At 38.7% G+C, this 72,089-nt stretch overlaps 2 protein-coding genes and 1 long non-coding RNA gene across 5 annotated transcripts in view; 1 reads left to right on the top strand and 2 right to left on the bottom strand.

The window, feature by feature from the left end:
* Window positions 1–22,332: 22,332 nt before the first annotated feature.
* TCEAL3 (transcription elongation factor A like 3) lies at window positions 22,333–24,073 on the bottom strand. The gene is given in 4 exon segments (XM_043570089.1): window positions 22,333–22,362; window positions 22,364–22,912; window positions 23,282–23,351; window positions 23,901–24,073. Coding segments are annotated over 2 exon segments (552 nt in total). The 5' UTR covers window positions 22,886–22,912; window positions 23,282–23,351; window positions 23,901–24,073.
* A 6,595-nt stretch (window positions 24,074–30,668) lies between these two features.
* TCEAL4 (transcription elongation factor A like 4) lies at window positions 30,669–32,715 on the bottom strand. 3 transcript variants are annotated; one of them, XM_043569790.1, is made up of 3 exons: window positions 32,591–32,715; window positions 31,900–31,969; window positions 30,669–31,558 (listed from the first exon to the last, which is right to left on the bottom strand). In XM_043569790.1, exon 3 carries the CDS (start codon window positions 31,529–31,531, stop codon window positions 30,836–30,838), a length of 696 nt encoding a protein of 231 aa, XP_043425725.1. In that variant the 5' UTR covers window positions 31,532–31,558; window positions 31,900–31,969; window positions 32,591–32,715; the 3' UTR covers window positions 30,669–30,835. The 3 variants fall into 3 exon arrangements, with proteins under 3 accessions (XP_043425725.1, XP_043425726.1, XP_043425727.1); XM_043569791.1 differs by having other exon boundaries at window positions 30,669–31,553; XM_043569792.1 differs by lacking the exon at window positions 31,900–31,969 and having other exon boundaries at window positions 32,591–32,673.
* A 32,191-nt stretch (window positions 32,716–64,906) lies between these two features.
* LOC122476800 overlaps window positions 64,907–72,089 on the top strand; it is an 8,509-nt gene continuing 1,326 nt past the window's right edge. The window contains exons 1-2 of the long non-coding RNA XR_006295610.1: window positions 64,907–65,166; window positions 65,594–65,757. This is a non-coding gene — a long non-coding RNA (uncharacterized LOC122476800). The remainder of the gene's footprint in view (window positions 65,167–65,593; window positions 65,758–72,089) is intronic.

Raw genomic sequence — 72,089 nt, 5'->3', positions numbered from 1 at the left:
GTGTTACATGTAAGTGATAAATCACTAAATTCTATCCCTGAAACCATTATTACACTATATGTTAACTAACTTTGGTTTAAAGAAAATTTTAAAAATAAAATAAAAAGCAAAATATGGAAAAATAATATTGTTCTAAGAAAGGGAAAAGTAAAATTTTAAATTATTATTGGCATGAATTATATAGTTCAGCATTGTATTCTTTGATGCTAGTTTTATTTTTTATCAAAAATTTTTTAAATGTTTGTTTATTTTTGAAGAAGACAGAGACAGAGTGTGAGTGGGGGAGGAGTAGAGAGCGAGGGAGATGCAGAATCTGAAGCAGGCTTCAGCCTCTGAGCTGTCAGCACAGAGCCTGCTTATGCAGGGCTTGAACTCATGAACTGTGAGATCATGAAAGCTGAAGTTGGATGCTTATCCGACAGAGCCACCCAGGTGCCCCTTGATGCTAGTTTTAAATGCAAACACAAGAGCATTGGACTCCTTTTTATATTTTTTATTACTTTTTTTAATGATTATTTATTTCGAGAAAGAGAGAGAGAGAGAGCAAGCAAGCAGGGGAAGGGCAGAGAGAGAGGGAGAGAGAGAATCCCATGCAGGCTCCATGCCACCAGCACAGAGCCCAATGTGGGACTTGAACTCATGAACTGTGAGACCATGACCCGAGCTGAAACCAAGAGTTGGATGCTTAACTGACTGAACTACCCAGGCACCCCAAGAGCATTTGACTCCTATGTAGAATCACCAAAATTGCACAGTTCATCTTTTGTAGCTTATACATGCATATGTATTTATTTCTTACCAGAATGAAGGAAATGTTGCACAAAACTAAACTATTTTTATTTCTCTTCTTGATACCTGCACATATGGACATTCTACAAAAGAACTGAAAAGAGAATGAACTGTGGGTTGCTCTCACTTTCCCTTTCATTCTTTAAGTTTTTTTTTTAATTTATGTAATCTTTTACCCAATGTGGGGCTCAAACTCACAACCCCAAGATCAAGGGTCACATGCTTTTCTGAGCTAGGCAGGTGCCTCTCCCTTTCCTTCTTTGTCATATTTTCAATATAAGTGGTTGACAAATATAAGGAAATAACACATGTAAGAAAGGATATGATTGGGTTTCTTGGTCATTTGTGTTTTTTAGAATGTGATTTTGTGTTGGAAATAAGTTCTGAATAGAACCAAAAGGGTGGCCTCTGCTGACTGTTAGGAGTGACAGAAGTAACATGCTTACCATTTACTTGCTTTGAGTCTTGTTCAAATGCATCATGTGATATCTTTGTATGGTTTTGGTAACAGAATAATACTGGCCTCATAGAATGAGTGAGGAAGTATTCTCTTCTATTTTTTTGGAAAAATTTTTGAAGAAGTGATACTCATTGATTTTTATATGTTTGGTAGAATTCACTGGTGAAGCCATCTAGACCTAGACTTTTCCATCTCAGTAGATTTTTGTTTACTAATTAATTCCGTTATTATAGGTGTGTTCATATTTGCGATTTTATCTGGAGTCAGTTTTGGTAGTTTGTGTCTTTCTAGGAATTTGCCCATTTTGTCTATGTTATCTAATGTATTGGCATACACTTATTCATGGTATTCCTTCATAGTCCTTTTATTTCTGTAAAGTCAGTAGTAATATCCTCTCTTTCATTTCTGACTCTAGTAATTTGAATTTTCTTTCTTTCTTTACCCTGGGTAATCAATCTAAATGTTTGTCAATTTTGGCGATATTTATAGAGAACCAGCTTTTTTATATGTTTTTTTTTAATTTATTTTTGAGAGAGAGACAGATTGCAAGCAGGAGAGGGGCAGAGAGAGGGAGACACAGAATCTGAAGCAAGTTCTAGGCTCTGAGCTGTCAGCACAGAGCCCGACATCGGGCTCAAACTCATGAACCATGAGATCATGACCTGAGCTGAAGTCATAGGCTCAACCAACTGAGCCACCCAGATGCCCTGAGAATCAGCTTTTGGTTCTATTGATTTTCTCTGTTTTTTCTATTATCTGTTTCATTAGTTTCTGTCTAGTCTTTTTTAATGCCTTCCTTCTATTTGCTTTAGGTTTCGTTTGCTCTTTTTTAGGGTCTTACAGTAGAAAGTTAGGTTATTGATTTAAGATCTTCCTTTTTTAATAGGCATTTACAGCAATAGGAATTGCTTTAGCTGCATCCCATAAGTTTTGGTATGTAATATCTTCAGTTTTATTCATCTCAATATACTTTATAATTTACCATTTGATTTCTTTTTGATCCATTTGTTATGTAGGAGTGGTTGTTTAATCTCCACATATTTGTGATTTTCCCAAATTTCTTTCTGTTTTTTTTCCTACTTTTATTCTATAGTAGAAGAAAACAACTTACTGGTATTTCTAATCTTTCAAATTTATTGTGGTTTGTTTTATTGCCTAGCATATGGTCTATTCTGGAGTATGTTCCATGTGCACTTGAGAAGAATGTATACCCACTTGCTGGTCAGTGAGATATTCTATAGACTTCTATTAGGTCTAGTTGGTTTGTAATTTTGTTCAAGTCTTCTATTTTTTAAAAGTAATCTCTACTCCCAATGTGGGGCTTGAATTCATGACCCCAAGATCAAGAGTCTTATGCTCTACTGACTGGCCCAGCCAGGTGCCCCAAGCTTCTATTTTCTTGTTGATCTTCTGCCTAATTGTTCTATTATATATTTTTAAAGTTTTTATTTATTTATTTTGAGAGAGAGAGAGAGAGAGAGAGAGAGAGAGAGAGAGAATGAGGAAGGTGCAGAGAGAGAGAGAGGGAGAGAGAGAGAGAATCCCAAGCAGGCTCAACACCATCAGCACAAAGCCCAGCGTGGGGCTTGAAATCACCAAGCACAAGATTGTGACTCAGGCTGAATTCGGACTCTTAACCCACTGAGTCACCCAGGGCCCCTGTTCTATCTATTATTAAAAGTTGAAAGTCTCCAACAGTTATAATTGAATTGTTTCTTTCTCCCTTCATTTCTATTAGTCTTTCCTCATGTGTTTTGATGCTGTTAGGTGCATATATATCTTTCTGGTGGATTGGCCCTTTTTAAAAATTTTTTATTTTGCTATAAAGCATGAGCAGGGGTAGGGACTGAGAGAGCAGAGAATCCCAAGTACCCTCTACACTGTCAGCGCATAGCCCAACACGGGACTCAATTCCACATACCATGAGATCGGGACCTGAACCAAAATCAAGAGTCAGATGCTCAACCAATTAAGCCACCTGGGTGCCCCTGACCCTTTTATTGGTATAAAATACCTCTATCTCTATGAAAATTTTTTGTTCTAAAGTCTGTTTTGTCTGATATTACTATAGCTATTCCAACTTTCTTGTGGTTACCGTTTGTATAATATATTGTTTTTATCCTTTAGCTTTCAATCTATTTGTATTTAAAAATTTTTAAATATTTATTTTTGAGAGAGAGAGAGAGAGAAAGAGAGACATAGTGCAAGTGGGGGAGGGGCAGAGAGAGAGAAATAGACACAGAATCTAAAGCAGTCTCCAGATTCTGAGCTGTCAGCACAGAGCCTGACGCAGGGCTTGAACCCATGAACCATAAGATCATGACCTGAGCCAAAGTTGGACACTTAATCAGCTGAGCCACCGAGTCGACCCTTTTTGTGTTTTTGAATTTAAAATGCATCTCCTAACTAAGAATCATGAAATACCTAGGAATAAACCTAACCAAAGATGTAACAGATTTGTATGCTGAAAACCATAGAAAGCTTATGAAGGGAATTGAAGAAGATACAAAGAAATGGAAAAACATTCCATGCTCACAGATTGGAAGAATAAATATTGTCAAAATGTCAACACTACCCGAAGCAATATACACATTCAATGCCAGTCCCAATCAAAATTGCACCAGCATTCTTCTCGAAGCTAGAACAAGCAATCCTAAAATTTGTATGGAACCACAAAAGACCCTGAATAGCCAATGTAATACTGAAGAAGAAAACCAAAGCGGGACGCATCACAATCCCAGATTTTAGCATCTCTTACAAAGCTGTAATCATCAAGACAGTATGGTACTGGCACAAAAACAGACACTCAGATCAATGGAACAGAATAGAGAACCCAGAAATGGACCCACAAACATATGTCCAACTAATCTTTCACAAAGCAGGAAAGAATATCCAATGGAATAAAGACAGTCTTTTCAGCAAGTGGTGCTGGGAAAACTGGACAGCGACATGCAGAAGAATGAACCTGGACCACTTCTTACACCATACACAAAAACAAACTCAAAATGGATGAAAGACCTCAATGTAAGACAGGAAGCCATCAAAATCCTCAAGGAGAAAGCAGGCAAAAACTTCTTTGACCTTGGCCACAGCAACTTCTTACTCAACACGTCTCCAGAGGCAAGGCAAACAAAAGCAAAAATGAACTACTGGGACCTCAACAAAATAAAAAGCTTCTGCACAGCGAAGGAAACAATCAGCAAAACTAAAAGGCAACTGAGAGAATGGGAGAAGATATTTACAAATGACATATTAGATAAAGGGTTAGATCCAAAATCTACAAAGAACTTATCAAACTCAACACCCAAAAAACGAATAATCCAGTGGAGAAATGGGCAAAAGACATGAATGGACAATTCTCCAAAGAAGACATCCAGATGGCCAACCGACACATGAAAAAATGCTCAACATCACTCATCATCAGGGAAATACAAATCAAAACCACAATGAGATACCACCTCACACCTATCAGAATGGCTAACATTAACAACTCAGGCAACAACAGACGTTGGCGAGGATGCAGAGACAGAGAATCTCTTTTGCACCTGGTGGGAATGCAAACTGGTGCAGCCAGTCTGGAAAACAGTGTGGAGATTCCTCAAAAAATTAAAAATAGAACTACCTTATGACCCAGCAATTTCACTACTAGGTATTTATCCAAGGGATACAGGTGTGCTGTTTCGAAGGGACACATGCACCCCAATGTTTATAGCAGCACTATCAACAATAGCCAAAGTATGGAAAGAACCCAAATGTCCATCAATGGATGAATGGATAACGATGTGGTATAAGTATCACTCAACAATCAAAAAGAGTGAAATCTTGCCATTTGAAACTAGGCAGATGGAACTAGAGGGTATTATGCTAAGTGAAATTAGTCAGAGAAAGACAAAAATCATGACTTCACTCATAGGAGGACTTTAAGACACAGAACATGAATACAAGAGAAGGGAAGCCAAAATGATATAAAAACAGGGAGGGGGACAAAACATAACAGACTCTTAATATGGAGAACAGCAGGTTACTGGAGGGGTTGTGGGAGAGGGGATGGGCTAGATGGGTAAGGGGTATTAAGGAATCTACTCCTGAAATCATTGTTGCACTATATGCTAACTAATTTGGATGTAAATAAAAAAAAAAAATAAAATAAAATACTTTTATCAAAAAATACTTATGACCCAGGTTGAATTAATTTTGGTATATTTATGATGGTAGTGGTGTAAATTCAATCTGTGGCATGTGGATATCCAGTTGTTCCACCACTTTAGTTTCAAAGCTGTTCTTTCCCTGTTAATTCTCTTGGCATATATGTCAAAAATCAATTGACCTTAAGTATGAGGATTTGCGTTTGGGCTCTCAATTATTTTCCACTGATCTATGTATTTATCTTCATGGCAGTACCACACTGTCTTGATTCCTGTTATTTTGTAGTAACTTTTGAAATTAGGAAGTATGAGATAGCTAATGTGGTTCTTTCTAAGATTATTGTGTCTGTTCTGGATCCCATAAATTTGGAATTATTTTATCATTTTCTACATAGAATTCAGATAGGATTTTGATAGGGATTGCATTGAATCTGTAGATCAATTAGGAAATATTGTCGTTTGAACAATACTGTCGTTCAATCCATGAACATGAGTATTCCATTTATTTAGGTCTTCTTTATTTTATTTCAACAACGTTTTGTGTTTTCAATTTATAAGTCTGACATTTCCTTTTTTAGATCTATTTCTAGCAATGTTTTTGTTTTTGGTGTTACTGTAAATGGAATGATTTTCTTTTTTTTTAAATGTTTATTTTTTATTTTTATTTTTGAGAGAGAGAGAGAGAGAGAGAGAGAGAGAGAACAAGTGGGGGAGGGTCAGAGAGAGAGGAGACACAGAATCTGAAGCAGGCTCCAGGCTCTGAGCTGTCCGCACAGATCTTGACGTGGGGCTCGAACTCACAAACCCGTGAGATCATGACCTGAGCCAAAGTCGGCCCCTTAAGTGACTGAGCCACCCAAGCGCCCCAATGGAATTATTTTAAGTTCATTCTCAGATTGTTAATTTCTAGTGTAAAGAAATACAATTGATTTTTATATATTGATATTGTATCCTTTCACAATGTTCCACTAATGTATTAGTTCTCATAATGTTTAATGGATTCCTTAGGATTTACTATATACAAAAATATGTTATCTTCAAATAGAGATCCTTTTACTTATTTATTTCCTAACTGGATGCCTTTTTATTTATTTTTCTTGACTAATTGCCCTGGATGGAACTTGTAGTACAATCTGCATAAATGGTGAGAGAGGACATTGCCATCTTGTTTCTGTTCTTATAGGGGAAAATTTTTATCTTTCTCACTTATGTGTAATGTAATTTGCATGTTTTTGGTAGATGTCCTTTATCAAGGTCAAGACGTTATTTTGTATTCCTAGTTTGTTGAATATTTTTATCATGACAGGGTGCTGGATATTGTCAATTTTTTTTTCTGCAGTTATTGAGATGATCTTGTGGTTTTTGGCTTCCATTCTGTTAATATGGTGGCTTATATTGACTTACATTGACCATGCTGTTAATATAATCATGATTATTTTGAAAACTTTTTTATGAGGAAGAATACACTTCTAGAAACTTTGAAATATATTTATAAATTTGTCAATCCATGCTGTTAGTGCAATAGGCAGTCCACATTGCTTTCTTCTTAGTTTTTACTAAAATGACAGTTTCTGGGGCACCTGGGTGGCTCAGTTGCTTAAGCATCTGACTTCTGCTTAGGTCATGATCTCATGGTTCATGGTTTAAGCCCCACATTGGGTGAACTCAAGCCCCACTTTGGGCTCTACGCTGCCAATGTGGGATTCTCTCTCTCTCTCCCTCTCTCTCTGTCCCTTGCTCACTTGTGCCCTCTCTTAAATAAATAAATAAATAAATAAATAAATAAATAAATAAATAAATAAGAAATTACAGTTTCTAACAGTTAAGAATGCTAGTCAATTTATGTAAATTAAAACTACTAGAAATAATCAGGGTGAAAGGAAACAACTATGCATGAAAAGTAGGTAAAGAAAATAGGGTGTGTTTTTTGGATAAGGAAAGATATGAAGGACTTGTTTTTGGTAAGGGAAAAAGAAAGTAATTTTGTCCTAAAGTAGAATGACTGGTTGTTCCAGAATGAGAATGAGGAAAATACAGGACAAAAACTGAATGGATAGAAAGTTTGTACAAAAAGAATCTTAGGAAAGGAATTTTATGTGTGATCAAGCTGGCTAAGATTAGAATAGATTTGTTTATAGGTTTTTAAATAATGAAACTTAATATCAAAAGTACATGGTGCAAAATTATAATTTGTTTTGCTCTCTGTTAAAAAAAAAGTTTTCTTGGACTATTGGTTGGCTCTTGATAAGAAATTGTGAAATGTTTTTTGTTACCTTTTGTGTAATCTGCCTGAGAAGCAAAGATTTTGTGTCTTGCCAAAATAATTTCCTATGCTTCCTATTGACTTTATCAAGGTATTTGATTACATGGGAGAACTGAGTCTTCTCACTATAAAAAAGAGTTATATTTTCTTTACAACATTGTAATCTTCTGTATTTGCTATTAAAATCCTTTGTTACCATTTTGGTTAAATAAATAAGTATTGTTTCATAATGATATGGGATCCTATTTAATAAAATTTTAAATCTTTTGACATTTTTGACAACTTTTCAAAATAAAGTGTAAAATAGAGTCATTTGACCACAAACTAACTTTGATGTTTTCTAGAGGTCCCCAGAAAATCTCAAAATATTTTTTTTATTCCCCTTGTAAAAGAGAGGTGTTAAACTAATTAGGCTTATTTTATATGTTTAATTACATGGGAAACATTGCCAAATAATAAGTGATGATAAGCCTTCTTAGGTTATATACCTATGGATATATATATGTATTCCAGAATTGTTTGAAGTTCATGGGAATTTGTCAATCTGTTCATTATCCGATTATTATCTTAAATTGCCATATGCCACAGAGAACTAAATTACCTTTTCAAATAAACTCATCAGATTTTTAACCACAGCCTTTTTTTTTTTTTAACTCATTTTGTCATTTGCAGACAATTATTGTTTTACTCTGATGCTTTTGCAGAAATGTGTCATTTTCAGAGAGATTCAGGACAGGACTCTGACAAGTACTTTAGAATACATTGTTCTCATAATTTTAAGATCATACCACTGAACTGAGAAAGAATTTCCAGAACTCTAATGAAAAATTGGATTCAAGCAGAACAAGAATTAACATGGTATTTAAAGAGCTGGTGAGAATGATTATAAATTTTATGTATTTTTATTTGAAACAATGCTGTTTCTTTAATGTTTTATTTTCCAGATTTAAGGAAACCTTTTTCTCTTTTAAGCTCTAAAACTTACAGCAATTTGGTAAATTATTATTTTATAAGCAGAATCAAAATATTTATCTTTTATCCCTATGTGATCCTTCCAGAATTTGGAAATGCTTAGTGTTTCTTTGGGGGGGGCAATATGAGAATTTGCATACATTCAACAAAAATCTTTTTTCCTTGTAACAAGACACAATTGAAAACATTGATTGTATTACCAGTGTTTTCAATGGAATGTCATATTTGAGAATAATCTGCATTAAATCAGATATTATTAGACAGCTTTAAGGAACTAAGGTTGACTTTATGGAGCCAATAAAGCCCCTTGGAAATACCACCTGATATTTTGCTTGCAGGGTTCCCACCCATACCAGGTAAGAAAGGTCATATCCTGAGGCCCCATGAATACCAGGGTATTTCAGGGACCTTTAGGGAAGAAAGGAATTCACCCAAATCTATAGATTATTTCAGGTGACATCTGGCAAGTCCTTGGCTTGGATTTCTAGCCTTGAGAGCCTTTTAAAAATCCAGTCTGGGGGGCTTCTGGGGGGCGCAGTCGGTTAAGCGTCCGACTTCAGCCAGGTCACGATCTCGCGGTCCGTGAGTTCGAGCCCCGCGTCGGGCTCTGGGCTGATGGCTCGGAGCCTGTTCTGTGTCTCCCTCTCTCTCTGCCCCTCCCCCTTTCATGCTCTGTCTCTCTCTGTCCCAAAAAAATAAATAAACGTTGAAAAAAAAATTAAAAAAAAATCCAGTCTGGGGGTGCCCGGATGGCTCAGTCGGTTAAGTGTCTGACTTCAGCTAAGGTAATGATCTTGCAATTCCTGAGTTTCAGCCCAGCATCTGGCTCTGTGCTGACAGCTCAGATTCTGTCTCCCTCTCTCTTCAGATTCTGTGTCTCCCTCTCTCTCCCTACCTTGTTTGTGCTCTCTCTCTTTCTCAAAAAATAAATAAACACTAAATTTTAATCCAATCTAATCCAGCAATTGCTCTACTAGGTATTTACCCAAAGAATACAAAAGTACTAATTCACAGGGATATATGCACCCTGATGTTTATAACAGCTTTATCTATAATAGCCAAATTATGGAAACAGCCCAAGTGTCCATCAACTGATGAATAGATAAAGATGTGGCAATACATATACAATGGAATGTTACTCAGCCACAAAAAAGAATAAAACCTTGCCATTTGCAATAACATGGATGGGGCTAGAGACTATTTTGCTAAGTGAAATAAGTCAGTCAGAGAAAGACAAATACCATATGATTTCACTCATGTGGAATTTAAGAAACAAAACACATGAGCAAAGGGAAAAAAAAGATAGAGGCAAACCAAGAAAGGGACAGTTAACTTCATAGAAGAAACTGATGGTTGCCAGAGGGGAGGTGGGGGGGGATGGCTTAAATAAGTGATGAGTATTAAGGAGTACACTTGTGATAAACACTGTGTGTTGTATGGGAGTGTTGAATCACTATATCATATACCTGAAACTAACATTACACTGTATTTTAACTAACTTGAATTTATTTATTTTTAAATATTTATTTTGAGAGGGAGTGAGAGAGCATGTGTGTGAATGGGGGAGGGACAGAGAGAGAGGGAGAGAGAGAATCCCAAGCAGACTCCAGGCTCAGCCCAGAACCTAAATTGGGGCTTGATTGCACAGCTGTGACATGATGACCTGAGCCAAAATCAAGAGTTGGACGCTGAACCGACTGAGCCACCTAGGCACCCCAACTAACTGGAATTTAAATAAAACTTTAAAAAAAGTTCAATTAATGAATGTAGAGAGAAAAGTTGTTTCAGTAGCAAACTATAACATACTTTTGTGAATATTTGATTCTAGTCCTATTTGAGTTTTTGTTATCTATCTGTAAACTGGATTTGATTATAAATTTTTCTAATTTTTTATTTTTGTTTTGCAGTCAGGTTTGTATTTTATGTGGACACCTTGAACAGTAATGTGGGGTGCTCTGGGGAGTTGAGAGGGTAGTAGTACAAGTGAAAATGATCTAATTTTTCTAAATATCTGGCTACAATTCTCCAGATTAATGTTTCCAACTTTTCCCCAACTTTCTGATTTAGAATCCCTGAGAACAGAGTGCCCTGGATCCTTGTTGAAAGGGATCATACCAGGTTCTCTTCACTATCCATATGGCACCAAACTTCAGGGCCTTGAACCTTAGTTCCGCATCTCCCAATTAAAAAGGGCTCCACCAGACTCTGAGAACTGAACACCAGGTGGAGATCTAACATTAATATTAACTAGGGAAGTTCCTCCCCAGAAACAGATGACATCTTGAGGTGGACAGCTCTCCATATCATGGATCAAGATCTTCATCTTTAATATGAAAACTATGTATTTATTTATTTTTGCCTTTTAGCTGCTTGCTTTTTCTCTTTTAACACATAAGACGATGATGCTCTTTAACTGGCAGCTATCACTTAATCTAACACTAAGGCTGTAAGTGCACAATAAAAGTCCCTAGGCTTTCTTGCTTTGGTGGTTTTAGATAATAGATTTACTTTAGATTACTTGTTGGCTCAATAAGGAGGAGTTTGTGCCATAGCAAATGCCTCCTACTCTACCTGGACCAGCACCTCTGGTATTGTAGTAAATATAAGGAATTAACAAACAATCTACTTGGCTGAAACAGATTGATGTCACTTCAGGCACATTCTTTAATTTATTTGACATCAACTAGTTTGGTTCATGGGACCCCTGACTAAGGAGCATACTTCATTCTTTTGGTTTTATCCCGTGATAATCATCATTGTAGTCTCCCTGGTGTGTTGTGTTCTCTCATGGGTCTTAAATACATATTCACAGTTATCAGCAGTACAGCAGATGGTCTCACTGTGCTTGAAGAAACAAAAAGATGAACAACAAAATGCATTGCAAAAACAATTCTTCCACAAACCTGACATCATAACCTATGAGTTTCATGAGACAAGAATAGTTTAAACCTGATGGTGACTGAGAATGGCACTAATACCAAAATTTTGGTTAATCTCTTATGTATGAGAAGATGACCAAAAGGAGGCAATTATTAAAGTAATTGAACAAACAGGTCATTAGACCGAACTGGCTCTAATGACTTGGTAGCCTAATTAAACAAACTAAAACCTAAACCAGAGTCAATTCCTATAAATGCTTCAAGGTTAAGGAAAACAATCACAAACAGCCAATTAGGCTTCCCAGATAATGCAACCACTTAAGATATATCCAATTAATTTTCTCATTTTGCTTCTGCATCTTCTCTATAAAAATCCTGCCCCTCACTCCAGTCTATGGAGCACTCTTAACCTTTTCCAATGTGGCACTGTTCGATTTGAATTGATGTTTGCTCAAATTCTTAAAAATGTTAATATGCTTAAGTGTATCTTTTAACAACACTTTGGGTGATTTGTAAAGTACTGGCATTTATTTATTTAAACATTGGTAGATATAAAGAAAAAACACACTCTTCTGTGTCTACTCTCAATACTCTACTACAACACTATTTCACTATGACAGCAGTTGTGTGGGCTTTCCACACATTAAGCAATTCTGCGACACTCACTAGGTGTTCTGTGTGTTAACTCAATTCTGACACTGTGTATAAGGAGATAGCATCATATCCCACAGGTAGAGTGGTTCTACAACCCTGCCCCCACCCCCACTTCAGATGTCAATTGTAATTCCAGGACACCTGTGCTTCTGACTGGCTGTAGATTGGAGGCTCCCATGACCCCCACCTCAGGTTTCATTAATTTGGAGCAACTCATAGAACTCAGGAAAACATTTTACTTACTAGATTACCAATTTATCATAAAATGATATAACTCAGGAACAGACAAATAGAAGAGATGAATGGGGCAAGGTATGTGGGAAAGGATGTGGAGCTCCTATGCCTTCTCTGGGAGAGCTACTCTACCAAAACTTCCGTGTGTTTGCCAACTGAGAAGCTTCTTGAACCCCATATTCAGGGATTTTTATGGAGACTTCATTACATAGACATGATTGATTAAATTATCAGCCATTGGCAATTAACCTCTAGCCCCTTTTCCCTCTCCTGAGGTGGGATGGGGGAGTGAGGGATAGGCTGAAAGTTTCATCCCTCTAATTATGGTTAGTTCACTTGGCGACCAGCCTCCTCCACCCTAGGGACTTTTCAAAGGTCAGCTCATTAATATAAACTGGTATGGTTGAAAAGGGCTTCTTATGAATAATAAGACACCTTTATTGCTCTCATCACTTAGGCAATTCCAAGGGTTTTAGGAGCTCTGTGTCAGGAACAGGACAAAGACCAAATACATATATATTTATTATTATAATTATTAGTTATTATTATTATTTAAAGTTTATTTATTTTAGAGAGAGATAGAGGCAGAGAGGAGAGAGAGAATTCCAAGCAGGCTCCATGCTCTCAGTACAGAGCCCAACATGGGGCTTGATCTCAAACCGAACCATGAGATCATGACCTGAGCCAAAATCAAGAATCAGAGGCTTAACCAACTGAGCCTCCCAGGCATCCCTATAGTTTTTATTATAAGCCACGATATCACAGTAGATTTCACCAGTGCATCTATCTGGACCTGGGCTTTACTTTGCAGGAAGTTTTTGGTGTTTTGTTTTGTTTTTTAAATAACAAATTCCCTATTCAGACTTTGTATTTCTTCTTGACTTGGCTTTGGTAGTTTAAGTCTTTCTAGGAATGTCCATTTCATCTATGTTACCTGATTCATTGTCATACAATTTTTTATAGTATTGTCTTACAATCATTTTTATTTGTATAAGGTTGATAGTGGTATCCTCTGTTTCATTCCTGATTTTAGTAATGTGAATCTTCTCACTTTTTTTCTCTCTTTTTGTTGGTTAGTGCATCTAATGATTTGTTGCCTTTGTTGTTTTTTTTCAAAGAAGAAAAGTTCAAGTCATTGATTTTCTTTGTTTTTGTGTTCCCTTCTCATTAATTTTTGTTCTAATCTTTATTATTTCCTTTTTTAATTTGCTTTGTGTTCAGTTTGGTATTCTCTTTCCAGTTTCTTGAGTAGTGGAAGACTAGTTACTGAGATCTTTCTTCTTTTTAAAATATGGGTGTTTACAGCTACAACTTTTCCTCTAAGCTCTGCTTTAGCTGCATCCATAAGTTTTCGTATGTAGTGTTTTCATTTTCTTTATCTCAAGTGATTCTGTAATCCCCCTCCCCCTTTTTTGACCTATTGGTTATTTAGGAGTGTGTTTTTAATTTCCTTAATATTTGTGAATTCCCCACATGAGGTCATGTTATTGATTTCTAATTTCATGCCATTTTGGTCATAGAACATATTTTGTATGATTTTAATCCTTTTAGGTATTTTGAGATTTATTCTATTGCTTAACATAATTATTTGGAAAAAAAGTAGAACAAACTAAATGAAAGCAAACAGAAGGAAGGAAATAATAATGATTAGTGTGAAAATAAATGTAATAGAGTATAGGAAAATAGAGACAATCCATGAAACTAAATTGGTTCCTTAAAAAGATCAACAAAATTAACAAACTGTTAGCTACACTTACTATGAAAAAACAACAAGACTCTCATTATTAAAATCAGGAACAAAAGTGGGGACATCACTGCTGACCTTACAAAAATGAAGAGGATTGTAAGGGAAATCTGTGAACAGTTACAAGTCAACAAACTAGATAACCTATAAGTAATGGACATTTTCTTAAAAGATACACTCTACTGGGGCACTTGGGTGGCTCAGTTGGTTGAGCATCCAACTTCGCCTCAGTTCATGATCTCACAGTTTGTGGATTTGAGCCCCATGTCAGGCTCTGTGCTGACAGCTCAGAGCCTGGAGCCTACTTCGGATTCTGTGTCTCCCTCTCTATCTCTGCCCCTCTTCTGCTCTCACTCTGTCTCTCTCTCTCTCAAAGATAAAAATTTAAAAAAAAGATACACTGTACTGAAGCTGATTCAAGAAGAATTAGAAAATCTGAATAGACCTATATCAAGTAAAGTGATGGAATTAGTAATCAAAAAACTTCACAAAGAAAAGCCCAGGCCCAGACAGATTCACTGGTTTATTCTACTAAACTTTTATTTTTTTTTTAATTTAATGTTTATTTATTTATTTTTGAGAGTGAAAGAGAGACAGAGCAGAGGAGGGGCAGAGAGAGAGGGGGAGACACAGAATCTGAAGCAGGCTTCAGGCTCTGAGCTGTCAGCACAGAGCCCTACGTGGGCTTGAACTCACAAACTGTGAGATCATGACCTGAGCCAAAGTCAGCCGCCTAACCAACTGAGCCACCCAGGCACCCCAATTCTACTAAAATTTTAAAGAAAAATTAATAAACGTCTAGGTTTACACATTTATTATTTATTATTACACATTTAAACACATTCAATAATGTGAGAAATACCCTGATACCAAACCAGATAAAAATATCAAGAAAGAAAACTATTAAACAATGTCCCTTATGTATATAGACACAGAATACTAACAAAATAATCCAGCATCATATATAAAGGATACCATGACCAAGTGGAATTCACTCCAGGAATGCAAGCTCTTTGACATCTGAAAATCAATCAACATAAAATGCCATATTCATACAATAAAGAAAGAAACCATCATCTCACTAGGCACAGAAGAAGCATTTGACAAAATGGGAACTTCCTCAACCTGACAAAGATATAATGTAACTACACCTTATGTTATACTTCATAATGAAAGATTTAATGCTTTTTCCTTAAGATCAAGAACAAAGCAAGAATATTTTAGCCCCATGCATTTATTCCATATTGTACTGGAGGCTCTAGCAGGGCAATTAGGTAAAAAAATAAATAAATAAAAATAAAAATAAAAGGCTCTAGATTTGAAGGAAGAAGTAAATTTATGCTCATAGACAGCATGATCTTGTAAATAATATTCCTAAGGTATGCACACACAAGAAAGCTTTTAGAACTATTAAGTGTATTCAAAAAAGTTGCAGAATACCATAACAACATACAAAATGAGTTGTATTTCTATGTGCTAGCAATGAACTATCTGAAAATGAAAATTAAGAAAATATTCTACTTACAATAGGGTAAAAAAGAGTACTTAAAAATTTAATGTTTATTTTTGAGAGAGAGAGAGAGAGAGAGAGAGAGAGGGAGACAGAGCATGAGTGGGGGAGGGCAGAGAGGGAGGGAGACACAGAATCCAAAGTAGGCTCTGAGCTGTTAGCACAGAGCCTGACATGGGGCTCAAATTCATGAATTGTGAGATCATGACCTGAGCCAAAGTCAGACACTTAACTGACTGAGCCACCTAGGTGCCCCCAAAAGAATAATTCTTTTAAATATTTGTATTTTAGATACAGAGTATGAGTGGGGGAGGGGCAGAGAGAGAGGGAGACAGAGAATCCAAAGTGGGCTCCACACTAATGATGCGATGTGGGGCTCGAACTTCCCAACCATGAGATCATGACCTGAGCCAAAGTTGGACACTTAACCGACTGAGCCACCTAAGCTCCCCCAAAAGAATATTTTTTTTTTGAGAATAAATATAACCAAAGAAATGCAAGCATTGTACACTGGAAAAATTTTTAAATGTTGTTTGAAGAAATTAAATCAGACCTAAATAAATGTAAAGATATTCTGTGTTCATGGATTGGAAGACTTAATATTGTTAACTTGGCAATACTTCCCAAACTGACCTGCAGATTTCCTGCAACCCCTATCAAAGTTCCAGCTGACATCTTTTCAGGACTTGACAAGTTGATCTCAAAAATTTTTTGGACATCCAAAATACCCAGAATATTCAAAACAATATTGAAAAAAGAGAAAATTGGAGGCCTCAGAGTTCTCTATTTCCAAATTTAGTACAAAGCTACAATAATCAAGACAGTGTGGTACTTGCATAAGGATAGACATATAGATATAGTTCAGAGTCTAGAACTAAACCCTACATATAGTTCAGAGTCTAAAACTAAACCCTCATACTTATGGTCAATGGATTTTTGACAAATGTGCCAAGACAATTCAATGGGAGAAAAAATAGTTTTTTTTTCAGGAAATGGTGCTAGGACAACTAGATAGCTACATGCAAAATAATTAATTTGAACCCGTACCTCACATCCTAAAAAAACTAAAAATGAATCATAGTTCTATGTATAAGAGCTAAGCCTATAATACTCTCATGACACTAAAAGCATAGACAATGAAAGATAAAATAGATGAATTGGGCTTAGTCAAAATGAAAATCTTTTGTGCTTCAAAAGACAGCATCCACAAAGTTAAAAATCAACCTACAGAATGGGAGATAATACTTGCAAATCAAATGTCTGACAAGGGACTTTTACCCAGAACATATAAAGATCTCTTAAATCACCATTTAGAGGACAAGTAACTGAATTTATTTTTTAGTGGCCAAATGTTTCGAGGAGACCTTTCTCTAAAGAAGATATACAAATGATGGTGACTATGCTCATGAAAACATGTGCAATATCATTACCTATTATGGAAATGCAAATCGCACTATAGTGAGATACCACTTCATATCAATAGGGATAGATAAAATAAAAAGACTATAACAGTCCTGGTGAGAATGTGAAGAAATTGGAAACTCATACATTGTTGGTAGGAATGTAAAATGGTGCAGCCACTTTGAAATACATTTGTAGTTCCACAAAATGTTAAACATAGAGTTACCATATCACCCAGGATTCTACTCCTACATATATACTTCAAAGAATTAAAACGTGTTCGAACAATAGCTTTTACACAAATGTTCATAGCACCATTATTCATCATAAAAATGAAAACAACTCAAATGTTCATCAACTGATGAATGAATGAATTAATGTGATATACCATCTAATGGAACATTAATAGGCAGTAAAAAGGAATGGAGTACTGATACATGCTGCAACATAGATGAACTTTGAAAACATTATGTTAAGTAAAAGAAGCCAGTCACGAAAGAACACATGTTGTGTGATTCCATTTGTACAAAATGTCCACAATAGCCAAATCCATAGAGCCAAGAAGGTAGATTAGTGGTTGCCAGTTACTGGGTAGGGTGAGGTTGGTGGTGGAGTAGAATATGTAGTGATTGATAACATATAGGTTTTCTTTGGAAGATGGTGAGAATATTCTAAAACGTGATGGTTGCACGACTTTGTGAATTTACTAATATAACTGAACTGTATACTTTAAAGAGGGGGTGAACTTTGTGGCATGTGAATTATATCTCAATAAAACTGGTATCTAAGAAAGTGTAACTATTTTCATTTAGAGACAAAGCACCATTTTTCTGTGGTGGAAGAGGTCCACTGTAATCAATGTTTCCCAAGTGGATGTCTGGTACCCCCTGGATGGTGCCATATTAGGGTCTTAGCACTGGCCTCTGCTGTTGGCAGGTTCTGTACTCAGCTGTGACAGTAGTCAGATCAGGTTGGTAAGGAGAGTCAATATTATTGCACTCTTGCATAGCTCTGTTCTTGCTTCCCTGGCCACATTATATGGGCTCACTGAGCAAACATTGGGATTGTTGGGAGGAAAAACTGGATGATATCTACAGAGATGGTTGTCTTTTGTCTCCCAATTATTGAGAGTTTCCTCTGTGGCAGACACCCCCAGTGGGTACACTCACTATCTGAATATATAGATATGGGCCATTTAGAAGGGAATGTGTCCTAGTAGCCTTTAGATGTCAAGATCCTCCCAGTGGTTGGAAACAGGCAAGAACTTGGTCTCACGGTTCATGGGTTTGTGCCACGCAATGGGCTCTGCGCTTGGGATTCTGTCTCTCTCTCTTTCTGCCCCTTACTCACTTGCTCTCTGCCTCAAAATAAATAAATAAATTTTTGAAAAAGTAATTGAGATGACCAGACTTCTGTACAGACAGGGAGGGGCTCAGAGAGCCAAGCTCTGAATAATTTTTTAAAAAATGTTTGAGAAAGAGAAAGAGGGAGCATGAGTGGGGGAGGGACAGAGAGAGACACAGAGAGAAAGAATTCCAAGCAGGCTCTGTCTTATCAGCACAGAGCTGGATGCGGGGCTTGATCCCACAAACAATGAGATCATGACCTGAGCTGAAATCAAGAGTCAGAATGCTTAACTGACTGAGCCACCCAGGCACCCCTATGAAATGTTTACCTAACCCAAGATTACCCCTTTATTCCTATTTTTTTGACAATATTTTATTTCATGTATTTTAAAAATAATCTCTACCCCCAACATGGGGCTTGAACTGACAAACGCTTGGACTCACAACCCCAAGATCAAGAGTTGTAAAGCTCCACCAAATGAGCCAGCCAGGTGCTCCTCTAACAATATTTAAAATTTTATTCTTTGCATTTTATTTGTTTGTTTGTTGTTTGTTTATTTATTTATTTATTTATTTATTTAGAGAAGGTGAGCAGGGGAGAGAGAGAGCATTGCTGAAATCAAGAGTTAGATGCTTAACTGACTGAGGCACCCAGGTGCCCCTTATTGTCTGCATTTAAATGTTTTATCATTAGCATTTTCCTTTTTCTATTTCTTAGTAGGAAAAACTGGAACGTATTAAGTAGATAGTGGCAGAAAAATAATTTCAAAGTCTTTAAACCACTAAAACATTAAATAATCAATATTTTACTTTGCAGCTACAGACTATTCCATATTTTTTCCTATTTTTAAATGAAGTTTTAATAATTTTAGGTTTTGCATTTTGATTTGAACCATTCTGACTTCATGTTTTGTATATGGTATGAGGCAAGGGTAGGTTGTTTTTGTATATGGATGTCTGCTACAGACTGAATATTTGTGTAACCCCAAAATTTGTATGTTAAATCCTAACATCCAATGGTGTTTGGAGGTGGGACCTTTGGGAAGTGTTTAGATCATGTGGTGGAGCTGTCATGAATGTGGTTAGTTCCATTATACAAGAGACCCCAGAGGGGCGCCTGGGTGGCTCAGTTGGTTAAGTGTCCAACTCTTGATTTTGGCTCAGGTGATGATCTCAGGGTTCATGAGTTTGAGCCCCACATTGAGTTCTACGCTGACAGTGCAAAGTCTGTTTGGGATTCTCTCTCTCCCTCTCCATCTTCCTCATTCTCTCTATCTCTTAGAAATAAATAAACATTTAAAAAAAAAGACACCAGAAATCTCCTTTGCACCTTATGTCATGTGAAAACATTTTTTTAATGAACCAGGAATAAGGCCTCACACCAGACACCAAATTACCTGTGGTTTGATCTTAGACTTCCCAGATTCCAGAACTGTGAGAAATAAATGTTGTTTAAGCCACACAGTCTATAGTATTTCTGTTATAGCAGCCAGAACTAAGACAACATCTAATTGTTCCAGAATCATTTATTGACAAGTATCTTTTTCTCCATCGAATTACTTTGGGATCTTTAAAAATTTTTTTTTAATGTTTACTTATTTTTAAGAGAAAGTGCGAGTGGGGGAGGGGCAGAAAGAGAGGGAGACACAGAATTCAAAACAGGCTCCAGGCTCTGAGCAGTTAGCACAGAGCCCAACACAGGGCTCGAACTCATGAGCTGCAAGATTATGACCTGAGCCAAAGTCGGACACTTAACCGAATGAGCCACCCAGGCTCCCCACTTTGGGATCTTGTTAAAAAAATGAATTGACTATATATATGTGGATCTATCTCTGGAATGTCTGTTTTATTCCATTGATCTATAGGTCTATCCTTATGCCAGTACTACACAGTCTTGATTACTGTAGCTTTAGTTAGTCTTGAAGTCAGGCAGTGAGTCCTCCAATTTTATTCTTAATTTTCAAAATATTCTGGCTATCTTATGTCCTTTGCGCTTTCCATATAACTTTTAGAATCCCAGTTTTCTGGGATTTCTATTGGGATGGCATCGACTTTACAGATTAGTTTTAGAGAGAATTTATTTCCATATTAACACTATTGAGTCTTCTAATCCATGAACAATTATCTGTTTAAACTCAGGGCTCCTGATCCAATCAATTTATTAAGCACATGTGTAAAGGGCAGTGTAAGGGATATCAGGATGAATAAGAAAGTGTTTTGATCAAAGTACATACTGGTGGGTTAAAGAAAATGCCTAACATTGAGAGTTTTTAATTTTTTTAAGAGTACTATTACCGTTTTCAGTTGGAATTAGTTTGCAATGGAAAGGGGTATTTTCAGCTTGAAACTCAGTTGTGTAACCTCTGTGATTATGTGTGGACAGGTCTTTTGATTTTATATAACTAGCCAGCCTGGAGACTTTTTAGAAAACTCACACTAAGAAAGGTATATGTAAGTTTAGACATGGTTTACCTGGGGTACTGTAGTGTAATATTCAGTTCAAATCATCATCTACTGTGTGCTCCATAGATTAGTCTCAGGACACAGGCCCCTAGCGGACCCCTAATATCCGAGTCCTTTGAAGAGAAAAAAAAAACTCTAAGCACATATAAAATGAACTAAAAATGGTAATGACTGTGCTCAGAACTATGTAATACAGGGAGGCCCAAGTAGCTGTGTGGGGCACTACCATCTGAGCAGGCACAATTCTGAAGTTGGGAGAGGGGTTTTATCCACACTCCTATGGCAGTCCAGTAGGTACTTTGGCCCTTTGGGGACTATAGGGAATCAGAGGGGCTTTGTCATCATGAGGACTCCATGTCAATAGCTGTTAGCAGAGGATACAGGGCAGAGCAGAACAAGAATGCCCAGCAGATATCCAGAGAAAGATGGCATCCTCTTCTCAGCTGCTTGGACTTGTTCCTAGGCACAGGTGAGACCTAAAATCAGCCCTCTCCTGAGTGTCTGGCAGTCCAGGGTCCTACTATTGCAAAGGTGCCAGCCCAACATAGCTCACACACTCAGTATCCCATCTGATCCACTCAGCAATCTGTGAGGTTAAGTTTTATTCCCATTTCACAGATGACAAGACTGACTTTTACAGCACTGGATCTGTTGTTATAACCACCAGGTTGATTTCTCTAGCTATGAATCCCAGAGATAACACAAGTTTTACTTATCATTTTACATTCTGGAAGGCACGGGAATGGGCACACTCACAGAGGAATGGCATGGAGGGGTCAGGTGACTGGACTTATGTTTGAGTACAGATGAGACCTATTTTTGGCTACCACGCAGGAAAAACCATCACCTACTTTTTAGCGTACACATTTCAGAACTTTCTCTATGCACAAAGCCATTATGCAAACATTTATATATTTTTAAAAATGTTTTTAATGTTTATTTTTTGAAAGGGAGAGAAACAGAGCACAAGCAGGGTAGGAGCAGAGAGACACAGAATCTGAAACAGGCTCCAGGCTCTGAGCTGTCAGCACAGAGCCTGATGTGGGGCCCAAACCCATGAACTGTGAGATCATGACCTGAGCCAAAGTCGGATGTTTAACCGACTGAGCCACCCAGGCGCCCCAAACATTTATATTTTTACAAAAATGGGTCGATACTGTATATATGGTTCTGAAAACTGTTTTTTCTTTATTGTTATTTTAACAGTGTACCATGAACATCTTTTCCATGCACATGGGTGAAAATCCCCTAATGAAAGACAGAGAACACTGTAGTTGGATCAAAAGGCTGCTGGTAACAAGAGTGACACCTAAAGCAAAGTATCAGCCTAAGTTTAAAGCACATAGCCTGGCAAATGCCTGCCAGGTACAGCAGGATCAGCAATATTCTCATTAGAGAAATCAGAAATGAACGCCAAAGACATTAAAGATATGGGATATCATGTAAGCCCCTTTGGCCCCTACCTCCGCCCCTCATTCCCCTGACACCCCGTTGCCCCCTTGGGGCAAAGGGATCCTGTACATCTCTTTGCATCCAATGAAAACCACCCATTTTCTGTTTTTTCCTTAGCTCTTCCTGAGCCCTTGACACATCTCCACATTCTCTCATCATCTCCTCACTGCCCAAGTGCCTTTCCTGAAAGTCCTCCTGATAGTCCTTGGGGGAATCGTCTGTCCCCCTGTCCGTTTTTCTTTTTGCTTTCCTAGGCACATAATCTTCAGCTGGGCGCTTTTCGGCAGCCCGCGACTCACTCTCAGCCTTTGCCAGGGATTCTGGCTTGCCCTCACTGTGTGGTTTTCCCTCATTTTCAGACTTGCCCTGCTTTTCTTGCTTTTTCTCGTCTTCTGGTTGTCCCTCATCATCTGGCTGTCCCTCATTCTGGAGCTTTCCCTCATGCCCTGGCTTCCCCTCCACTTCCAGCTTTTCTTCCTCATCTGATTTTCCTTCATCTTCTGTATCTACTTCGTCTTCTGGCTTTCCCTCGATTTCCAGCTTTCCTTCATTTTCATTGTAGAGTTTTTCCATGTTGAGATTTCCCCTTCTTTTCCTGTACTGGGGGGTGTGGTGAAGTGGTAAGGGGAAGAGAAGATAAAGAAGACAAGGGAGACTGAGGGCTTGGAGGTGGAATGCAGGTCCTGATAGTACTGGCATCTTTCCCCTTGGCTGGGTTCCTTTGACCTGGCCCAGCCCTCCAAGTGTGTCTTCTGCCCACCCTCTACCCCACAATTCATCCCACACTTGAGAGCCAACCATTTCCTTGGCAGGCCCTACCATCTTCTCTACCATCCTAAAGCGTGGTGGGGTGTGTGCAATATATGTGGTGGGGGATGGGCAGTGGGGCTCTCAAATTCTGCCCAAGCTGTGCTTTCTACACCCTCCCCTCACTGTTTTTGTCCAGTGTCCCTCCCTCCTTTCACTCACCCGCAGGGAATCTGAACAGGTTCTTCCTATTTTTCTAGTCTTGCAGAGTGCTGGGGACAGACACACAGACCTGCAGACAGACAGGAGACAGGGGCAGGGCGTCTCAGCAATTTGCTCTCAGCAAATTGATGTTTCTTTCCTGAATCTGGGCCCTCCTCATGCAACATTTCCCTCACTTACCTCCCCCGCATCCCAGCCGCCATTACTTTCCAGGCCTCAGGCTCCAGACCAGGATGCTGTCCAAACTGTTTGGATCTCTGTGACCCCCTCCCCTGCAGACAAGCCGCCCGCCCTCACCCTCTTTTTGCGGAGGTCAATATTTCCACTTAGGTGCAGAGTGTGAGAGGGGGTTATTTCTAGAATATGTCTGTCTACATTTCACTGTCGCACTGCGGGGGCGCCCCCCTCCCATTTCGGGTCCAAAAATGTATGGAGAGCGCAGAGGAGGGGCGTCGAGGAGGCGACAGAGCCTGCTGCAAGATGCTCCCTCCTCACCTGCCCACCTCCCCGCCGCGTCCCCCTCCTCCCCAACCTCCCGGACCCCTCCCCACCCCGCGCTGCTCCCAGATCCTACTCCCATCCACCTCCACCCCTGCCCGGGGCCACCGGCAGCACCCACCTTCACACCGACCTGAGGGACCTGCGGGGCCCGGGGCAGCCCTGTGCCTCCTCGGGCTCGCCAAAGCCCGCCGGCCCCTCGCCCGCCGCCCGGGCAGCTCAGGGAGCTGGTTCTGCGCGGGCGACGGGAGCGGACAGCGCAGGCACCGGACCGCAGGGTGGGTGAGCAGGCGGGCGCGGGGGCTGCTGCCCACGTCGGCGCCCGACCGGTCACGTGAGCGCCGCGTCACCCAAGCTCGGTTCCCCACCCCGCTCCGCCCCCTCATCCCCATCCCGTAGGGACCAGCCAGCCACAGACGGTGGGGAGCAGTGTGGCAAAAGGGGGTCGCCGAGAGGGCAGCCCACAGGCTTCTTTACCGCAGGTGCTTTACCTGGCGCGCATCTCAGGTCCTCACACAGCATCCCTCTGAGAGGTACGTCATTGCCAGGTGTGACAGCTGATCGCAGGGAGGGTACCCGACTTTGCCGAAAGCACTCAGCAACGGAATCCCACAGGCTGCTTTCAAGACAGGCTCTGCCAGACTCCAGAGCTCTGGTGGTAGTGTCCGCCAAAGTAGAGCTGCCACCTTGAGTAGCTGTGTTCCTGGGCCTCCTCTCTCCTCAGTCCACACGTTCTCTCTCCCTGAGTTATTTCTGTTCATTTCCCTCTAAGCACAGATGATTCTCCAATCTCCATCACCAGGCTATCCTCTCCCTTGAGTCTTAGACCCGTGTTTTGCTTTCCTACCAGCAGTATAGGAGAGTGCTTGTTTCTTCACACCTCCTCCAAAATGTGTTAGAATACTTCTTTTCACTAACATGATACGTGAGTAGTAGTGTCTCAATGGTATTTTACTTTGCATGTTTATTGAGTTTTAATATCATTGTGAATTGTCTGTTCATGTCTTTTCTACATTTTTCTATTGGGTTGTTGGTCCTTCTCCCCTCAGGTTTCAGTATTCTTTTTACATCAATTATATTATGCCTTTATGTTATATATGTTGCAAATATTTACTTCGAACTTGTGAGTTGCTTTTCTTCTTTGTATATATTTCTGCCATGCATAAAAAAGTCAAATTTATCAAACTTCTCTTTTATTGAATCTAGATTTTGATTCATAGTTAAGAATTCATTTCCTACATGAAGTCAGAGAGGAATTCACCCATGTTTTCTTTTAGTACTCATATCGTTAACTTTGTCTTGAGAGCATCTTTGGTTAAGAATAGAAGTTAAGTGATACAACAGTGCCAAACTGAGTTGAATCTACTGCTGACTCAAGACACTAGAGTAACAAAAATCAAACCCAAGGCTTATTACAAGGGGGGGGGGTTTCCTAACAAACCATCACCCATATGATACTAGGAACCTCAAATGTTTCAGTTAAAGGGTAAGTGTAAATTGGAAATAAACTAGCTCTCATAAAGTCTTTTAGTTTGGCTTTGCAACATCTAGGTGGACTAGTAAACTTTAAGCTTTGAATAGATTATGGTGGTTCCAGCCAAGAAGAACCCTTATAAGCCCTGACCAAGGAAAATAAAATCTCTGGAGTAAGCATACATCATCCTAGGCCCCAAATTATTTCAACCAACAATTGTTCACGTACAATGTCCACAGAGAGAGATGACCAGGAATATAAGAAAAAAGGACATTATAAGTAAGAAGCAGTAGAGACAACAGCCAACACAAATCCGTTGGCCTTCAATTATCTGAATCATCAGATAAAGATTATTAAACCACAATGCTTAGTGAATTCAGATTAAAAAAAATCGAAATCTTGAAAATTCAACAGGAAGCTAGAAATCAGAAAAAGTGAAAAAAGGGAATTCTAAAACTACAAAAACACTTTGCTGAAATTAGAATCTCAATGGATGGCTTTAGTATCAGATTAGATGTGGCTCAAAAGAGAAATAAGGAACTACAAATTATTTCAGAAGAAACTATCCATAAAACTGCACAGGTATTCAAAAAGATGGAAAACACAGATGGGAGGGCATGATCAAGATCTAACAAATGTTTACTTGGAGTTCCAGAAGGAAAAGAGAAATGGAAGTGTTGAGAGGCAACTTTTGAGAATACAACTGAGGATTTTTTCAGAACTGATGAAAGACATTGATCCATAGATCTAAGTCCAAGAAATCCCAAACAGGATAAAAAGAAACTCACACATAGATGCATAATAGTGAACTTGCAGAGAATCAAAGAAAATCACAAAAGTAGCCAGAAAAAATAGAGTATGCCTTGAAAGGAACAAAATTTAGGCTGATTGATAGCTTCTCATTAGCAACAATGGAGGTATGAAAATGGTAGAATGATGGCTTTAATGACTTGAAAGAAATGCCAGCCAAAAAATTGATAACCAGCAAAAATACCTTCAAAATTGAAGGTGAAATGAAGACCTTTACAAATAAATAAAAACAGGGTTTGCCATTGGCAGGCATGAACCAAAGAAAGTATTGAATGATACAAGGTATTTTTCAGATAACAGGAAAGTGATCCCAGATGGAATACTGGAGATAAGAAAGAGAAAAGAGAAAGATAAAATGACAGATATGTATGTAAATTTAAATCAATACTACATAAAAATAGTAATATCTTGTTAATTCATATCGACAAATAACATATGAGTCAAGAGAGCTGGAGTAAATGTATTTAAAATTCTGGCATTATTTGGGGAGTCCATTAAAAGTACAAAATTAGTATTAGCCTTTGATAAGCCAAGACTGTAGGCTATAACTGCCAGAAAACCATTAAGGAAGAGTAAAAGTGTAAAACTTCTAAGCTAATAGAGGGGCAAAAATAAGAAAATAATCCTAAAGGAGAGAAAACTAACATAGGTCAGACAGGACACAGAGATGGAACTTGGTACAATGGTTAACTTATATCTATTAATATCAGTAAGTACATTAAATGTAAGTGGTTTATATGATGCAATTAAAAGAAAGATTTTCAGACTGGAAAAAACACAATAATATACCGTTTAAAAAAGACATCTGAAATATAAAAGTAAATAAGAGACTGAAAGTAAAAGTAGAAAAAAATTATAACATGAAAACACTAACCAAAAGAAAGTCATTGTAGTTAAATAACAAAATAGACTTTAAAGCAAAAAGCATTACAAAACATAAGTGTTACTTTATGATATTAAAAAAAAATTAAGTTTTTTAAAAAGGTTTATTTATATTTGAGGGACAGATAGAGACACAGCATGAATGGGGGAGAGGCAGAGAGGGAGGGAGACACAGAATCTGAAGTAGGCTCCAGGCTCACAGAGCCCAATGCGGGGCTTGAACTCACGAACTGTGAGATCATGACCTGAACCGAAGTTGGATGCTTAACTGACTGAGCCACCCAGGCGCCTGCAAAAAAAAAAAATTTTAAAGTTTATTTACTTTTGAGACAGAAAGAGAATGAGAGCAGGGGAGGGGCAGAGAGAGTGAGACACAGGATCCGAAGCAGGCTCCACGCTGACAGCAGAGAGCCCGATGCGGGGCTCGAACCAACGAACCATGAGATCATGACCTGAGTTGAAGTTGGACACTAAACCAATTGAGCCACCCAGGTGCCCTGATATTTTAAAACTTGTATGCACTTGGGAATGCAAACTGGTGCAGCCACTCTGGAAAACAGTATGGAGGTTCCTCAAAAGGTTAAAAATAGAACTACCTATGACCCAGCGATTGCCCCAGTAGGTAGTTACCCAAAGGATACAAAAATACAGATTTAAAGGGATACACGCATCCCAATGTTTATAGCAGCATTATCAACAATAGCTGAAACTTAAGGAAAAAGCCCAAACGTACACTGACTGATGAATGGATAAAGAAGATATGGTAAACACACACACACACACACACACAAACACACACACACACACACTGGAATATTACCCAGCCATCAAAAAGAATGAAATCTTGCCATTTGCAATGATGTGGATGGAGCTAGAGTATATTATGCTAAGCAAAGTAAGTCAGTCAGAGAAAGAGAAATACTGTATGATTAACTCATATGTGGAATTTAAGAAATGGAACAGATGAACATAGGGGAAGGGGAAAAAAGAGGGAGGCAAACCATAAGAGACTCTTCACTAGAGAGAACAAACTGAGGGTTGCTGGAGGGGAGGTGGGCAGGGGATGGGCTAAATGGGTGATGGGCACTGGGTGTTATATGTAAGTGATGAATCACTAACTTCTACTCCTGAAAAGAAATAATAAAATAAAAAATAAAACTTGTATACTTATTAAATTGACCTGAAAATAAATAAATCAAAATTTTACAGAACTACAAGGAGAAATAAATCTTCCATTTTAGCATTAACACTCCTATCTCTGTAACTGTTGAAATATTTAAAGTGTTGAAAGAAAAAACCCACCAAACTAAAATTCTATGTCCAACAAAATTATCCTTCAAAAGTGAAGGAGAAATAAAGACTTTCTCAAACAAAAACTGGTGATTAGCAAACCTTCCCTTAAAGAAATGTTAAAAGACTTTCTCCAGGCAGAAGAAAATTGATATAGGTCAGCAACTCAACTCTTCCTAAAAAGCAGTTGAAGTGGAACAAATGATAGTAAAATGAAATAGTTTTTTTTTAATTCTTAAATAATTTAAAAGATAAATGTCTAAAGTAATAATATTAACAATATATTGAGTGATTATACCATATGGATGTGAAATGAATGATGAACACCCTGTAATAAGGTGCCTATACAACATATAAATGAGGCAGAAGAATGTTCTTTGAAAGTGATCCTAGTTAAAAATGTATTTTGTAAACTTGAGGGAAATCACTAAAAACATTTTTTAAATAAATATAATTGATACACTAAGAGAGAAGACAAATGGAATTATGTAAAATACTCAAAACTAGAGAAGGCAGAAAAAGAAACCTCAGAAATAAACAGAAAAGTTATAAACATGGTTGATATTTATCCAATTATATATTATTTATTTATTTATTTATTTTTGAGAGCGTGGGAGGGGCAAAGAAAAGAAAGAAAATCTTAAGCAGGCTCCACGCTCAGCACAGAGCCTGACACGGGGCTCAATCTAACAATTGTGAGATCATGAACTGAGCCAAAATCAAGAACCAGACACTTAACTGAGCCAACCAGGCACCCTTGGACCTTTTTTTAAAAGTAAACTCTATGCCCAATGTGAGGCTTGAACTCATGACCCCAAGATCAAGAATCTCATGTGCTACCAACTCAGCCAGCAAGGCACCCTAATATCATGTACCCTTTATATGATGTGGTGACTATGGCACTTACCTCTGTGGTCCTCTTCCCAAAAGCACTTAATCCATGTGTAACAAGAAAAACAAATCAAACTTACTTAAATTATGGGACATTATACAAAATACCTGACCAGTACTTCTCAAAAGTGTCAAGGGCATCAAAAACAGGGAAAGTCGGAGAAACTGTCACAGCCAAAAGGAACGTATGGAGACATGTCTAAATGTAAGTGGTAACCTGGATAGGATCCTGGAACAGAACAAGGACATTAGGGGAAAACTGAGGGAATTTGAATAAAGTATGTACTTTGGTAAATAATGTATCAGTATTGGTTTATTGTGACAAATGCACCATACTAAGGTAAGATGTTAATCGAGGATACTGGGTATGGGGTATACAGAAACTCCATACTATCTTTGCAATAATTCTGTAAATCTACAATTGTCCTAAAGATTAAAATTTATTTAAAAAACACTAAAGACAAATAAAAGGCTAATGAAGAACCAAGGGGGTAAATCACATAGTTAGATGGATATGTTCAAATGTAAGGCAGGGCTTAACAGGAATTCCCTGAGAGACAATTCCTCCTAAGAAAAAAGTGTCAGCAGACAAGAGGTTAATAGGTGAGGACAGCACAGCATCTAGGTGCTCAGATTTTTCTGGCTCAATCTACAGTATCTAAATCCAGTGGAGATGGCTGTATGCAAAAACACACACAAACCAACAAAAGTTCTGTAAAGGAATGTTTTATAAAAATCTTTATAAAATATCAAGGCCCAAGTAACAATTGGATACTACCCACCTGAATTAGGATAACTATTGTAGGTAGAGAAGAATTTTCCACCTTTCTGTTGAGACAGTGTTGCCTTAGTCCATCATGGTCTCCAGCCCACCAGTAGCAATGGGGGCTTCAGAAGGGTACAGAGCCCCTCAGAAGGGGCACAGTGCCCAAGATACATGGCATTACCCAGAGGACAGTGGCCCCCACCTTTTACCTGTCTGAACTTATTCCTGGACGCAAGTGAGACCTCCCTCATCCCTTTCCCAAACATCTGACACAGTTTTCGTTCTGCTACTGTAGGGCAAACGGTAGGAGTCAGCCCCACACAGCTCACACACTCATTACTTCATCTGATCTTCTCCACAGCCTTAGAAGGCAAGTTTTACCCCACTTGACAGATGACAAGACTGTCTTTTACAGCAATGGATCTGTAGTTAACAGCCAGGTTGAGTATTCCAACTTCCAGTGCCAAATTTAATAGGAGTTTTACAAAACATTTTACATCCTGACCATGAATTTTAGGTGTCTCCACTGCATTCATAAGCTAACTCAACAATGATTTTGGTTGCTGGGTATACATTGTTTTCCTACTTTTTATATTTCATTGTTTTCATGATGAAAGTAACCTGTGTTTTTTAGGAGAAAATATACAAAGGATAAAAAAAAAACAGAAATAAAATCACCCACAGATAACCAGGACACAGCTTTCAGAGCTTTCTCTGTACACAGATCACTAGGTAAATACCTTTGTAGTTTTACAAAAATGGACTGATGGCATATATATGGTTCATCAAACTTTTTCTTTTTAATTTTACAATGTGCCATAAACATTTTCCCATGCAATGGACAAAAATCTACTACTGAAACATCGAGGACTAATAGTGATCGCTAAAGCAAGTATTAGCGTAAGGTTAAAGCACATGGCCTGACAAATGCCTGCCAGGGGCACTACACAAAAGGAATGTCTTCAAAGCCCCTTTGTGGGGCCCTGCAGCCACCCCTGAGTTCCCTTGGGCCCCTCGGGTGGAAGGGATCCTGTAAGCTTTTTTGCATCCACATAAACCCCCCCAACTTCTGCCTGGTTTTCTTCACCTCATCCTCCACCCTGGCCATCTCATCAAATTCTCTTATCATCTCCTCATTGCTCAAATGCATATCATGTATGGCCTCCTTATATTCCTTGAGGCACTGAGCCAGCCCCTTGTTGGTTTTTCTTTTGGCCTTCCTGGGTACATCGTCCCCAGCTGGGCGCTTTCCTGCAGCCCTTGGTTCACTGGCTGGTTTTTCTTCTTTTGGCTTTTCCTCACTCTCTGATTTTTCTTCTTTTGGCTTTCCCTCGCTCACTGGTTTTCCTTCTTTTGGCTTTCCCTCGCTCACTGGTTTTTCCTCGCTCACTGGCTGTCCCTCGCTCTCTGGCTTTCCCTCACTGTCTGGCTTTCCATCTGTTGGCTTTGTCATACTCTCTGGCTTTTCCTTATCCTTTAGTATTTCCTCATCTTCTGTCTTTCTCTCGTTTTCTAACTTTTCCTTGTCTTCCAAAGTACAAGCTACTTCTGGCTTTCCCACATCCTGTGGCTGTTCTTTACATTCCATCTCTCCTTGGTTCTCAGACATTCCTTCATTTTCATTGCAGAGTTTTTCCATGTTGAGATTTCCCCTCCTTTTCCTGTCCTGGGGTGGGGAGGAAGAGGAGACAAAGAGGAGACAAGGGAGACTGAGGGCTTGGGGGTGGAATGCACATCAGAATACTACTGGCACGCTCCCCTTGTCAGGGTTCCCTGACCTGGCCCCGCCCCTAAGTGTGCTTTCTGCCCACCCTCTCCCCTCACACACGTGAGCCAGACTATTTCTCTGGCAGGCCCTGCCATTTTCTCTATGTTTGCTCAGTACTGCAGAGTGTGTATAAATGTGTTAGGAGGTGGGAAGTGGCGACCCATATTCTGCTGGCGCTGTACCCTCCGTACTACCCACCCCTCTAGGTCCCTATCCACAGACCCCCTTCCTTTACTGACCTGCAGGGATTATGAACAGATTCCTCCTCCTTTTCTAGCCTTGCAAAGTGCTGAGAAAAGACACGCAGACCTGCAGACAGACAGGAGACAGGGCCTGCGCGTTTGGTGGATGCTTAGGGACTCGAGTCCCTTTCCTGAATCCTGGCCCTCCTCATCCGACGTTTCCCTCCCCCGCCTCCTCCGCCCCCCCACCCCCCCACCCCCCTACTCCCCTACTCCAGCCGCCATTTCTTTTCACGCCTTGGGCACCAGACCAGGACGTTTTCCAAACTAATTTTGGATCTCTGTGTCCTTGTTGCGGGGAGACAATTCGCCTCCCCACCCTCGAGGTTAACTTTTTTTCTCTACACATGGACTGGTAGAAGGGGTTTATTTCCACTGTCTCACTGCGGGGGTGGGTGCCCAGCTCACCAGCTCCGATTCCAAAATGGACGGAGGGCAACGAGAAGGAGGTGCAGAGAAACGGGACACGGGTACTAGGTGTGTCCGCTGTCCCCACCCTCTGCCAATTGGCCGTTAGCTCCCCCTTGGCCATTTTCCCACCGCCATCTCTAACTACACTCTCCGGCCAGCTTCCCTCGACCTGGGCCCCATCCCCACTCTTTTTCCTCTGGGTGTTCCTGCCTCGCCCCCCCCGCCCCCCGGCTCATTCCAGAGTTCCGCAGGCAGCGACGAAGGGCCTCACACTGACCTGAAAGAACCTGCAGCAACAATTAGGAGCTCACAGATCGCTCCGGACCCGACCGCAGGGGAAGAGGGCGGGCTCCAGTTCTGGTGCCCACATCTGCGCCGGGGCGGTCATGTGAGCATCACGTCACCCAAGCTCGCCCCCGCCCACCATCCGCGTCTGCCAGTCACCACACCACCTCTCTGGACAGCGTGCCCTCTCATCTCTCTGCGTCGGGCGGGGGAAGGCTTTTGTCCTTTTTAGCTCCTAGAGGCGGTCGAAGGAGTAGTTTTAATAAAAACCACAGAGGCTTTTAAAAAATGGATTGGGCAGTTCGGGGAAGGAGTCTTGATCATGTTGCTCTTAATTTCCATTGATAGAATGTAGCGCCAACCAATGAAATCCTATCAATGTGAACTTTAATGTCTTCCATAGAATACTGCACTTTAGGAAAAGTTACGAAAAATATTCCCCTCAAAATGAAATTGTCCCTTTTCCTAACGTGCGCGCAAACATATGTTTTTTTTTTTTCTTTTTAGTATCTCACAAAAAAGAAGGTGAATACAGTCTGAGATATTTTGAGAGACCACATTACATTCACAGTAACTTTATGACAGTACATTGTTATAATTGTTCTATTTTATTATTAGTTAATGTTGTTAATTTCTTACACTGCTTAATTTAGAAATTGAACTTTACCATAGGTATGTATGTATAGGAAAGAACATAGAATATATATAAGATTCCATACTATTTGTGGTTTCAGGCATCCACTGGGGGTCTTGGAACGTAATCCGTTTCAGATAAGGGAGACTACTGTAGCTGCCTTCCATTTTATTTTATTTTATTTTATTTTATTTTATTGACATTTGTATCTATTTTTAACCTTTTTTTTTGGTTAATTTATTCTTTTAAAAAATTTACATTCAAGTTAGTTAACATATAGTGCAATAATGATTTTAGGAATAAAATCCAGTGGTTCATAATCTACATATAACACCCAGTGCTCATCCCAAGTGTCCTCCTTAAAGCCCCTTGCCCAATTAGCTCACCTCCCTACCCAAAACCCCTCCAGAAATTCTCAGTTTTTTCTCTGTATTTAAGAGTCTCTTATGGTTTTCCCCCTCCATGTTTTTATATTATTTTTGCTTCCCTTCCCTTATGTTCATCTGTTTTGTATCTTAAATTCCATATATGAGTGAAGTCATATGATATTTGCCTTTCTCTGACTAATTTCACTTAGCATAATACACTCTAGTTCTATCCACCTTGTTGCAAATGCAAGATTTCATTCTTTTTGATCACTGAATAGTATTCCATCGTGCCTCTTATGTATCCATTCATCAATCGATGGACATTTGGACTCTTTCTATACTTTGGCTATTGTTGATAGCATGTCTGTAAACATTGGGGTGCATGTGCCCATTCAAGATAGCACTCCTCTATTCTTTGGGTAAATACCTAGTGGTGCAATTGATGGGTTGTAGGGTAGTTTTATTTTTAATTTTTTTGACAAACCTCAATACTGTTAACCAAAGTGGCTGCACCAGTTTGCATTCCCACCAGTAATGCAAAAGGGTTCCTCTTTCTCCACATTCTAGCCAACATCTGTTGTTGCCTGAGTTGTTAATTTTAGCCATTCTAACTGGTGTGAGGTAGTATCTCATTGTGGTTTTGATTTGTATTTCCCTGATGATGAGTGAAAACATAAATTTTCTAATTAATTATTTAAATCTAAAAATAAAACTATCTTAGAAACAGAATAAAAGAACAATTATTTTTTTATAAGTGAGAAACTGAATATTCAACGGACAATGACCTGACCATACGTGACAATAGAACTGGGACCCACAACCTTGCAGCAAGCAGCCCAGGAAGCCAAACCACAACTTCCAAAGCAATCTTCAGGATTTGATCAATGACTGCCAGCCTCCCTATTTTTTGCCCCCCCCCATTCAAATATGCTACCCAAACCAATCAAATAAGACGCCCTGCTTTTCGTTAGCCTGCTTCCAGCTTCCCCATGCCAACAATCTCCAATCAGAGAATACCTAAAGTCTTCCCTTTTGTTCACTGTAATGCTTTTCCACTCCTTAGAGACTTTTAGTTTCTGCCAAACACAAGTAATGCTGGCTGACTCCCTTGTTATAACAATCTCTAAGTAAATAACCTCTATTTCCATTTAAGCTTTTTGTGTGTAAGGCCTTTAAAAATATAATAACAGTGGCGTCTGGGTGGCTCAGTTGGTTAAGTGTCTGATTCTTGATTTTGGCTCAGGTCATGATCTCATGGCTCCTGGGATCTAGCCCCATGTCGGGCTGACAGTGAGGAGCCTGCTTGGGATTCTTTCTCTCCCTCTCTCCCTGCCCATTCCCCGTCAAAATAAATAAATAAACTTAAAAAATAAAAAATATAATAACAAAGACAAAAACAATTAAGGAAAACATTGATAGATTTGACCACATGAAAATGTGCAATAATTTTGTGAGGGCTTGAGGACACACGCACTCTTCCCTGCCTTTGTTGAGTGTAATGGTAAAAAGTGTTCTGAGGAGCAATTTGGTAAATTGTTTAAAAATAAAAATGTTTGGGGCACCTGGGTGACATGTCAGTTGAGCGTCCAAATTTGGCTTAGATCATAATCTTGAGGTTCATGGGTTTGAGCCCCACATCGGGCTCTGTGCTGACAGCTCAGGGCCTGGAGCCTGCTTCAGATTCTATGTCTCTGTCTGTGCCCCTTCTCCTCTTGCGCCCTGTCTCTCTCAAAAGTATATAAACATTAACAAAATTTTAAAAACAAAAATGTTTGAAGGGAGCCTTGGTGGCTCAGTTGGTTAAGAGCCCAACTTTGGCTCACATCATGATCTCCTGGCTCATGAGTTCAAGCTCCACCACTCTCCTTCAGGCTTTGTGCTGACAGCTCAGAACCTGGAGCCTGCTTCTGATTCTATGTCTCTGTCTCTCTCTGCCCCTCCCCCACTCGTGCTCTGTCTCTCCCTCTCTCAAAAATACACATTAAAAAAAATTAAAAAAATAAACATGATATTTTGGCTCAGTAATTCCACTTCTAATATTTACCCATAGAGATAATTAATAAAGTGCAAAAATATAATCTTATGTTTTAAAAATGCTTTATACTTTAAAAATTCCCATAAAAACTGTTTATTATGCATTTATTCTTTGCTGGAACTGGGGCTACAATATTAATTATGTAGGCCTTGTTTATAATGTAAAAAATGGAATATCACAATTGTCCATCAGTACAGATTTAGTTACATAATCTTCTTAGTACATTTGTTTTCCTTGGCTATCTTTGGATGTTTGGTTTAGAAAAATAATTAAAATGTTGGGTTCTCAATACACAGTAAAAATAACTATTTATAATCCCCAATTGCTATGGGTGGTGAGACACAAAGGATAACCACAAGATGTGGTATTGCCCTCTAGAGAATGCCACCTATGTGCCAGGCACTGTGTTAGCTACTTCATTTTATCTGGTGTGGATTTCATTTATACCTGACAAAGGAACTCACACTTCAAGGAAGCAGAATGATTTATAGACTACAAGCTTAACTTAGTGTGGTACAGGAATAAGCATAGCAGGAGGAATAAAACACAGAAAGCCCACTAACATACCCAAGTGTAAAAGTTTTTAGTATGTGATAAGAATCCATTTCTGGTCAGTAGTGAAAAACAGGTTATTATGTAAATTAAATTTGTATAATTGGATAAATAGTTAAAAAATGAAGATCCTCATTTTCTGGCATACAATCAAGTTCTTATAAGCAAGTATCATGAAATAAAAGGCATCCAGATTGTAAGGAAAGAAATAAAACTTCCTTTATTTGCATATGACATGATTTGTATACAGAAAATTCCAAAAAATCCACTAAAGAACTATGAGAACTAATAAATGAGTTCAGTTCAATATATAAAAATCCATTGTATTTCTATGTGCTAGCAATGAATAATTTGAAATGGAAAATAAGAAAACTTTTCCATTTAAAATGGCATAAAAATGCAAGAAAAAACATTTGACAAAATTCAGCATCCTTTCTTAATAAAAACCCTCGAGAAAGTCGGGATAGAAGGAATATACTTAAACATCATAAAAGCCATTTATGAAAAGCCCACAGCTAATATCATCCTCAATGGGGAAAATCTGAGAGCTTTCCCCATGAGATCAGGAACATGACAGGGATGTCCACTCTCACCGCTGTTGTTTAACATAGAGTTGGAAGTGCTAGCATCAGCAATCAGACAACAAAAGGAAATCAAAGGCATCAAAATTGGCAATGATGATGTCAAGCTTTCACTTTTTGCAGATGACATGATACTCTACATGGAAAACGCGACAGACTCCACCAAAAGTCTGCTAGAACTGATACGTGAATTCAGCAAAGTTGCAGGATACAAAATCAATGTACAGAAATCAGTTGCATTCTTATGCACTAATAATGAAGCAACAAAAAGACAAATAAAGAAACGGGTCCTATTCACAATTGCACCAAGAAGCATAAAACCTAACCAAAGATGTCAAAGATCTGTATGTTGAAAACTATAGAAAGCTTATGAAGGAAATTGAAGAAGACACAAAGAAATGGGAAAACATTCCATGCTCATGGATTGGAAGAATACATATTGTTAAAATGTCAATACTACCCAAAGCTATCTACACATTCAATGCAATCCCAATAAAAATTGCACCAGCATTCTTCTCGAAGCTAGAACAAACAATCTTAAAATTTGTATGGAATCACAAAAGGCCCCGAATAACCAAAGTAATTTTGAAGAAGAAGACCAAAGCAGGAGGCATCACAATCCCAGACTTTAGCCTCTACTACAAAGCTGTGATCATCAAGACAGCATGGTATTGGCACAAAAACAGACACAGAGGCCAATGGAAGAGAATAGAAAACCCAGAATTAGACCCACAAAAGTATGGCCAACTAATCATTGACAGAGCAGGAAAGAATATCCCATGAAAAAAGACAGTCTCTTTAACAAATGGTGCTGGGAGAACTGGACAGCAACATGCAGAAAGATGAAACTAGACCACTTTCTTACACCATTCATAAAAATAAACTCAAAATGGATAAAGAACCTGAATGTAAGACAGGAAACCATCAAAACCCTAGAGGAGAAAGCAGGAAAAAACCTCTCTGACCTCAGCCACAGCAATTTCTTACTTGACACATCCCCAAAGGCAAGGGAATTAAAAGCAAAAATGAACTATTGGGACCTCATGAAGATAAAAAGCTTCTGAACTGCAAAGGAAACAACCAACAAAACTAAAAGGCAACCAACGGAATGGGAAAAGATATTTGCAAATGTCATATCAGACAAATGGCTAGTATCCAAACTGTATAAAGAGCACACCAAACTCCACACCCAAAAAACAAATAATACAGTGAAGAAATGGGCAGAAGACATGAACAGACACTTCTCTAAAGAAGACATCCAGATGGCCAGCAGGCACATAAAAAGATGCTCAACATCCTTCTCATAAGGGAAATACAAATCAAAACCACACTGAGATACCAGCTCACGCTAGTCAGAGTGGCCAAAATGAGCAAACCAGGAGACTATAGATGCTGGCGAGGATGTGGAGAAATGGGAACCCTCTTGCATTGTTGGTGGGAATGCAAACTGATGCAGTCACTCTGGAAAACAGTGTGGAGGTTCCTCAAAAAATTAAAAATAGATCTACCCTATGACCCAGCAATAGCACTGCTAGGAATTTACCCAAGGGATACAGGAGTACTGCTGCATAGGGGCACTTGTACCCCAATGTTTATAGCAGCCCTTTCAACAATAGCCAAATTATGGAAAGAGCCTAAATGCCCATAAACTGATGAATGGATAAAGAAATTGTGGTTTATATATACAATGGAATATTACGTGGCAATGAGAAAGAATGAAATACGGCCTTTTGTAGCAACGTGGATGGAACTGGAGAGTGTGATGCTAAGCGAAATAAGTCATACAGAGAAAGACAGATACCATATGTTTTCACTCTTATGTGGATCCTGAGAAACTTAACAGAAGACCATGGGGGAGGGGAAGGAAAAAAAAAGAGGTTAGAGAGGGAGGAAGCCAAAACATAAGAGACTCTTATAAACTGAGAGCAAACTGAATGCTGATGGGGGGTGGGAGGGAGAGGAGGGTGGGTGATGGGTATTGAGGAGGGCACCTGTTGGGATGAGCACAGGGTGTTGTATGGAAACCAATTTGAAAATAAATTTCATATTAAAAAAATAAAATTACTCAACGCAAAAATAAAATAAAATAGCATCAACAAGAATAAAATACTTAGAAATAAATTCATTAAAAATGTCTAAGACATGTACAGTGTAAAGTATAAAATACCATTGAAAGAAATTAAAGAATGCTTAAATAAATGTAAAGACATCTTATATTCATAGATTGGAAGACCTAATATTGTTATGATGGGTAACATTTCTCAAACTGATCTACAGATTCAACACAATCTGTCAAAATCTCAGCTGCCTTGTTTGCATAAATTTACAAGCTGATATCAAAATGTATATGGAAATCAAACAACCCAGAATAGACAAAACAGTCTTGAAAAAGAAGGACAAAGTTGGAGGCCTCACACTTCCAGATTTCAAAACTTACTGTAAAGCTATAGGAATCAAGACCATGTGGTACTAGCATAAGGACATATAAACCAATGAAATAGAATTTAGAGTCCAGACATAAACAGTCACATTTAGTCAATGGATTGTCATCCAGAGGCCAAAGAAAAATCAATGGTGAAATAAAGTTCTTTTCAACAAGTGATGCTGAGACAACTAGATATCCACATGCAGAAATAAATTTGGACCTCCACCTCACACTATATACAAAACTTAGTTTAAAAATATATTAAAGTCATAGGGGCACCTGGCTGTCTCAGTTAGCAGAGCATGCAATTCTTGATCTCAGGATTGTGAGTTCAAGTGTCATTTTGGGCGTACAGCTTACTTTAAATTTTTTTTAACGTTTATTTATTTTTGAGACAGAGAGAAACAGAACATGGATGGGGAAAGTCAGAGAGAGGGAGACACAGACTCTGAAACAGGCTCCAGGCTCTGAGGTATCAGCACAGAGCCCGACGTGGTGCTCGAACTCATGGACTGCAAGATCATGACCTGAGCTGAAGTCGGCCGCCCAACCGACTGAGCCACCCAGGCACCCCCAGCTTACTTAAAAAAAAAATAATAAAATAAAAATAAATCAAAGTCCAAAATGTAAAAGCTAAAACTATTAATCTCATAGAAGAAAATATAGATGTAAGTCATGACCTTGGCTTAGGCAATGGTTTCTTAGATATGACACCAAAATAATATAGATAAATAAGTGTAGATAAATAGATAATAGGTATAGATAAATAATATGGATAAATATGACTCTATCAATATGTAAAACTTTTTTTGGGCACCTGGGTGGCTCAGTCGGTTGTGTCTGACTTCAGCTCAGGTCATAATCTCACAGTGAGCTCGAGCACCGTGTCAGGGTCTGTACTGATAGCTCAGAGCCTGGAGCCTTCTTGAGATTCTGTGTCTCCTCCTCCCTCTATGCCCTTTCCGGCTCACACTCTCTCTCTCTCTCAAAAATAAAGAAACATTAAAAAAAATGTAAAACTTTTGTGAATCGAATGACAACATCAAGAAATTGAAAAGACAACTCACTGAATGGAAGACAATTATTGAAAGTAATATAACTGATAAGGGACTTATATCTAGAATATATAAAGACCTGTTGCAACTCAATAAAAAAAAACAAACTAGATAACCCAATTTTACTTTGGGGGTTTTGAGGGTTTTTAAAATTGAAATATATTTGGGGTGATTCGGTGGCTCAAAAGTTATGAAAATATTAAGGTTTCTTGATACACATAAGCTAAAAGTTAACTATGTTCTTGATTATAAAAATTTCAGAAAAACACAAACATAAACATATATAATGTAGAAAATAGATCTGTATGCTGAATATTATTAATTTTTTTCTATGCTTATTTCATATACACAGTTTCTATTTTTAATGAAATTATACCATATATATTATTCTGCTACTTGATTCTTCCACTTACAAGTATATTCCCAAGCACATAACCATGTCATGGTTGTACCATGATTTACTTATCCAGAATATTCTATTGATGAATATTTGAGTTATTTTCAGATTTGTGCTTTTAAATAGTGGTGCAGAGGTCTTTCCTATACAGGCCTCCTTGAACACACCTGACAGTGGTTCTGGGTATATACTTGTGGGTCCATTTGAGGTGTCATCAGATAGGCACAATCTGTTACATATGACCAAATTGCTCTGTAAGTTGATGTAAAGTTATAATCCAACAAATTGTGTATGAGAGTCCCCATTGTTCTGCATAGTCCATCTAAAGAGGAGGTGGAATGCCTGGTCTGAAACACAGGGCTTTGAGTCAAGCACATGGGGATTATGATAGTATCTCTTTATCTTAGTACTTGTGTGACCCTGGCACATGTACTTAACCTGTCTGAGCCTCACTCTTATAATCTGTAGAAGGATATCCTGATACCAAACAGAATTATCTAGAATGTATAGAATAGACTGGCAGAAAATGTTTGTTTCCTGCTAATTCCATCTTTTCCCCTCTTAAGAGAGATTTCATTTTCCTCAAGATCATCACTATATCTTAGAGAGCATTTGAGCATGTTAAAAGAAGAAGGAAAACAAACACCCTCAGGTACATTAAGTAACAGATTTAGGGTAATTTCTGTGCTAAAGAATGCTATAGAATCCCTATGAAGCCAGCATTACCTTGGTTCCAAAACCAGGAAAAGACCCCACAGAAAAGGAGAATTACAGGTCAATATCATTCAACAGTACATTAAAATAATTATTCACCATGATCAATTGGGATTTATTCCTGGGGTGCAGGGCTGGTTCAATATTCGCAAATCAATCAATGTGATAGACCACATTAAAAAAAGAAAGCTTGAGAACTATATGATCCTTTCAATAGATGCAGAAAAAGCTTTTGACAAAATACAGCATCCTTTTTTAAATGTTTATTTATTTATTTTGAGAGAGAGAGCACCAGCATAGGAGTGGCAGAGAGGGAAAGACTCCCTTTTGCACTGTCTGCATGGAGCCCGACATGGGGCTTGAACTCACAAACGCCATGAAATTATGACCTGAGGCTAATTCAAGAAGTGGACGCTTCACTGAGTAAGCCACCCAGCACCCCTACAGCATTCTTTCTTGATAAAACCTCTTAAGAAAGTAGGGATAGAAGGAACATGCCTCAACATCATAAAAGCCATACATGAAAGGCACACAGCTAATATTATCTTCAATGGGTAAAAACTGAGAGCTTTACCCCTAAAGTCAGGAACACAACAGGTATGTCTACTCTCACCATTACTGTATAACATAGTACGAGAAGTCCTAGCCTCAACAATCATACAACAAAAAGAAATAAAAGGCATCCAAATTGGCAAAGAAGAAGTCAAACTTTCACTCTTTGTAGATGACATGATAGTCTACATGGAAAACCTTAAAGACACCACAAAAAACTGCTAAAACTGATATGTGAATTCAGCAGAGTCCAGGATATAAAATCAATTATACAGAAATTGGTTGCATTTCTATACACAAATAATGAAGCAGCAGAAAGAGAAATCGAGGAATCAATCTGATTTAGAATTGCACCAAAGCCCATAAGACACCTAGGAATAAACCTAACCAACAAGGTAAAAGATCTGTATGCTGAAAACTATAGAAAGGTTATGAAAGAAATTGAAGAAGACACAAAGAAATAGAAAACCATTCCAGGGGCGCCTGGGTGGCGCAGTCGGTTAAGTGTCCGACTTCAGCCAGGTCACGATCTCGCGGTCCAGGAGTTCGAGCCCCGCGTCGGGCTCTGGGCTGATGGCTCAGAGCCTGGAGCCTGTTTCTGATTCTGTGTTTCCCTCTCTCTCTGCCCCTCCCCCGTTCATGCTCTGTCTCTCTCTGTCCCAAAAATAAATAAACGTTGAGAAAAAAAAATTAAAAAAAAAAAAAAAAAAGAAAACCATTCCATGCTCGTGGATTGGAAGAACAAATATTGTTAAAATGTTTATACTAATCAAAGCAATCTACACATTTAATGAAATCCTTATAAAAATTATACCATCATTCTTCACAGAGCTAGAATAAACAATCTTAAAACTTGTAGAGAACCTGAAAAGACTCCAAACAGACAAAATGATGTTGAAAACAAAAAGCAAAGCTGGAGGCATCACAATTCCAAACTTGAAGCTGTATTACAAAGCTGTAATCGTCAAGACAGTATGGTACTGGCACAAAAACAGACACATAGATCAATGAAACATAACAGAAAACCCAGAAATGGACCCACAAATGTATGGCCAAATAATCTTTAACAAAGCATTTGAGAGTATCCAGTGGAAAAAAGAGAGTCCTTTTAGCAAATGGTGATGGGAGAACTGGACAGCAACATGCAGAAGAGTGAACCTGGACCACTTTCTTACACCATACACAAAAATAAATTCAAAATGGATAAAAGACATGAATGTGAGACACAGAACCATCAAAACTCTAGAGGAGAAAACAGGCAACAACTTCTTTGACCTAGGCCACAGTAACTTCTTACATGACATGTCTCTGGAGGCAAGTGAAACAAAAGTAAAAATGAACTATTGAGACCTCATCAAGATAAAATTCTTCTGCACAGTGAAGGAAACAATGAAGAAAACTAAAAGGCAACCGACAGAATGGGAAAAGATATTTGCAAATGACATATCAGAGAGAGGGTTAGCATCCAAAATCTATAAAAAACTTAACAACACCCGAAATTCAACACCCGAAAACCAAATAATCCAGTGAAGAAATGGGCAGAAGACCTGAACAGACACTTTTCCAAAGAAGATATCCAGATGGCTAACAGACACATGAAAAGATGTTCAACATCCCTCATCATCAAGGAAATACAAATCAAAACCACAATGACATATGACCTCACTCCTTTCAGAATGGCTAAAATTAACAATTCAGGAAGCAACAGATGTTTATGAGGATGTGGAGAAAGGGGAACCCTTTTGCATTGTTGGTGGAAATGCAAATTGGTGCAGCCACTCTGGTGAAAAGTATGGAGGTTCCTCAAAAAATTAAAAATAGAACTTCTCTATGACCCAGCAATTACATTACTAGGTATTTATCCAAAGGAAACAAAAATTCTGATTCTAAAGGGCACATGCACCCCAATGTTTATAGCAGCATTATCAACAATAGCCAAATTATGGAAAGAGCCCAAATGTCCATTGACTGATGAATGGATAAAGAAGAGGTGGTATAATATATACAATGGAATACTACTCAATAATCAAAAACAATGAAATCAACTGGGGATAGAAGATGGTGGAGTAGGAGGACCCTGGACTCACCTCGTCTTGCAGATCACTTAGATTCCACCTATATCTGCCTAAATAACTCAGAAAACCGCCAGAAGACTAGCAGAATGGACTCTCCAGAGCCAAGCATAGACAAGAGGCCCATGGAAGAAGGTAGGAAGGGCAGAGAGGTGGTGCGTGGTACACGGACTGGTGGGAGGGAGCTGGGGTGGTGGAGGGGCAGCCCACCTGGCAAGGCAGAGCCCCCGAAGTCTGGCTTGCAAAAGTGGAGGGGCCAGACTCCGTGAGTTCTGACAGCCAGGGAGACTTAACATCTGGAATGTTAAAATTCAACAGCTCGGGGCACCTGGGTGGCTCAGTTGGTTGAGTGTCCGACTTTGGCTCAGGTCATGATCTCACGGCTCGTGAGTTCGAGCTCCACATCAGGCTCTGTGCTGGCATCTAGGAGCCTGAAGCCTGCTTTGGGTTCTGTGTCTCCCTCTCTCTCTGCTCCTCCCCTGCATGTGCTCTGTCTCTCTCTCTGTCTCAAAAATAAATAAGCATTTAAAAAAATTTTTTAAAAAGTCAACAGCTCTGCTCTCAGGGAGTGGGGAAGGTGAGAGGACACCAGGAGGGAGGGTTGTTGAGCCCGGGAAGACAGAGGTTAGCTCAGTGGGGGAACAAAGGCACTGGCAAGCATCATCTCCCTTTCCCATTCCCCAGCCAAAATTCCAAAGGGAACCAGTTCCCATCACCGAACTTGCCTGCACCATGCAAACACCCAATGCTGTGCTTCTGTGGATCCATCCCTCTGCCGGGTCTGCCTCCCTCCAGTGCTGCAGGGCCCCTCCCACAGGGGACCACTGCCAGCAAAGTGAGCTAAGCCTGCCCCTCCCACCCCTGTGTACCTTGTGGATCCACCCTGGCTAATACGCCAGATTCCATCGAAGCAGCACCATAAGTAGCCCAGAAAGGGGCCACACCACTCCAAGGTGAGTCCTGCCCCTGGGAGAGAGGAAGATAAGTTACACACCAGCTGACTGTGGCCCCAGTGGTGGGCTGGGGGCAGACATCTGGTCTGACTGTGGCCCCGCCCACCAACACAAGTTACTCCGGACAGCACAGGGAAAGTGCCCTGCAGTTGGGAGCCACCCCAGGGACTACCCAAAATGACAAAACAGAAGAATTCTCCTCAAAAGAAACTCCAAGAAGCAGTGACAGCTAACGAACTGATCAAAAACGATTTAAGCAAAATAACAGAACAAGAATTTAGAATAATAGTCATAAAATTAATCTCTGGGCTTGAAAAAAGCATAGATAATAGCAGAGAATCTATTGCTACAGAGATCAAGGGACTAAGACATAGTCATGAGGAGCTAAAAAATACTATAAACGAGGTGCAAAATAAAATGGAGGCGACCACAGCACGGATTGAAGAGGCAGAGGAGAGAATAAGTGAATTAGAAGGTAAAATTATGGCAAAAGAGGAAGCTGAGAAAAAGAGAGATAAAAAAATCCAGGAGTATTAGGGGAGAATTAGAGAACTAAGTGATGCAATCAAACAAAACAATATCCATATCATAGGAATTCCAGAAGACTAAGAGTGACAGAAAGGGGCAGAAGGTGTAGTTGAACAAATTATAGCTGAGAACTTCCCTGATCTGGGGAAGGAAAAAGGCATTGAAATTCAAGAGGCACAGAGAACTCCCTTCAGGTGTAACTTGAATCGATCTTCTGCATGACATATCATAGGGAAACTGGAAAAATACAAGGACAAAGAGAAAATTCTGAAAGTATCTAGGGATAAACAGGCTCTAACTTACAAAGGGAGACCCATAAGACTAGTGGCAGACCTATCTACTGAAACTTGGCAGGCCAGAAAGGAATGGCAGAAAATCTTCAATGTGATGAACAGAAAAAAATCCTTTATCCAGCAAGTCTGTCATTCAGAATAGAAGGAGAGATAAAGATCTTCCCAAACAAACAAAAACAGAAGTAATTCATCATCACTAAACCAGCCCTACAAGAGATCCTAAGGGGTGATTCTGTGAGTGAAATGTTGCAAGGACCACAAAGTACCAGAGACATCACTACAAGCATGAAACCTATAGACATCACAGTGACTCTAAACCCATATCTTTCCATAAGAACATTGAATGTAAATGGACTAAATGCTCCAACCAAAAGATATAGGGTATTAGAATGGATAAAAAAAAAAGACCCATCTATTTGCTGTCTACAAGAGACTCATTTTAGACCTGAGGACACCTTCAGATTGAAAGTGAGGGGATGGAGACCTATCTATCATGCTATTTACTGGAAGTCAAAAGAAAGCTGGAGTAGCCATACTTATATCAGACAAACTAGACTTTAAATTAAAGGCTGTAACAAGAGATGAAGAGGGGTATTATATAATAATTACAGGGTCTATCCATCAGGAAGCGATAACAATTATAAACATCTATGCACCAAATACAGAAGCCCCCAAATATATAAAACAATCACAAACATAAGCAACCTTATTGATAAGAATTTAGTAATTGTAGAGGACTTTAATGCCCACTTACAATAATGGATAGATCATCGAGACACAGGATCAATAAAGAAACAAGGGTCCTGAATGATACATTGGATCAGATGGACTTGACAGATATGTTTAGAACTCGGCATCCCAAAGCAACAGAATACACTTTATTCTCTAGTGCACATAGAACATTCTCCAAGATAGTTCACACACTGGGTCACAAAACAGCCCTTCATAAGTATACAAGAATTGAGATCATACCATGCACACTTTCAGACCAAAATGCTGTCAAACTGGAAATCAATCACAGGAAAAAGTCTGGAAAACCTCCAAAAGCATGGAGGTTAAAGAACACCTTACTAAAGAATGAATGGGTCAACCAGGCAATTAGAGAAGAAATTTAAAAATATATGGAAACAAATGAAAATGAAAAGACAATGATCCAAACGTTTTGGGATGCAGCAAAGGCAGTCCTGAAAGGAAAATACATTGCAATCCAGGCCTATCTCAAGAAACAAGAAAAATCCCAAATACAAAATCTAACAGCACACCTAAGGGAATGGGAAGTAGAACAGCAAAGACACCCCAAACCCAACAGAAGAAGAGAAATAATAAAGATCAGAGCAGAAATAAACAACATAGAATCTAAAAACTGTAGAGCATATCAATGAAACCAAAAGTTGTTTTTTTGAAAAAATAAACAAAATTGATAAACCTCTATCCATGCTTCTCAAAAAGAATAGGGAGATGACCCAAATATATAAAATTATGAATGAAAATGGAATTATTGCAACCAATCCCTCAGAAATACAAGCAATTATCAGGGAATACTATGAAAAATTATATGCCAGCAAACTGGACAACCTGGAAGAAATGGACAAATTCGTAAGCACCCACACACTTCCAAAACTCAAACAGGAAGAAATAGAAAATTTGAACAGACCCATAACCAGTGAAGAAATTGAATCAGTTATCCAAAGTCTTCCAACAAATAAGAGTCCAGGCCCAGATGGCTTCCCTGGGGAATTCTACCAGACATTTAAAGCAGAGATAATACCTATCCTTCTCAAGCTGTTCCAAAAAATAGGGAAGGAAATTTCCAGATTCAGTCTATGAAGCCAGCATTACTTTTATTCCTAAACCAGAGACCCAGCAAAAAAGAGAACTACAGGCCAATATCCCTGAATGAATATGGATGCAAAAATTCTCAAGAAGACACTAGCAAATCGAATTCAACAGCATATAAAAAAAATTACTCACCATGATCAAGTGGGATTCATTCCTGGGCTGCAGGGCTGGTTAAATATTGGCAAATCAATCAATGTGATACATCACATTAATAAAAGAAAAGAAAAGATCCTGCCTATCGATGCAGAAAAAGTATTTGACAAAATTCAGCATTCTTTCTTAATAAACCCCCTCCTGAGAAAGTGGGGATAGAAGGAACATACTTAAACCTCATAAAGCCATTTATGGAAAGCCCATAGCTAATATCATCCTCAATGGGGAAAAACTGAGAGCTTTCCGCCTGAGATCAGGAACACGACAGGGATGTCCACTCTCACCGCTATTGTTACACAGTGTTGGAAGTTCTAGCATCACCAGACAACAAAAGGAAATCAGAGACATCAAAATCAAAGGCAAAAACAAAAAAAATAAAAAATAAAAAGAATGAAATCTTACCATTTGCAACAACATGGGTGGAACTAGAGTTTATTATGCTAAGAGAATTAAGTCAGGCAGAGAAAGACAAATATCATATGATTTCACTCATATGTGCAATTTAAGAAACACAACAGATGAACATAGGGTACGGGAAGGAAAAATAGGATAAAAACAGAGAGGAAAGGAAACGATAAGAGATTCTTAAGTACAGAGGACAGACTGGGGGTTACTGACAGGAGGTGGGTAGGGAGATGGGCTTCGTTGGTGATGGGAATTGGGGAGTGCATTTGTTGGGATGAGCACTGGGTGTTGTACGTAAGTGATGAATCACCAAGTTCTACTCCTAGAGCCAATACTGCAGTGTATGTTGGCTAACTTGTGTTTAAATAAATAAATTTAAAATAAAAAAAAACATGCTATAGAATGAGTTGTCTGATTGAGTGGGGTGGGAGAAAAAGATTTAATATATTCCATTGAATGATAAGGCTTTGCTGTGGCCTTTTTGGGTTCAGTAGGCTCAGTTCAGGTGTATTCATAAGCTGGGAGGCTGGGTCCTTCTTGGAGCTCCAGAAAGATGAAGCATTTTGTGTGGATCTGCAGGGAGGGACACTGGAGCAAGAGTTATAAGCATTGACTGAGTCTCAATGCCTGAGTCTTCACTGTTGACAGGACCTTGGGTGAGTTATCTCCTCTCTTTTTTCCTGTCTCCTCAGCTACCAAAGTGAATTATACCATGGAGCAGGTCAATTAAGGTATGGTACTGGATTGAGTAATTACTATGTTCCAGGCACTGTGCTATCTACTTTACTTGCATCTTTCCCTTTTTGTCAAGTACTTTTGCTCAAGTGGCCTTCATGGGGCAAAGTCCAGAATCCTGTGAAGGAGCAATATTGGGGATCTAATTTAGATGGTAAGGAGGTACACAAATCCTCTGTGAGAAATTACATTTAAAGGGCAACCTGCACTCTCAACAATAGCCAAATTATGGAAAGAGCCTAAATGTCCATCAACTGATGAATGGATAAAGAAATTGTGGTTTATATACACAATGGAGTACTATGTGGCAATGAGAAAGAATGAAATATGGCCCTTTGTAGCAACGTGGATGGAACTGGAGAGTGCTATGCTAAGTGAAATAAATCATACAGAGAAAGACAGATACCATATGTTTTCACTCTTATGTGGATCCTGAGAAACTAAACAGGAACCCATGGGTGAGGGGAAGGAAAAAAAAAAAGAGAGAGAGAGGTTAGAGTGGGAGAGAGCCAAAGCATAAGAGACTCTTAAAAACTGAGAATAAACTGAGGGCTGATGGGGGGTGGGAAGGAGGGGGGGTGGGTGATGGGTATTGAAGAGGGCATCTTTTGGGATGAGCACTGGGTGTTGTATGGAAACCAATTTGACAATAAATTTCATATATTTTAAAAATAAATAAGGGGGCGCCTGGGTGGCTCAGTCGGTTGAGCGGCGGACTTCGGCTCAGGTCACGATCTTGCACTCTGTGAGTTCGAGCCCCGCGTCGGGCTCTGTGCTGACAGCTTGGAGCCTGTTTTGGATTCTGTGTCTCCCTCTCTCTGACCCTCCCCCGTTCATGCTCTGTCTCTCTCTGTCTCAAAAATAAATAAGCTTTAAAAAAAATTTAAAAAATAAATAAGTAAAGGGCAACCTGAGCGATACCCGGGTGGCTCAGTTGGTTAAGTGTCTGACTTTGGCTCAGGTCATGATGTCACAGTTTGTGGGTTCAAGCCCCACATTGGGCTCTGTGCTGACAGTGTGGAGCCTGCTTGGGATTCTCTCTCTCTCTCTCTCTCTCTCTCTCTCTTTCTCTCCCTCTCTCTCTGCTTATTCCTGACGCATGCTTTCTCTCTTTCTCTCTCAAAATAAATAAATAAACTTAAAAAGAAAAGTGTAACCTGAAGTGTGAGCAGGAGAGTGCTAGGGTCAGAGAGATTCCTAAGCAGGGGGAGAAGCATGTGTAAAGGCCTTGGGGTGGGAAGTAGTTTGGCCCTTTTGAAATGGAATGAGGCCAATGTATCAGAGTGAGTGTGAGAGAGGGAGTGGCCCCAGATAGGACTAGTAAGGAAGGCAGGGGCCAGAGCACACAGGGCCCTATTGGCTCTGGTCAGGACTTTGCATTCTACCTGCAGAGTACTGGCAAGGTTCTGGAGAGTTTGTAAACACGTGAGAGCCCACTTACTATTGGCAGTCAAGAAGGTGTTGGACTCTGAGATTAGAAATATTACCCTTGCTTGCAAACAGAACAGAGCATTCAGGAAGAGCAGCCTTATGGATGGAGCCTCTGTTGCTGAGGTAACAGGACTGTGTCCCTGTTACTATGGAAAACTGATGTATGGCTAGTGGCTGGTGAGAGTGGTGATGACATGTCACAGGCTTTGGTCTTATAAGTGAGACTCTTAATTCTCCCACCTCAGTGAATGTATTGCACAAGGTAAAGTGGGTTGGGAGGCAGCTGATCCTTCATGGGGTTCAGGCCAACCTATAAGCCTTCCTAAGGTAGGACAGAGGTCACTGAGAAACACAGCCCACTTTCCTTGTCTGGGTCTGAAACACCTAGAAACTCTTATGTTCATGACAAGAGGCCTGTATTCCTCCGTGACACTTTTTTTCTATTATAAAAATACTTGGCTACAGTTCCTGATCATTTAATGTTCTTTAAAAGATAATATTATTACTCACCCAGGGCATAACATTTTCCTTTAATGAACCCAAATTCAGAAGGAATATAGATCACATTTATTTAAATTTTAGCTGCATCCACTGAACATGTTATTTTTGCATTTTTATATCATAAATCATATGAGCTAGTTATCATTACTACATTAATTTTGGTGGAACAAAGAAAAATATGTTTTAAGTATATATTGAAAATAATTTTTTAAATTTTTATTATTTATTTTGAGAGAGAGAGAGAACATGAGTTAGGTAGAGGCAGAGAAAGAAAGAGAGGAGAGAGAGAATCCCAAGCAGGCTCTTCACTGTCAGCACAGAGCCTGATGTGGGGCTTGAATCCATGAGCTATGAGATCATGACCTGAAACAAAACCAAGAGTCAGATGCTTAACCCACTGAGCCACCCAGGCACTCCTACTGAAAATCATTTTTATATTTCTCCTCAGTACCCTTACCCACTATCAGATCATCTTCCATACATGCTATTTCATAATGAATTATAAATAAAAATAATTTATGTGCAGTTTAAAATGCCTCACAACCAAAGTAAAGTCTCTTTCCTGAACAATATTCCTCCATCCTGTTCCCCAAAGGTAACCAGTACCATGATTTGATTTTACCTGGCATCCATTTTTCTGTACATATGGAAATATACATACATGACTGGATACATTGGTCTTTTCATCAACTGATTTATTTGTTTTTTAGATATGAAATTAGAATCACAGAATAACAGTGATCTACTTATGTTCTTCATTTAACAATATAAATGTTTTTAAACTTATTCTCATTAAAGTATGATTTAGAGAAAATAAAATTCACTCCCTTAGTATACAGTTCCATGAGTCTTGAAAAATTCATACAGTTGTGTATCCACTACTACAATCAAAGATATATGAGTTCCATTTTGCCCCCAAATTCCCCTGCTCTCTTTGTAGTCACCCATTCTCAACCCTGACAACAAACTGTTTTCTGACCCCAAAATTTTGATAGCTGTAATTTTTTGTTTTGTATTTTCATTTAAATTATATTCAATACATTTTCTCTTTTCAAATTTTTATTTGAATTCTAGTTAGTCAACATACAGTGCAATATTGGTTTCAGGAGTAGAATTCAGTGATTTATCACTTACATACAACACCCAGTGCTCATCACAAAAAGGGCCCTCCTTAATACCCATCACCCATCTAACCCCACCCCCACCCATCTCCTTCCATTATCCCTCAGTTTGTTATCTATCTTTAAGATTATCTTAAGGTTTGTTTCCCTCTAACTTTTTTTTTCTCCTCCCATATATTCATCTATTTTATTTCTTAAATTCCACATATGAATGAAATCATATGGTATTTATCTTTCTCTGATTGACTTATTTCACTTAACTCCATCCATGTCATTGCCAATGGCCAGATTTCATTCTTTTTGATGGCTGAGTATCATTCCATTGTATAGATATACCGCATCTTCTTTACCCATTCTTCAGTCGATGGACATTTGGGTTCTCTCCATAGCTTGGCTATTGTTAATAATAATGCTATAAACATTGGGGTGCATGTACCTCTTTGAATCTGTATTTTTGTATCCTCTGGATAAAAACCAATAGTGCAATTGCTGGATCATAGGGCAGTTATATTTTTAACTTTTTGAGGAACCTCCATATGGTTCCCCAGAGTGGCTGCACCAGTTTGCATTCCCACCAACAGTGCAAGAGGTTTCCCCTTTCTCTGCATCCTTGCTAATGCCTGTTGTTTCTTGCATTGTTAATTTTAGCCATTCTGACAGGTGTGAGGTGATATCTCTTTGTAGTTTTGATCTGTATTTTTCTGATGATGAGTGATGTTGAGCATCTTTTCATGTGTCTGTTAGCCATATGGATGTCTTCCTTGGAAAAGTGTCTATTTCTTCTACCTATTTCTTAACTAGATTATTTATTTTTTGGGTGTTTAGTTTAATAAGTTCTTTATAGACTTTGGATACTAACCCTTTATCCGATATGTCATTTGCATATATCTTCTCCCATTCCATAAGGTGTCTTATTGTTTTGTTGATTGTTTCCTTTGCTGTGCAGAAATTTTATCTTGATGAGGTCTCAATAGTTCATTTTTTGCTTTTGTTTTTCTTGCCTTTGGTGATGTGTCTAGTAAGAAGTTGCTTCAGCTGAGGTCAAAGAGGTTACTGCCTGTGTTCTCCTTTAGGATTTTCATGATTTCCTGTCTCACATTAAGTCTTTCATCCATTGTGCATTTATTTTTGTGGACAGTGTAAGAAGTGGTCCAGTTTCATTCTTCTGCATGTTGCTGTCCAGTTTTTCCAACACCATTTGTTGAAGAGACTGTTTTCTTTTCTATTGGTTATTCTTTCCTGCTTCGTTGAAGATGAGTTGACCATATAAGTTGTGGTTCCATTTCTAAGTTTGTGTTCTGTTCCATTGATCTGTGTGTCTGTTTTTGTGCCAGTACCATACTGTCTGATGACTACAGCTTTACAATATAGCTTGAAATCCAGAATTGTGATGCCTCCAGTTTTGTCTTTATTTTTCAGTATTGCTTTAGATTTTCAGAATCTTTTGTGGTTCCATACAAATGTTAGGATTGTTTGTTCTAGCTCTGTGAAAAATGCTGGGGGTATTTTGATAGGGATTGCATTAAATGTGTAGATTGCTTTGGGTACTATATACATTTTAGCACTGTTTTTTCTTCCAATCCATGAGCATAGAATGCTTTTCCATTTCTGTGTTCTCTTCAATTTCTTTCCGTCAGTTGTTTTCAGAGTATAGATCTTTTACCTCTTTGGTTAAGTTTAGTCTTACGCATCTAATTGCTTTTGGTGCATTCGCAAATGGGATCAGTTCCTTGGTTTCTTTTTCTGATGCTTAGTTATTTGTGTACAGAAATGCAACAGACTTCTATATGTCCATTTTATATCCTGCCACTTTGCTGAATCCATATACTACTTCTAGTAATTTTTTAGTGGAGTCTTTTGGGTTTTCTACATAGAGTAGAATATGGTGAAAATTTGAAAATTGTTAAAGTTTGATTTCTTCCTTGCCAATTTGGATGCCTTTTATTTCTTTTTGTTTTCTGATTTCTGAGGCTGAGACTTCCAGTACTATGTTAGATGGTAATGGTGAGAGCGGACATCCTTGTCTTGTTCCTGACCATAGGGGAAAGGCTCTCAGTTGTTTCCCATTGATGATGATATTAGCTGTGGGTCTTTCATATGTTGTCCTTGTGATGGTGAGGTATGTTCCATCTATCCCTACTTTGTTGAGAGTTTTTATCAAGAATGGATAGGGGCGCCTGGGTGGCACAGTCGGTTAAGCGTTCAACTTCAGCCAGGTCACGATCTCGTGGTCCGTGAGTTCGAGCCCCGCGTCAGGCTCTGGGATGATGGCTCAGAGCCTGGAGCCTGTTTCTGATTCTGTGTCTCCCTCTCTCTCTGCCCCTCCCCCGTTCATGCTCTGTCTCTGTCCCAAAACTAAATAAACGTTGAAAAAAAATTAAAAAAAAAAAAAAAGAATGGATGCTGTATTTTGTTAAATGCTTTCTCTGCATTTATTGGCTTTTTCTGCATTTATTGGAAGGATCTTATCATTCTTATCCTTTCTTTTATTAATGTGGTGTATCATATTGATTGATTTACAAATAATTGAACCAGCCCTGCAGCACAGGAATAAATCCCACTTGATCATGGTGAATACTTCTTTTAATGTACTGTTGAATTTAATTTGCTAGTATCTTGTTGAAAATTTTTGCATTCATGTTTATCAGGGATTTGGGCTTGTATTTCTTTTTAGTGGGGTCTTTGGTTTTGGAATCAAGGTAATGCTGGCCTCATAGAATGATATTGGAAGTTTTCCTTCCATTTATATTTTTTGAAACAGTTTGAGAATAATAGGTATTAACTGTTCTTTAAATGTCTGGTAGAATTCTGGGAAGCCATCTGGCCCTGGACTTTTGTTGGGAGATTTTTGATAACTTATTCCATTTCTTTGCTGGTTATGGGTCTGTTCAAATTTTCTATTTCTTTCTGTTTCAGTTTTGGTAGTTTGTAAGTTTCTAAGAATTTATCCATTTCTTCCAGATTGACCAGTCTGTTGCCATGTAATTTTTCATAATGTTCTCTTATAATTGTTTGTATTACAGTGGTGTTGGTTGTGATCTCTCCCCTTTGATTTGTGATTTTATTTATTTGGGCTCTCTCTCTCTCTCTCTCTCTCTCTCTCTCTCTCTCTCTTGATAAGCCTGGCTAGGGGTTTGTCAATTTTGTTTATTCTTTTAATTTTTTTTTTTTAACGTTTTATTTATTTTTGGGACAGAGAGAGACAGAGCATGAACGGGGGAGGGGCAGAGAGAGAGGGAGACACAGAATCGGAAGCAGGCTCCAGGCTCTGAGCCATCAGCCCAGAGCCCGACGCGGGGCTCGAACTCCCGGACCGCGAGATCGTGACCTGGCTGAAGTCGGACGCTCAACCGACTGCGCCACCCAGGCGCCCCTGTTTATTCTTTTAAAGAATCAGCTGTTAGTTTCATTGATCTGTTCTACAGGGTTTTTTGTTTGTTTGTTTCTACATTGTTTATTTCTGCTCTAATCTTTATTATTTCCCTTCTTCTGCTGGCTTTAGCCTTTATTTGCTGTTCCTTTTCTAGCACCTTGAGGTGTAAGGTTAGGTTGTGTATTTGAGACCTTTCTTTCTTCTTCAAGTAGGCTTGTACTACAATATACTTCCCTCTTAGCACTGTCTTGGATGTATCCCAGAAGTTTTGGACTGTCTTGTTTTCATTTTCTTTTGCTTCCATGTCCTTAAATTGTGGTTTATATACACAATGGAATACTACTTGGCAATGAGAAAGAATGAAATATGGCTTTTTGTAGCAACGTGGATGGAACTGGAGAGTGTTATGCTAAGTGAAATAAGTCATAGAGAGAAAGACAGATACCATATGTTTTCACTCTTATGTGGATCCCGAGAAACTTAACAGAAGACCATGGGTGAGGGGAAGGGAAAAAAAAAGTTAGAGAGGAAAGGAGCCAAACCATAAGAGACTCTTAAAAACTGAGAATAAACTGAGGATTGATGGGGGGTGGGAGGGAGGGTGAGTGGGTGATGGGCATTGAGGAGGGCACCTGTTGGGAGGAGCACTGGGTGTTGTATGGAAACCAATTTGACAATAAATTTCATATAAAAAATTTTAAAAAAATCCTTATTAACTCATTCATTCCTTAGTAGGATGTTCTTAGTAGGTCTTTGCAAATTTTTTCTTGTGGCTGACTTCAAAGTTCATAGTGTTGTGGTCTCAAAATATACACGGTATGATCTCAATTTTTTTTTTTGTACTTGTTAAGGGCTGATTTGTGACCCAGTATGTAATCTATTCTGGAGAATGCACTCAAAAAAAGAATGTGTATTCCATTGCTTTGGGATGGAATGTTCTGAGTATATTTGTTAAGTCCATCTGGCCATTCAAAGCCATTGTTTCCTACTTCATTTCCTGCCTAGATGATCTGTCCATTGCTGAAAGTGTGGTTTTAAAGTCCCCATCGATTTTTGTATTATTATCAATGAGTTTATTTATGTTTTTTATTAATATATATAATATATAATATATATACATATATATTATATATATATATATATATATATATATATATATATATATATATATATTTGGGGGCTCTCAAGTTGGGGAAATAAATATTTATAGTTGTTAGATTTTTTTTGATGGATAGATCCCTTAATTATGATATATTGCCCTTCTTCATCTTACAATCTTTGGTTTAAAATCTAGCTTGTCTGATATAAGTATGGCTACTCTGGCTTTCTTTTGGCACCTATTAGCATGATAGATGGATCTCCATCTCCTCACTTTCAACTGCCAATGTTTTTATGTCTAAAATGGGTCTCCTGTAGGCAGCATAGTTGGGTCTTGTTTCTTGTTTTTTGTTTTAATCCATTCTGATACCCTATGTCTTTAAAAAGATTTTTTTTAATGTTTATTTATTTATTTATTTATTTATTTATTTATTATTTTTTTTTCAACGTTTATTTATTTTTGGGAGAGAGAGAGACAGAGCATGAACGGGGGAGGGGCAGAGAGAGAGGGAGACACAGAATCGGAAACAGGCTCCAGGCTCTGAGCCATCAGCCCAGAGCCTGACGCGGGGCTCGAACTCCCGGACCGCGAGATCGTGACCTGGCTGAAGTTGGACGCTTAACCGACTGTGCCACCCAGTTGCCCCAATGTTTATTTAGTTTTGAGAGAGAGACAGAGCAGAAGCAGGGGAGGGGCAGAGAGAGAGAGGGAGACACAGAATCTGAAACAGGCTCCAGGCTCTGAGTTGTCAGCACAGAGCCCGACGCGGGGCTAGAACTCGGGACCAGCCAGATCATGACCTCAGCCAAAGTCGGATGCCCAACCGACTGAGCCACCCAGGAGTCCCAATACCCTATGTCTTTTTATTAGAACATTTAGTCCATTTACATTAAGAGTCCTTAGTAAAGGATATGAATTTGTGCTATTGTTTTGCCTGTAGAGTTTGTGTCTGGTGATGTTTTCTGTTCTTTTCTAGTCTTTGTTGCTTTTGGTCTTTCTCCCCCCACTCAAAGAATCCTCCTTAATATTTCTTAAGGGCTGGTTTAGTGGTCAAGAACCCCTTTGGTGTTTGTTTGTCTGGGAAACTCTTTATCTTTGCTTCTATTCTGAATGACAACCTTGCTGGATAAAGTATTCTTGCTTGTATATTTTTCCTTTTCAGCACATTATATATATACTGACATTCCCTTCTGGCCTGCCAAGTTTCTGTGGACAGATTGGCTGCAAATGTGATCTGTCTTCGCTTGTAGGTTAAGGACTTTTTTCCCTGCTGCCTTCAGGATTCTTTCCTTGTCTGTGTATTTTGTGAATCTGACCATGATATGCCTTGACAATGGTTGGCTTTCGTTGAATCTAATGGGAGTTCTCTGTGCTTCTTGGATTTTGATGTCTGTGTCCTTCCCCAGATTAGGGAAGTTTTCAGCTATAATTTTCTCACATAAACCTTCTGACACTTTTTCTCTTTCTTCATCTTCTGTGACTTCTATGATATGAATGTTATTCCATTTTGATAAGTCTCTGAGTTCCCTAAGTCTATATCCATGATCCATTTTCCTTCTTTTTTCAGCTTCATTATCTTCCATAATTTTATCTTCTATATCACTAATTCATTTCTCTGCTTTGTCCATACTCACTGTTATGATATCCATTTGGATTTGCATCTCGGTTATAGCCTTTTTAATTTTGGCTTGACTAGATTTTAACTCTTTTATCTTTTATCTCTGCTTTTTTCAAGCCCAAGTAGGATCCTTATAATTGTTTGAAATCCTAGTCCAAACATCTTACTTATAACTGTATTGATTAAATCCCTGGCCATAACTTCTTCCTGTTCTTTCTTTTGGGGTGAATTACTCTGTCTTGTCCTTTTGGAGGAAAAAATAATAAAATAAAATTAAAATTAAAAAATTTAAAAAAATAATAAAAGTTGGATCCTATGTGTGTTTTGGTCTGGTTGTTGTTGTTTGTTGTCATTGTTTTTAATGTGTATCAGATCTTTGGCCCATATTTTATTCATTTTTAAAAATGTTTATTTATTTATTTTGAGAGAGAGTGAGAGAGAGAGAGAGAGAGAGAGAGAGAGAGAGAGAGGAGGAGAGAGAGAGAGAGTGAGTGAAAGAATCCTAAGCAGGCTCCATGCCCAGTGCAGAGCCCAATGTGGGATGTGATCTCATGACCATGATATCACGACCTGAGCTAGTATCAAGAGTTGGTCATTCAACTGACTGAGCTACCCAGGTGCCCCCAGTCTGCTTGTTAAGACAAGTTTCCACCCATTGTTTTTTCTGTTTGTAGATGTGCAGTTTTGTTCTCTAAGGCTTCTAATTAACTTCTTGGTTCTTCAGAATGTTTCAATATTTATCTGCCTGTATGGGGGGAGGAGGCAAGCTTAGGGTTGCCTTACTCCTCCACCATTGTAACCCTTTCTCTGTGTTCTGTACATTTTTTATTTTTCTTGAGACTACCTCTTTGATTCATGAATTAATTAGATATGTATTGTTTAGTTTCCAAGTTCTTGGAGATTTTCCTGTGATCTCTCTATTATTGATTTCTAGAGTTTTATTTCATTATTGTCAGATAACACATTCTGTTTGGTTTCAATTCTTTAAATTTGTTAAGGTTTGTTTTATGACCCACGGTGTAATTGATCTTGCCTAATGTTACATGTGCATTTGAAAAGAGTGTGTATTCTGCTGCTTTGGGGTGAAGTGTTCTATAAATGTCAATTAGATCCAGTTGGTTGATGGTGGTGTTCAGTTTATCTATAACCTTGCTGATTCTTTGTCCACTAATTCTGAGAAAGGAGTGTCGAAGACCTCAATTATAATTGTGGATTTATTTATCTTATCACTTTTGCTGCATGTATTTTAGATTGCTGTTAGATATAATACAGTACACATTTAAAATTATTATATCTTTTTGGCTAATTGACTGACCCTCTTTATCTCTGTTAGCTGTGTATGCTTTCAAGTCTAAATTGTTTGATAATGCATATGTTTCTGCTTTTTTTTGATCAGTGTTTGCATGGTATATTTGCATTCATCCTTTTACTTTTAAGCTACCTGTATCATATTTGAAGGGAGTTTCTTGTAGACAACATAGAGTTGGGACCTTTTTGTTTTATTTTGATTTTTAAATCCACTTTGACAATCTCAGTCATTTGGTTATGTATTTAGACCACTGACAAATAATGTAATTATTGATGTTTCAATTCAGATCTACTACTTTATTATTTTTTTGTCCCCTCTATTTTTCATTATTCCTTTTCCCTTTTATTGACTTTCTTTGTTCATTTGAATGCTTTCTCATACTTCACTTTAATTTTTCTATTGTGTTTTTTTTAAATTTTTTTTTTTCAACGTTTATTTATTTTTGGGACAGAGAGAGACAGAGCATGAACGGGCGAGGGGCAGAGAGAGAGGGAGACACAGAATCGGAAACAGGCTCCAGGCTCCGGGCCATCAGCCCAGAGCCCGACGCAGGGCTCGAACTCACGGACTGCGAGATCGTGACCTGGCTGAAGCCGGATGCCCAACCGACTGCGCCACCCAGGTGCCCCCCTATTGTGGTTTTGAATATATCTTTGTATAACATTTTTATAGGCCATTCTATGGATTACAAACTACCTACTTAATTTTTCACAGTCCATTTAAATTTTTTTCAATTCTTACTTTATTTTTGAGAAAGAGAGAGACCAAGACAGAGCACGAGCGGGGGAGGGGCAGAGAGAGACCGAGACACAGAATCTGAAGCAGGCTCCAAGCTCTGAGCTGTCAACATGGAGCCCAACATGGGCCTCGAACCTACAAATCATAAGATCATGTCCTGAGCCAAAGCCAGACACTTAACCGACTGAGGCACCCAGGCACCCCTTCACAGTCCACTTAAAATCACTACTTTACCACTTCCATTAATATATAGAAACCTCACCTTAATAGGGTCCCTTATCCTCCTCCCCCCCTTTCTGGTATGTTGGCTTTATATATTATACCTACAGTGAAATCCACACAGATATAAACTATATTTACATTATTAAAAACTCCTCAGTCAGTGTTATATTTTGCTATGATTTTCTAATATTTACCATGCTTTTTGAAGCCCTTTCAGCAGTATCTTCATATTCACTTCCTCTCTAGATCTCCAAGAGACCCAAATTGGGGTAGAAAACAATGGGAATAAAAAATTGCCTTTCACAGTGGTTTAAAATTCACAATAATATTATAATTTAAAAGTTACAGAGATTATTGTTAATAAGTTAAACAACACTTTGGGCAGCATTGAATGTCAATGCCCAGAAATATTTAGAACATCAGAGGCTTGGCATCTTCAGGACACAATGGGAAAATCTTTAGAATAATTCCAGGTTCCTCCACTGAGTGGGTTTTCAAAGCAGTTTTCCTGATTTTCTTAACCTCTCCTAACTTCCTACACTGATCTGAACTATGGGATTAAATAAGTAACTTGAATAAGTGTTAGGATAAGGTGAGCCTGGCTGGCTCAGTAAGTGGAGCTTGTGACACTTGATCTTGGGGTCTTGAGTTCAAGCCCCATTTTGACGATGGAGACTACTTAAAAAAGATTAAAGGAGATTACAATTTAGAATACCACTTGTTTACACTAATTTTGTAAACATTAATTTCCTACCCTCTATATCATCTTTCCCAGAGTAAATACCTGTTCTGACTGATCCTTTTCGATCATCTTAAAAACCAACAACAATTCACATACACAATTCTCTTTACCTTAGGGGCATGATTTCATTTTTATAATTATCATCACCATCACCATCACCATCACCATCACCATCACCATCACTGTCACCACGTGGAGTGATTGTTGAGTGTGTATCCATGGGGAAGCTTAAATAACCTGTACATAACTCCTGATGGGCCATTACATACATAAAAGGTCACTGTGTACATGACGTGTTTGTCAACCTTTTTTCATTATCACCCTCTCCAAGGATGCTTTTCAGACATTTTTGGCTGAATCATCTGCAACCCCACTCCCCAATGGAATATGACATTAAAAAATGCTTATTTACTTATTTTTGAGGGAGAAAGAGAAAGAGAGGTAGAGAGAGAGAGAGAGAAATAGAAAGGGGGCAAGGGGAAGAGAGAGAGAGAGAGAGAGAGAGAATCCCCAATCAGGCTCCACACTCTCAGTGCAGAGCCTGATGTGAGGCTCAAACCCATGAGCCATGAGATCATAATTTGAGCCAAAACCACGAGTCAGACACTTAACCAACTGAGGACCAAATGAGAAATATGACATTTTAAATATCACAAATGTATTTTATTTGTTTTTATACTGTGGTCCTTTGAAAGTTCACCAACCATTTTAATATCTATGAAAACTCTACCCCCAAGAATCAATCTTCAACCCTCTGGTGTAATGTCAATTTTGTTGAGAATGCATGATGTATTGTAATTAGGGAAAAAGCTGGAATGCCATTCTTGCTTCATCCATATCTGTGTCCATACTAGAAAATCCATTACAACTAGATGCCCAGCCTTGATGGACCATCCACGGAGATACCCCCAGTTTTTATGAAGCCCAGCGTTTATGAAGTTTATGAAAGTCCCTACTCCTGAAGAGACCTGTAGACCTCCAACCTAATCCCTTCTCTGTGTCCTCAGAGGCTTTTTCCTACCTACCAGGTACAAGCATCCAAATCATTTCCATAAATTTAATTTCCAAACTCAGGCTTCAGACAGCTTCTGCTTCCAGGCCCCTCCCCAACTCCCCCTGAGGCTGGGGCAGGGGCGGAACCAAGCCTGGCACTCTACAGCGGGGAGTGTAAACACCAGAAGAACAGAGATTAACCACCTCAATAGAACGTGTCCTGATACCTTTGCTAAAACTTGCCGTTAGTAACTAATGGTGCCCAGACTGTCATGTCCCATTCCTGGCTCTGGCAGTCGGCATGGGGAGCAACCTTTTTGTCATTTGTGTCTGTGCCCAGGAGCATGTGCTTTGGAGTAACATACATCTATGAAGAGAGAATACTGATACCTCACTAGCAGGGCTATTGTGAGATTAAATCCCACCACTAAGATGAAGAACCTGATCTAGGCACATAAAAACAATCTGCTCCATAAATTTTAGCTATTTTTCCTCTTTCAGTTGGAGAATTGATGTGGTCCTGAACTTCCCTGTCACCCAGGGCCCCTTAACCAGATTGCAGCTCAGAATCACTTTGGGGATCCTTTTCTAAACCCTCCTCTGAATTTCCCTTCTTGGTAGAAATAAGACTTCCATTTCAAGGCCATTCAAATCATTAAGGCATGATAATATGGACCTCAGGAAATGAATATGTTCATTTAACACTTAACAGTGTATGCCAGTGTCCACTTCCCCTTCATTCCATCAGCGTCAGGTATTAACAGATTTTTTTCTTTATTGCCAATTCTGATCTGCTCATTTTTCCCAAACTAGGCACATTGGAAAAGTCATCTCAGTCAGTTGTTAAACTTAGATTCATAGGCTCCTCTCCTAGGGTTGCTAGATCTAGCAACTACATGTACAGGATGCCCAGTTGAACTTGAATTTCAGACAAAGTCATATTGCATGTGAAATACTTACACTAATAATTATTTGTTAGTTATCTGTAATTCAAATTTAACTTGGTGTCCTGATTTTATCTGGCTACTCTACACAAGTAAGGCTCTGTGGAGGAGAACCAAGGTGCATAGGTGAACAGCTACAGCTGAGTCCTCAGTAACAATGTACAACAATGACCCACGTGAGTGACTGGATGTTCCAGGTGATTGGAGCCTCCAGATGACTGCAGCTCCAGGTGACAAATATCACATGGAGCAGAAAACTAGCTGAGCCCAGTCAGCGCACAGAATGCTGAGGGATTAAAAACTGGCTATTGGTGATGTTTGTTAAACAGAAATGGACATCCAAAACATGTGCTTTTGGTGAACTCTCTTTTTCTGTGGTCTGTAATCATTGGATAAGATAGGGATTTTGCTTATTCTTGAAGGTTTTGTAGGACTTAATTATAATTTTGGCTATGGTTAGTGTGAGTTTAAGTGTGGGTATCGATTTTGAACATTTCTTCAATTCCTTTTTGAAAAGATTTCCAACTAAAATTTTCATGATGTATGATTTTCATCCTACTCTTGGAATTTAGAAATTTATTCCAATCCCCTTCTGCAAGGAGAGAGTTCCATGAATTCATACTTGTCAAGGAAATGATAGGGTAAATGCTTCAAACTGCTCCCTGAGACACATGGAAAACCATATCCTCAGAAGGTGGCTTGGTAAATACATAATCAGAAAAGGACTATTTAGTCATCTTGAGAACTTTTCTCAAAGAAATTGTCCTGAAATACTTTTTCCTGGTACAGAGATAGCCTTGCAAGGAAGCCACTCTTCTTGAATACACAGAATTTTTTCAAGAGACAGCAGATACATATGCATTGTAGTCCTTGATTTTTCTGACTGCCCCTGTGCAGCACTGATGGATAGAAATGTCTGTCCAATTCTGGGGTTCATTAATCGGAAACCTAATTCCCTTGTGGCAAATCTAAGCCACATTCTCCAATATTACCTGTATAAAAAATAAAGTAGATATACTTTTCCTTTATTCATTTTTCATATTTTTAGGTGTTTTAAGAGCCCAGATGTGGAGAAGGGGTGTATTTTGGGTGTTCCTTAAAGGTCCACGCATTTTGGAACAAGACGATAAGAACACTTGGGGAGACAGCAAGACACAGAAAAGGGAAGAAGACCTGTAAGTCTATTTTTAGAATCATCCCGAGGGCAGAGGAAAACGTGCTCCATAAGGGCAGCTTGCTACAGTTTTGAAGAGAGAGGGCTTGAGCTATGCAAGTCATTTGTCCTTCCAACCTCATTAATCAGGTAAGTGATTCTTTTGGGAATGAGTGTATAGAGATGTTAAATGTGTTTGGTTGTAGATGTCCCTATACCTGTAAGAAAATATGGGAAATGGAAGATAAGAATTCCCCAGGAAAAAAAAAAAAACAATGTGTGGTTCAACTGTCTAGGTGTCTGCCTACTAACTGACTGTAACAGTATAGGCCTGAATCCCTGAAATTACTCTGAGATTTCTGAAATGACATTATTTGTGTATGTATCTAGATCAATCAGTGACTTTTTTTTGTTGTTGTTCAGTCACATTGTTACAGACAATCTTTCAGTTTTCTGCCACAGATAGCTACTTGCTTAGCATGGCCTTGAATTTTATGTTTACCCTCCGAGGGCTAGTTTACCTTCCAGAATCCTAAGATATCTCCCTGGGGCTCTGCATATTGATGATACTCTCCTAGTGTCTCTTCAAAGGAAGCAAAATTCTTGAAGACAGGGACATATTTTGTTCCTTCAACACGGGGAGAGTTCCATAAATTGCTCAATCCCAGTCTGGTGCCTCTAATTACTATGCTTTCTCACGTGATGGCCTGAAAAGTCAGGTGCTTTGCTTGCAACTCTGGGTGACCAGGTAGAGGAGTGTGAAGAGGCATTATGGGTGTGGAGGTCTGGACCACGCTTCGTGGTTGCCATAGAAACCTGACGTTACGTGGCGACCGTGACGACTTTTTAATAGAGACAGAAGTGCCCTCCATAGCAGAGCAGGGGCCCGCCTTCAGGTGTTTGGGGGCGTTGTTGAGGGTGTGGGTCCCCGCGGTCGGGGCTGAACCGCCCTGGGATGGAAGGAGACAAAAGGGATTCAGATCCAAGTTGCTTCGTTCTTGCCTTGGGAGTCGGCACGGCCGCTGTGTCGTAGGTAAAACCATTGGGAATCTCTCGCCCGGGCGCAGTTAGTGTGGGTCCTGCCCCAGGGGTGTCCTGGAGATGCTTTCCTTTAAAGACAGAGACGCGGGAGTTAAGACAGATAAGGACTCTGAGCCCGAGCCCTCTATAAAATGGGGATGAGAATGCTTCACCCACAGGATTGCTGAAAACAGCCAGTGATACAAATGAGTGAACTCATAGCCCTGTGTGCTCATGAATGTCTGTATGAATTCAGGCCACTTCTTTTCAACTTTGTTTTTGGAGGATAAATGAGAAAGGAGGAAAAAAAGGCTCCGTGAGAAGCCCATTAAAACATGTGGTTGTTACAATCACGACCCAGTTGTATCAGTGTCATTGCCACTAACCCAGTGTCTGGCATGGTGCTGAGCCCAATAATGGATCTGTTTCTCCCTGTGCAGCTCTTCATGAGGGTGGCCCAGCTCATATCAGGTGCGTGAAGAGGGCAGGTTCTGAGGATGTGTGTCCTGATGGCTGCTGAAGCTTCTACTCCAGGTTCAAGGTCAGCAGTTCTCAGGAGACCCCAACACTTCACACCCCTGGTGGAAATTGATGCCTGGCACAAGTGAGTTAATAGTTCTGAACAAAAAGTATGATGTGGAATAGCTCTTGTGAGATTCACAAAGTGGTCTAATGGGAGAAGAGTTTAGCAGGTGGAATTTCATTCCTTCAGCAGCTATATGATTTGTAGTAGCCCTTGAGGTCCATCTTAGAGAAACCCTTTTTTGCTGAAAAATAATTGTCTAGTTGGTGAAGGAAGTTTGTCTTTAATATGCATTTACAATAAATATACTTAAAATTTTCTCACCATATAAATAATAAATAGGCAATTCTCATGTACCTCATAGATGGGTGTGGAAATATGCAGTTGTTAGATCCTCATAGCAATTTGATATTGTAATATAGACATCCCCCTGGTGATCAGAGTTTTCTTCCATTATATAATGACATTTTTAAATTTTAAATTAAATTAAATTAATTTCTATTTAATTTTATTTTATATTAAATATAATTTATTGTCAAATTGGTTTCCATACAACACCCAGCGCTCATCCCAACAGGTGCCTTCTTCAATGCCCATTACCCACTTTCCCCTCTACCCTACCCCCAATAAACCCTCAGTTTGTTCTCAGTGTTCAAGAGTCTCTTATGGTTTGCCTCCATGACATTTTTTTAAAGAGCCAGAAATTTTCCAAGTATTAGTTTAAAATGTCAGTAACTAGAATGTACTATTTATTTTATTATTTCATTTTGTTTTGTTTTGCTTTTTAAGTAGATTTCACACCCAGTGTGGAGCTCTAATTCATGACCTCGAGATCAAGTCACATGCTCCACCAACTGAGCCAGCCAGGTGCCCCTAGAACTTAATATTTTAAAAATCATTTGTTACCCTAGAGTTTGCCCTATTATAATGATACTCAGCCACACCATGTTCCCTAAAATAACCAGTTACTCATTGATATCATTATGACTATTTTCTTAATAGTTTTTCTGTACTTTGGAAGGAAATGGACATTAGCTTTCCCTAAATATTTGGATATATTTCATTGGAAATGATTATTTCTGTTTTGGTTCTATGTACCATGGATCAATTTGACAAGATGTATAGGGTGGATCTGTTAATACTATAAGAACATAATCGTGGGAATCTTTCATTTAATTAATTGCATCACAGAATTATGAATATATAAATACAAATATTTTATTCAGGTATGATTAATGTCAATATACTATACACATTTAGTTTTTGCTTTAATAATTTTTGATATGTATGCACTTGTGAATCCAATACTGCAGTCAAGATAATGAAAATAACCACCTCAAAAAAATTCTTCATATCCCTTTGTAGTGCTCCCATCTACCTCCCTCCAGTCTTTCTCTCCTTGTCACTCTTACCCCATTCTCAGGCAACCACTGATATTCTGTCACTATGGATTAGGGTTATTTCCTATAATTTTATGTGAATGGAACCATACAATGTGTATTCTGTTTTGCCAATCTTCTTTCCTTCAACCTAATTATTTGTAGATTTATCCATTTTTTACATGCGTTAATATTTCCTTCCTTTTATTGCCTAATATTCCATTTTATGGATATACCACAATTTGTTCTTTCTGTTCACTTGGTAATGGGTGTTTGGGTTGCTTTCAATCTTATAAATGAAGCTGCTATGGACACTTAGATATGTCTTTGCTTGGACATATGCTTTCTCTCTCTAATGCTGAAGTGTATTTATTAAGAGGATTTGTAAGAACGCCTGGGTGGCTCAGTCGGTTAAGCATCTGAATTCAGCTCAGGTCATGATCTCTCAGTTTGAGAGTTTGAGCCCCATGTCAGGCTCTGTGCTGACAGCTCAGAGCCCAGAGCCTGCCTCGGATTTTGTCTCCCTCTCTCTCTGCCCCTTCCCTGCACTCTCTCTCAAAAGAAAGAAATAAACATTAAAAAAATAATAAGAGGATTTGTAAAATTAACTTTGTAAGAAAGTGTTAAACTGTTTTGCAACATGGTTGTGCAATGTTTCATTGTCACCAGTAGCATATGAGAGTTCCATCCTCCACAACTCTGTCAGGACTTGGTATGGTCAGTGTTTTTATTTTAGCCATTCTCAGAGGCATATAGTGGGATTACATTTTCCTAATGACTAATGATGTTCAGCATCTTTTCATTTGCTTACTTGACATTTGTATTCCTTCTTTGGTGGAGCATCTTTTCAAATCTTTTGCCCACTTATTTATTTGGTGTTGGTTTTCTTTGTATTGACTTTTCAAGGTTTTTTATTCTGGATACAAGTTCTTTATCAGACATAAGATTTGCAAATATTTTTTTTGCAGTCAGAAGCTTGCCTTTTAATTCTTCCAGCAGTGTCTTAGAAAGAACAGAAGTTTTTAATTTTGAGGACATCTAAGTTTTAATTTGTTCATTTTTGGTTTTTATATTGCTTTTGGTGTCATATCTAGGAAATTTTCACCTCACTTAAGGCCACAAGATTTTTTCTTGTGTTTTCTTCTAGAATTTGTATAGTTTTAGCCCTTATACTTTTGTTAGTGATTCATTTTGAGTTGACTTTTGCATATGGTACAATATATGGATCACAGTTTATGTTTGTGTATATGGATACACACTTGTCTTGGAAGCATTAGTTGAGAAGGCTATCCTTTCTTCACTGAATTGACTTTGTAGGTTTGTCAAAAACCAGTTATCTATATATGTGTGGGTATTTGTAGACTCTTCATTTTGTTCCTTTGATATACATTTCTACATATGTCCCAATAGCACATTGTATTGATTACTGTAGATTCATAATGAGTCTTAAAATAATGTAATGCTTATTTTCCAACTGTCTTCTTCTTTTTCAAAGTTGTTTTCATAGTCTAGGCACTTTGTATTTCCACATGACTTTTAGAAAAAGCCTGTTAATTTCTTCTCAAAAAAAATGTATGCTAGGATTTTTTGGAATTGCATTTCATCTATGATCACCGTGGGGTGAACAGACATCTTAATGATATTGAGGGTTTTTTATAAAGGTTTATTTATTTATTTTGAGAGACATGGTAGGGGCAGAGAGAGAGAGGGAGAGAGAGAATCCCAAGCAGACTCTGTGCTGTCAACGCAGAGCCTGAAGTGGTGCTCAATCTCACAAATGACCTGAGCTGAAATCAAGAGTCAGATGCTTAACTGACTGAGCCACCCAAGGCGCCTCATGATACTGAGTCTTCTGACCCCTGAAGATGATATGTCCCTCCTTTATTTAGGACTTGTCTAATTTGTCTCAGCAACGTTTTGCACTGTTCAGAGTATAGTCCTTGCACATCAGTGGACATAATTGTCTTATATAGATTACCTCTGTGTAGTTCATACTTTCTGATGCTGCTGTCAGCGGCAGTATTTTTTTTTACCCAGTTTTGCCTATCCCCTCATCCCTCTCCCCTCTGGCAACCACCATTTTTTTCTGTGTATTTATGAGTCTGTTTCTGATTTTTTTGTTTGTTCATTTGTTTTATTTTTCATATTCCACATATAGGTGAAATCATATCGTATTTGTATTTCTCTGACTTATTTCACTTAGCTTAATACTCTGTACGTCCATCCATGTTGTGACAAATAGCAAGATCTTATTCCTTTTTATAGTTGAGTAATATTACTGTGTGTGTGTGGGTGTGTGGGCGTGTGAGTGTATAGCACATTTCTTTATCCATTCACCTATCATGGACACTTAGGTTACTTTCATATCTTGGCTATTGTAAATAATGCTGCAGTAAATGTAGGGTTATTTACATCTCTTTAAACTAGTATTTTCTTTTGAGGGGTGTAAATATCCAGTAGTGAAATTACTGAGTTGTATGGCAGTTCCATTTTTATTTTTTTGAAGAATGTCCATACTTTTTTCCACAGTTGCTGTACCAATTTACGTTCCCACCAACAGTTCACAAAGGTTCCCTTTTCTTCATATCCTTGACAGCACTTGTTATTTCTTGTCTTTTTAATATTAGGCATTCTGATGGATGTGAGATGATATCGCATTGTGGTTTTGATTTGCATTTTCCTGATGATTAATGATGTTGAGTATCTTTTCATGTGTCTGTTGGCCATCTCTATGCCTTCTTTGGAAAAATGTCTTTTCAGGTCCTCTGCCCATTTTTTAAATCAAATTATTTGTGGGTTTTTCTTTTTTGCTGTTGAATTGTATATGTTCTTTATATATTTTGGATATTAACCCTTTGCCAGATATATTATTCACAAATATATTCTTCCATTCAGTAGGTTCCCTCAATGGTAGTATTTTTATTACATTTCCCAGGTATTACATTTTCACTGCACTGTCAGTAGCCAATTATTGCCAGGAATCTTTTTGGTTGAAAGCACATGTTACTCTAAGTCAGAAAAGATACTTGATGCTTAACACCTGTATTAGTCAGACTTCTCCAGAAGAACAGAATGATAGCATGTTTATATATAGATAGAGATTTATTTTAAGTAACTGACTCATGAGATTGTGGAGGGTTGACAGGTCCAAAATCTGATAAGGAAGGCTGGCAGCCTGGAGTCTGAGGAGTGAGTTACAGTTGGAGTCTGAAGGCTGTCTGCTAGAGAACCACAAGGTGCTGATGTTGAGGATGAATTCCAAAGGCAGTCTCCTGGCAGAATCCCTTCTGGCTCAGGGCAAATCAGCCCTTTAGGCTGTTCAGGCCTTCAAGTGATTGGATGAGGACCACTCACCTTATGGCAGACTACTTGACTCAAAGATGACCCGTTTAAATGTATATCTTCTTCAAAAGTAGTCTCACAGAAACATCCAGAATGTTTGATCAAATATTTGGACATTGTGGCCCTGCCAAGTTGACACATAAAATTTATCCTCACAATATTCATTTGCCTAGATTTCTATATTAGTTTTTAGATATTATTGGCAAAGTACTTAAACATAGGGAGAAAAATGTTCCAGAGAAAATTCTATAGGTCACCTCGAGAAAAATCAGTCACTAAAATGAAATAGATTAGTAGTGTTCAACCTTATATGTGTGGTTAAAATTGAATTGTGGAGTTTTCCTTCTTTATCCCCAAATAAATCCACCTTGATGAATTTCTGGGTTCTTGGGTGATAAGGAGGAGAGATTACGTATAACTGTGTGTGTGTGTGTGTGTGTGTGTGTGTGTATTGTTGAAGCTGTGAGGAATATGTATTATGAGGAATATGTGTGGTGAGTTACTGTGAGTTATGTCAGTTCTCCTCAGTTGCTAGCATGTAAGGAGACAAGTCAGGATGGTTGCTGTATGTGGTTTTTTTTTGAGCTTTTCTTGGCCAGCATGGTTACCATTGTGGCTCTGTGACTCCTGTGGGACTTGGTACAGCCTGAAAATGCATTTATGATTCTTATCTGAATCACCCATTACTATGATAGCTGTTAAGTGTTGCTTTTATAATTCCGTCATTCCTTCTAGATATATTAATTGACATTCAAATGCTGGGTAGAGCTTCCCATTGTCCCCATTTATTTATTTATTTATTTATTCATTCATTCATTCATTCATTCACTCATCCATTTATTTAACTATTATGCCTCATAGATTCTTATTTTGCTGAAAGGGTTACCATCTAGCATTATAATTATTTGTTTTGTTGGTCACATTGTCACAGAATTGGCCAGTTTTTTCCCCTTCAAGTTAGCTTCTGTGTCCACTTGTTTCCTCCATAGAATTCTTTGAGCATGGATTTTGTTCTTTGAGCCTGAGTATCTCCCAATCTGTAGAAAGGAAGTAATAATGTCCATCTCAGATCATCACTTTAAGGATTTAAAGAAAAAAATCTGAAAATAACTTGAAAACAACAACTTATAGCATGGGGCATGTAGGAGGACCTCAAAATATTAGTTCCTCATTCTAATTTTGCCTCCTTCATTCTGTCAACGTGATGCCCTGACATGAACATTATAGCATGACTACCAGAGAGAATACTTGGACATGAAACAGCAAGCAGGGATGAACCCACATTTCCATGATGTGAAGACTTCAGTGTCACTGATGTGTGCAGGGAGGGGGCTGTGGGATGGAGCTGCGGAAGAGGCACAGCATCACTGCATAGCTTCCAGTGACCTGAGTGGGGACAGGTGATAACATGCTCATCCCTTTCCTCTGTGTTTCATATGCTTTCCATTCCTCTAGCTTTCCTTTCTACCCCATGTGCTGTCAGGTGTTGTCAGCCTGATCCATCTTTTATTAAATTTTCAATCCACCTGTAAACTCAGGTTTTTTGTAGCTTAAAGATAATTGCTTAGATTTAAATTAATTTAACAGATATAAGGAGTGATGTTTTAATTCTATAATTTCTTCTGCGTTTATTAGTTAGGATTCTATAAAACAAAACTCCTTTTGTCAACTACATGGTTACACTGTGGTATG

This window comes from Prionailurus bengalensis, chromosome X, assembly GCF_016509475.1.
Source record: "Prionailurus bengalensis isolate Pbe53 chromosome X, Fcat_Pben_1.1_paternal_pri, whole genome shotgun sequence".
Classification (NCBI taxonomy): domain Eukaryota; kingdom Metazoa; phylum Chordata; class Mammalia; order Carnivora; family Felidae; genus Prionailurus; species Prionailurus bengalensis.
This window is presented reverse-complemented; position numbering and strand designations above follow the sequence as displayed.

Excerpts from the sequence above, each read along its gene's own strand:
- TCEAL4 (XM_043569790.1), bottom strand. The coding sequence starts at position 31,531 with ATGGAAAAACTCTGCAATGAAAATGAAGGAATGTCTGAGAACCAAGGA.